Genomic DNA, 59,206 nt, shown 5'->3' on the forward strand with positions numbered 1-59,206 from the left:
CAAAGCATGACTTTATTTAGCTAAAAAGTACGAGCTAGGTAGATAGTGAGCTGGAGGGAAGAGATAGAGGAAAACTCTGGAGAAACAGGCAGAGATCAAGATCTCAGTGAGGAGATTGAGCAAATATTCCATGGCTACAAAAGTAGCAGTGCAAGGCCAGAGTTGATGGGGGACACCCTGCTGGAGGCAAGTAAGGGCTGCTCTGATTTTGAAATAATTGTAGGTCTACAAAGTCCTTTTAATTTTGGAATGTCTCCACTATGCCCACTGAGGGCAGGATACACTGTTGAGAGGAAATGCTCACACCAGGTTTCTGAAAGATAGAAAGGATCAGTGAACTGGACTCTTGGTTTGTGTGTACTGAAAGGTACAGCTTAAAGAGAGAGAGAGAATATGAAGCAAAATGTTCTTCCAAAGGGTGTTCCCCAGTATTAACTTTTGCAGAATCTGTGCTGTGTTTGTGTGCTACAATCTGTCAATTTGTGCTGTCTGCACGGCTTGAGTTTTATTTACAGGATGAGACAGTGTATTCCCTGACATGATGCTTCATTACACCCTGCTGATGAAAGCAAGGAAGAACAGCACACTCAGAACAGCCAGACTGAGGACATGGAAATGACAGAATTTCTAGGGTTGGGAGTGACCTCTGGAGATCATCCAGTGCAATCACCTGCCAAGGCAGAGTCACCTGGAGCAGGTGATGCAGGAACACATCCAGGTGTGCTTGGAATGTCACCAGAGAGGGAAACTCCACACCCTCCCTGGGCACTGTCCCAGTGCTCTGCCACCCTCAATGCAAAGAAGTTCTTCCGCATGTTGAGGTGAAACCTGCGTTTTAGTTTATGCCCATTGCTCCTCGTCCTAAGGAAATCCTCAGGAAAAAAGGAAAAAAATCCTACTGGGGGGCTGAGAAAAGCAGAACTTTTTACAAAAACGAATGCTGACTTCCCTTAGGTTTCCCTGCGCAAGGGCAGCCCTTCACTGAGTACGGGCAGCCAGCCCTTCCTTTAGCCTCCCGCGGGCAGCCGCTCGCAGAGAATCGCGGAACTGAGGGCGGAGGGGGAGGCGGTGAGCCTGCCGGGGGCGCAGGGTCATGGGGGCCGTGCCAGCCCCGGCGCGGCGGGAGGCGGCGCCGGGCCCGTCCGTTCCCCGGTACCGCGCGCAGGTCACGCCGGGCCTCCTTGAACCGAGATTACCCGGCCGGCGCCTCCGGCCGCTCCGCGCGGCTCCCCCCGGCCGCCCGCACCATGACCCCTGCGCCGGCTTTGCGGAGCGGCCGCACTCGGCCCGTGACGGGGCCGCGGCTCTGCCGAGCACTGCCGGGGGAGCCCCGCGGGGCCGCGGCCGGGCCATGGCGCTGCTGCCCGCGCTGCTGCTGCTGCTCCTGCCCCTGGCGGCGCTGGCGGCGGCCGCGGTGCTGCTCGGCCTGCCCGGCTACGACATCCCGCCCGGGGTGAACCAGCCGGCCAAGCTGCGCCTGGTGCTGACCGTGCTGCTCGGCACCGCCGCGCTGGTGAGTGGCGGTGCGGGGGGCGAGGGGGCGTTTGGGGCACCCGCGGGCTGGGGGGGCAGCGGTTGCACAAACACGGGGAGCCGGGGCTAGGATCCGCGTGTCCCCGCTGTCTCCATGGGATGCTGGCGGTGCCGCATCACGGGGAGGGCATGCGGAGAGCACCCGCCGGGCGGGTTCTGCCCCGGGGCAACCCCCGATACGGTCACTGCAAGGGCACCCCCGATCCGGACACTGCCCCCGATATCCCCCAGTCGAGGATGCTGCCCCCGGCACCGCCGGTCCAAACACTGCCCCGAGCAACCCCCGGTCGAGGATGCTGTCCCGGACACCCTGGTGCGGACACTGCCCTGGGCACCCCCGGCCGGGCTGCTGCGGGGAGCACTGCCCATGTCGCGGGCAAATCCCGTTCCCGGTTCAGGAGCGTGCTGGGGCGTGTTAGCGGAGACTGCGACGGCTGATGGCAGCCCCGAATTCGGGGCTGGGCTGGTGTTCTGCCTGATAACTGCCCGCAGCTTCAGGCGAAATCACCTTGCACAAGGAAAGCTGCAGCCCTTCAGCTGCTCCTGCCACGGCTGACATTTATGGCACACAATCCGGTTAGGGCTGCTTTATTTAATCCCTGGACTCCCTCTGGCAGGGTTGCATAAACGGCATTAGAGCCCTCCTCAGCTCTGCCTCTGTTACTTACTGTCTTTGAATTTCTTAAAATCTTCAGCTTTGTCACTCCTTTAGCCCCAAACATCACTCCTGCTATCACACAGACTTTGTTTTCCTCCACACAGATTCTTAAACCATTTACGTCCTCTTTAAATTAAATTTACTGACAATGCTGCCCAGCAATCCTGAACCCCACTAGCAGGTGACAAGACAGACTCACTGGGCATTAAAAAGAGGGATCTTGTTCAGCCAGTGAATGGTAACTGATTCCCAGCTTCTTGTTTGTTCACTTATTACATCAGATTTATATTCTAGCTTGCAAGAACATTGGGAAAGGAAGCAACTTCATTTTGCTCAGTAGATCTGTTGTGCAAATAAAATACAGTAACTAACTTGCACAACCCAGTGTGGCACTTTAGATTTGCAAATTCACTGAGTTTTATGGTCTAATTCATGAACATTAGTTTCAGCAATGAAGAACTGTTTCTACATACTGTATTTAGTTGTTGTCATCAAGTATAAATGAAACAAGAATGACACAAATATGTGCAGGACAATGCTGATGATTAAAATATGTACTCCAAGACGACCAGTTTGGCTGATCTTTATAAAATTTCTGATGTGACGTTACAATGACATTGGATTTGAGTAGCGCAAGTAAATTTTTCTACAGACTATAGGATGTGAGAACTTGGGAAAATTGTTTCATTTCCAAATCAGAGTTCTGTGTTTCTTTAAAATTTCCCCCAAATAAAGTTTGATGTAAGTACGACACAGGATTTTTATACCCTGGCTAACTCCAGACTTTTAAACATGCCTTAATGTCTTTTACCTTTAACAGGGAAGGATTTTGGAGAAGACTGGGCTTTGCAGCCAAATCACTTTTGGCCGATATGTGCGACAGGGACGGAAACTAGGGCTGGATCCAAAGCTCTTTATCCAGGATCTGCAGTTTAACGAAGTACCTGTGAGGGTTTATCAGCCTAAAGCTACCTCTGATGGGCCAAGGAGAGGCATCCTCTTCTTTCATGGAGGAGGCTGGGTATTCGGAAGCCTTGGTAAGATACTTCCTGAAGGAACTGTAGTAGTGTAGAAAGAATATTCTCATCTTTTTAGAAAATTGAAATAAGATGAGGTTTCAGCATGTGATTTGGGATGAAGTCTGAAGCCTTTCTGGAATGGACATTGCTCAGGCTGTCCCAAAGCTGAGGGCAATAGCAAAGCACTAACAACATTTCTTTTGCAGATACCTATGAAAAGGTGTGTCGCTACCTCTCCAGGGAGAGTGACTCGGTAGTTGTGTCTGTGCAGTAAGTGAACACTACCCAGTTCTGTTGTTGGGAGGTTATTGTTGCTGTGGGACTACAGCAGAGCAGCGCTGGTTTTGGAGATGTTCTTTTTTGGCAGAGGAATTTCTATGGGATTCAGTGAAGTCCATAAAGAGACAACTAGTGATAACTGAGATTTTGCAGCCCTTAAATGTTCATGCCCAGAGATAGTCCAAAAAGATATATATGGAAATATTTGGCACACTAAGGAAGTCTATAAAAGCCAATTAAAAACTTAGGTGAAAAAAAGTCTTCCTTGCACTGAACATATAGACATGTTGGTGCTCCAAGCAATTGGGAACTATGGGAAAAGAGAGTAATCACGCTGAAATACTCCCATTTTACACATAGGAAGCAGAGGCACAAAATTATTAAATAACCTTGTCAGGAGTACAGAGGGAGTTTTCAGCATCAGTAGGAATTATACAAGTCCTTGGTCAGATTGTTAATCAGAGACAATGCTACTTCAGTAAGTTCTTGTGACTGAACTCACCATTTACAGCTTATCTGCAATCCCAAAATGTTTGGAGGCACTGAAGACCCTAACCTAGAGCCAAACCAATCCAAAATGATAGGGCTGAAGAACAGCATACGAGACCATTTCCTGATTACTACTACTGATGTTTCCTTCTCTTACACTTGTCTCTGTGTCCCAGGTACCGTTTAGCCCCTGAGCACAAATACCCCGCTGCATACGAAGACTGTCTGAACGCCACCCAGCACTTCCTGCAGCACCTGGAGCACTACGGCGTGGATCCTGCCCGGGTCATTGTCTGCGGGGACAGTGCTGGGGGCAACTTGGCAGCTGCTGTGAGCCAGACCCTGGCAGGCAGGTCAGACTTCCCCAAACTCCGTGCTCAGATCCTGATCTATCCAGGCCTTCAGGCGCTGGACTTCAATTTGCCATCTTATCAACAAAATCGGGGAGTCCCTCTGTTATTCCGGGAACGTGCTGCTTTCTTTGCTTTGCTGTACCTCAATGGGGATGCACTGCACATGCAAGAGGTCTTGGAGGGCTCTCATATTCCTCCAGACCTGAGGCTGAAGTATAGGAAGTGGGTGAGTCCAGACAACATCCCTGAGGAATTTAAGGTCAGAGGTGTGAAGCCACTTGGGCCCACTGATTTTATAGCTGAAGTTTATGAGACAGTGAAGAGATTCTGTGAGCCCAACCTGTGCCCACTGTTGGCTGAAGACTCTGTTGTTCACCAGCTGCCAGAATCTTTCATCCTGACCTGCGAGTATGACGTGCTGAGGGACGATGGCTTGTTGTACAAGAAGAGGCTGGAGGACAACGGGGTTCGAGTGACCTGGTACCACCTCGAGGATGGATTCCATGGAATCATAAGCCTATATGATTATTGTGGCTTTTCATTTCCATCTGGGAAAAGGGGACTGGACAGCGTTGTTAACTTCCTAAAAAGCTTATAGTAAACTTCTTAGATTCCACAAGTCTCTTCATGCCTCAACCTAGGAAAATATCTTTTTAGGATATTTAATATCAGGTTATGGGTAGTCAATCAGGGGCAGCCATTAACAATGATAAACAAGGCTCATCAGAACCTCATTCCAGCTGTTAGTTGGAACATGGAATATACAAACCTTATACAAGCTTGTACCATGCTGCAAGCCCTTATCTTTAACTCTGTCAGTAAAGAACAGTTCTTCGAATGGACATCCTGGTTTGTTCCAGTTGTTTAAAATACATCTGTATGAAGAGAAACTGTGTGTTAGCAGGTGTGTGTGGTATGAGAATAAAACCCAGCTGACTTTAGTGGGTTGTGAGCCACTGTTTTGGTTGACAATAAATAAATATGATGCAGCCTCGAATGTGGTCACTGTCACTGTGGGCACAACAAACATGGTTCCATGGCCAAGCAGTTCCAACATCACCCATGTTTCTCAGCACACAGGCAGGACTGGAGCCCCTTTCTGCCCCAGCTTTAGCAATGGACTACTGGGTAATGTTTCACTCACATAACTTGAAAGACAGTTCCATCAGCCAGGGAGGGGAGTGCTGGTGAGACAAACAAATATGATTGCATCACAAAAAGATGGGTAAGATTTGTGGAAAATTGGACCCAAATACTCTACTACAGCTCTCATTGGAAACTGGCTGTAGAAGAGGAAAAGGGAAAGATCAGGAGAGAAGGAAGGGGAAGATGAGGAAGGTCAGGGCAGGAACAGAGCAGGTCAGAACCTGTGCTGTTGGGGTAGTACAGGGCTGTAGCTGTCAGCTGGAGTCCAGCCTCAGCTCATGAGAGTAATAAAAGGGAGAAGAATAAGCATCTTTCTTGGCCTGTATTAATTCATTCTGTTTATGACCTGCCCTTCCTCTCCTTAAGCTAGGGCAGAAGCAATGCTGGAGCACAGGTTGCACTGAGTGGTTCACACTGTATATAACATTGGCCAATTAAAAATGGCACTTACAGCAGTCACTTGAGGCTGCTGTACCATTTACACACAACTGTAGAGCAATATAGACAATAACATACACCAACATCATGCAAGAGAGACTTCGCTAATCCTTTCAGAATTTAATACTTATTATGACTTGTATCAGAGGATCTTTAATAATCTGGATATTGGTCTCATTTGCTTGTAGAAACACGAGCATCTTTGCTAGTAGAGCTGCTCTATAGATTTCATGCCCTGCTTAAAAGCTCAGCAAAATTTTGTCATTAGACTTTTAACTTTGTCAAAACATGCCAGTTAGGTTCAATATTAGAGCTGTTCAAGCAGATCCTCCTGACTCTGCTAGAATTGCTTCCTTTAGATTTTTTTTCCTGGAACCAAATGCCAGACCGTGTTGCAGTCTGCTGCAGCAGAAATAGAACAAAGGGGGGAAAATGGTTCATTCATACTTTTCAGATGCTAGTTCCCATGGCAGGTGAAGATATTTAACTAAATTAACCAAACCACAGATAATTTTTCAATTTCAATTCAAGTGCTATGCAGTGTCTTTTATTTGCACTAAGGAACCAATCTAAAATTTTACACTGGCTGATTTTACCAGTTGACTTTACCAGCTGAGGCAAAGAACATAGACCAGACTTCTTCCCCAAAAAAACCACTTGTGTAGATTAAGAAAGGAGCACTGGGACAGAGCTGCTGTGATTACTGGGCTGCCTCAGCAATGCTGAGTGTTGTATATCTCTCACATTTATAAACTCAGCAGCATCTCATACAGAACAGCTTCATCTGCTTCCCAGCTCACAGATCAGACACTAAGGAGAACCACGATGGGGAAATTTGAGGTAAGGAGCAGAAAATTCCAGTGTGGGGCTGTGTGTGCCAGCATTCCAGGCAGTGATGATCTGTGACTAATAAATCCTGTTTTATATATCCTTAAACATCTGTATATGTAAAGGAAGGCACTGCAGCTCTATGGCTGTGCACAGACCCCAGAGCTCCCCTGTAGGTTGGATTCCAGTGGGAATCCTTCCCGAGACAGGCAACCAGCACACGCTGCTTGGGACTCCCTGGATGTTTCCCAGTCTGTGCCTTGGGGGCGACCAGGGCACATGAAGAAAACCAGTGTGTTACTCCCACCTGGGACTGGGTATTGTGTCTTCAGGGCATTCTCTGGGCTCTAATAGCAGCTTGCTGGTAAAATAGGATTATTTTAATCAGCACACCTCCAATTCATATAAACAAACTGCACTTAAATAAGGCCCAGATCTTTTACAATACTTTTCCCACAAACATTATCTGCTAGAACGTCCCTTCCACCGAGGTGCCTCTGCACCCCCAAGTATTGTTGTCATTCTCTGTAGACAGGCAGCTGGAAGGTTGGATATGCAATGCTGCTGCACAAAACCCTTAGGCAGCACAAGGCAATCAGCTTTTCATTTTCAGCCTTCTTAAATGTGTCTGCAAATCCATGATGCAAATGTTGAAATCAGACTGATCAGATCTCATGACATACAGATGCAGTTGCTTAAGTTAAGTGGAAATTTATTTGAAATGCAAATGCCCTTATTTTCAGAGATTAATTTATAAGTAACACAAAGACTGACAAAGGTGTGTGATATCAGTGGCACTACAGTCTGACTCAAAAGCACACTAAGCCATCTGAATGCTGTGCACAACAGTAGCATGTGCATCTCATTTCAGGGCCTGCCACTGCAGCACTTTTCATCCATCACAAGGAAGCAAGAAGCCAAAATTTAGTGTCAGAGTACACTGAGAACTGCAGTGGACACGGCTACAATGTGTGCTGCCTCCCCTCTGCAGCTGGAGTGCAAGTTGGCCTGGATTCCTCAGCAATCAGATTTCTCCATTCTTGGTAGTTCTTGGCATTTTTAATTCAATGAAATTGAACATGGCACACTGTCAATATATAGATTTAGAGACAGGAACCTCCTTCTGTTTACATTCTGGAAATGGATCTTGTGGTGACTTTTGGCTACTTTCTTACCCAATCAGTACCTTATTTTTTGGATTAATGAAGTGGAAATGTTATTCATATGACAATCCCTATTCACCAAAGGGAGCAATGAAGGAGAGTGTCAATGAACAGATCTTTCTTCCCTATATAATATCAGTTGAAAACAAGGAGAGCTGTGGGATACAACTAGCGGGAGAATTCATGGAGTATTATTATCTTTCTGAATTTTTAAGTAGAAGGTACACCTGTGCTAACTTTTTAAATACCTACCATAGAGGTTCTGAAGAATCAGGACTCCTGATTTATAACATTACACTCTGGCTAGAAGAGAAAAGCACTGTTAGATACTGACAGATGCAGTAGACACACATGTCCTGGGAACAAAAAGATCCATTTTGTCCTTAATCTGCTGTCAAAATAGTACAAACATTCCCTATGACAACTGTGGAGTGAAAACACCTGGACCAAAAATTTCATTACATCCTTTCTAACATTTAATCTTGTCTCAGCATAACCCACTCTCTATGGCCACCTCGAAGACCTGATGAAAAGCTGCACTAGAAAGAAGTTGAGTGATGTCTGGTGTCTGCCCCATTTCCTGTGAAAGCCCAACAATTTCTGCTTTTGCTACTTGTCAGCTGACACAACCACCTAAAACTCATGACCTCCCGACCAGGGATATCTTCCCCAAAATATCGGTAGAATCCTGGACTTCCAAGAGGGGCAGAATATCTGCAAACCATGGGGCAACTAGTGAGAGCCAGAGAAACTGGAGATGCCCCTGTGTAAACTGCTTAGGGTGATCTTAAGTACTACTTAATATAGCTTGTTGTTTGTGGGAGCAGCTCCATGCAGAAGGAATGAGAATTAGGTTATACAGGCACAGGGCTTTAGACCAGTTAGAACAAGTTGCTGGGTTACATCCTGACCTGCAGGTGGCCAGGACTATTTCAGAAGATATTAAATCACTGAAACCAAATTTTTCATCTCTTGGTTTTTAGTCAATAGATAGTTGCAGTAAAAAAAACAACCAAGCCAAAACACAAAACAAGTGGGATGGAACTTGAAAAAACATAAAACTCTTAATTGCTTTGCCCTCTGGTTTTTTATTTTTACACAGCTTGCTGCATGTTTCTTTGAAGAAAGAGCAGAAGAGAACCTTGTGTTATTCCATAGTATGTCTGAAACATCCAAGAATAAAGTAAACATAGGAAACAGCTGCACATGCAAGGACAAGGTGAAGCAAGGTTAGTCCCCGTGCAGGAAGCAGGCAGACCTTGATTACCCTTGGCTTTACATAGGGAACAGCACTTAGAGGCAGATAAGCTGCAAAGCAAACTACATTAGCTGACCTTGCATTACCAGAGGGCAAACCTGGAAGAAATAGCTCTGGGGGACCTTTCCACCATGGGATAGGCCACCCTGGGACTTTGCTCCTATGTAAGAAGTGCTGGTACAAGTCCAAATTCTTATTGCTCCAATGTGCAACTTCTGCATTTAAATTACATTTGGCCCAGAGCAGAGATCTGCAGAGCTCAGCTGCTCTTGGTCTGAGGCTCAACAATAAACCTGCAGCAAGTTAAAGGCTTACATTCAATATATCTGGAATTAATTCAGTGCAATTCATCATTTTTGCTCAAGATTAGCAATATTATATTTTTAGGAACAAGATAAAGCATATACCTTAGTCTTGGCATGGACAAGCCTCTGGCCAGGGTCTGGATGGAGTTTTACCTCTGCAACATTGTAGTCACTGTGATTTAGATTTGCGTTTTCAAGGTTGGGTTTCAAGTGAAGGACATTGACGACTCAGACGTGCAGAGCAACAGTGGCACCTATTGGCAAAGGGACTGTGGCTCTGTGAGACACCCAAAACCATCTGGGAACAGAGCCTCTCAGCTGAGTGCAGGAACCAGAAAGCAGCGTCCTTAATGAAATCTTTCAGAGATGCAAGAGCCCTGGTAATTAGATAAGCATTATATGGGTTTTTTTAGGCTTCAAAGCCCCGGGGAGATCAAAGGCAATTAGAAGAAATTGAAAGCAAAATAGGTGAAAGTCACTGAATCACAGTCAGCTATTAGTGCTGTGCTATTAAACACATTCTCTTGAAAAACAAATCTCTAAAATAACCCATAAAGAATGGATTACAATGGAATGAAAACTGCTGGATACAGAAATTTCTGTATCCACAAGGAAGTCCTCCATATAAATTTTATTGCCAATATAGCTGTTAAAAGTCTATTTTGCTGTTTGCTCCCATCTGCTAATATTTTTTATGACAGTACTAATCAGGCATGCACCTCTATAGCACAACAGAGCCCAGATAATATCTAGAATACAGCTTAGAAAATTATACAAGGGTAGCCTTAATTTCACACAACTCTAATCAGTTTGCTTAAAAATCCGCTCTTCAATTATTCATGATTATTAAATATTTATAAGAAATGAAACATTTATGTTTATCATCTACTGTGCTTTTAAAAGCAAAGCTCATCTATGGAAAGAAATGACGGGCTCAATATACAGGGAATTACTGAGATGCACAAGAATCACCTATGAAACTTGTATGAAAACATTAATTCCAAAATCTGAGAGTTCCCCAGCCACAAGTCTGATCTGTTTTTATTGAGCCATTTACCATTAAATATATAACCACAACACCCAGGGGAGCTCGGGGTAACCTGGTGAAATGTGTTCTGGTGGAGAGCTTCTTAAACAGGAAGGTGCACAGCTCCACCAGACAGGTCAGATGGGACTGGTGATACCCAATCAAAACATCAAAATATATAGCAGTGAAATATCTCCTTTGGTCTGCTTAGCTGATCAGCTGTTTTCACCTGGAAATTTAGATCTTCCTCACAGGTGCCCAGCCAGCTTTGTGGCGAGCCCAGCTCCAGCTGAACTCCTGACAGAATGAGTCCAGGCCTGAGCTCAGAGGTGATGGAACCGAACACCAACCAGCCTGAAACAAAACCTGAATGTGTCCTTATCTCAAATATTCCACACGACAAAATTTCAGAAAGAATAGCTCTGATAATTAAGGTTTTCCCCTTCTCTTTTTCCTACAAAATGTAGCTAACCTAAGTTATTCCAGACAAAACCCCCTGAACCCTCTGAGCCGCAGCTGAAAGCAATGCTGCAAACACACGGCTACACCAAGGTTATCTCATTTATATTTCCTTTCTGACCATTGTGAATGGGTCACAATCCCAGGTTCTGGGCCTGGTTTGTGCCCATAGGCAGAGGCAAGCACAGACATGATTGTTCCCAAGTTCTGCACTGCGTTTGGCAGAAGTCAGCTGAGGTAGGAATGGAAGATAAAACTGAAAGATTCCTATACCCATAGCTTAGAGACACTAATTCTTGCTGAGGGAAACAGTGACAATAATGCTGTGCTGGAAGTTCCCTAAATAATAGATACCCTTGTTGTGTCTAACACAACATTTGCCAACTCACTCTAATCTTCAGAAATTACAAGGACTTTTATTCACAATAAACCCACTGAAACAGAGGTTATTTTGCCTGTGCTTCAAGAATACATAAATCTGAAAGAATGAAGATATTTACAGCTGCCACAGAAAAGAGGTGAGAAAATCTGAAATTTCATCATTGCAAGTCTGCAATAACTCAGAAATTCATTTATTAGGAAACAAAAAATTCAGCCAAGTCATGAAAATGTACAGCAGAAATGCTGGGCTATACTGTCATATGTTCATTTTTCAGGAAGATAAGATATTAATGAAGAAAATAGCATAACCTTATAAAGAAAAGAGACAATTTGACACATCGACCTAGTGATAAAACCTCTTGAACTTGGAGACCTCTGAAATAGGGATCAAGTTTGGAACCTAAATATATTTAAATATGTTTCTCCAAGACAAGTAAATGGTCGTGTTTATTCTGGCCCACTCTGATGTTGTAATTAATTTGTTAACATACAACAAACACAGCTCCTGAGAATCATTATAATATGAAAAGGGTGACATTTTGAGGATGTGTCAGATTTATCCAAGATTTTTTTGAGAATTTTTTTTTAGTCTCAGGGCCTTGTGGTCACTTGTGTCTCAAAAGCAAGAGTGCACCTGGCTCTTCAATTTTTCATGGAGCAAATAGATGTTTGGATACAACTCTCTGCTATGAAAATGTCCCACACTGTCTTGACTGCAGGAAATCAGCCTTGTGTTTGAATGTGACACTAAAAAGGCAGCATGGTGGCTGGAATTGATGCACAACTCTCAAAGCCAGCATATTTCTTGCCTTGAAGGAGACGAGTGTCAGCCTGGATGAGCTGTGTAAATAAGACAACAGATTATTTGGACTGAGCTCCTCAGTAGGGGCTGGGGCTCTGTCAGGAGCACTGATTGTGGCTGGCAAGGGCTGCAGCAGTTGGGAACTGTGGATGCCCCATGGAGTGAGGGTGGTCACAGGGACAAAATGGCAGCGTTCTGGGGAGAAGAGAAATGGGCTCTTGACAAGGGGCTGTTCCCATGTTCCCAGACCTCCTCCAGAATTACAAATATTCCTTGGAAGGTGCTTAAAAAGAGCTCTCCAAGTCAGTTAACTGGTAAAACAGCCTCATTGGTCTGAGTTTGAGCTCTGCCTGATGGGACACAAAGGCTGCCGAGTCCTGTCCTCCAAACCTGCAGTCCCACTGCTCTGATGCCTTTGGGACTGGGATTCAGACTCATCCTTCATCCACAGGAATATGAAAAAGCTTTCTCTGATGGCACTTACACGAGGCACACATTCCTCACAAAGCTTGTGTATTTAAATATTTATTTTTCATATTGGTGACAAAGCACCAAATTGTCATTAGTAATTAGGCCTTTCAAAAATTTTTGTACTGTTTGTTGCACTGAGCTGATCAGCTCTTCAAAGGCACCATCTTAAAACCACGCCATCGATACTCTTTTGTTCCCCCCATAAGGCCAAGCAGATTTCACTTGCCACACCCCTGCGATGACAATCTCACTGCCATGAGAGGTTGAAACACTTCAGGGGAAAAATTCATTCAATAGCTTTTCAAAAGAATTCATATTTGGTCCTTCTATTCTAGACAGTGTGGCTTTCCTCATAGGAATACCATCACCCATCAGCAGGACCTGCAGCTCCCATGAGGGATTTCATCAAACAGCAAATACCTGAAGCAAGAGCTGCATCACCCAGCTCTGGACAGGGGCACAGAGGACCACGTCCACAGATGGCAGCAAGACCAAGGTAACCATTGAACAGAGTAAGGCCCTGCTTACTCACCTGAACAAAGACTGTATAAACTTCCCCAAACATGACACATTCTTTGCAGAAACATCTTACTAATTTATACTTCATAGTCATATTTCAAAGGAGCCACTTATCTCCAAGAGCAGCTGAAAGCAACAAAATTGTACCAGCACATCCTGAACCTGGTTTGTGCTATGAGCAGACTCTGATGAAGACATTCCCTCAGTTTTTTTCCTTTTTTCTTGCTTTCTTATGATTTAAAACTTACACAAGTTCAAAAGGCTGTTTGAGGGAAATTGACTTCACAAAGGAATAAGTTTGGAATACTGAAGAAGTGCTCCAGAATGGAATTACATTTTTTTATATGTAACTGTGATGTAACTCATAAGCTTGTTGGTGCAGATAAAAACTGCCCTGACAGGGTATAATGGACATAATTTTGTAGTTGCAGTGATGGGGACAATGGCTCTGGGTAGAGAAGGACCCAAGTTCTATTCAACAATGACCCATAAGGAAATTGTTACATAAATACAAAAGTAGTTGTTTGGGAGCAATAATGTTTGTTAAGAAGGGAAAAATCCCTGGGCACAGTCATTTTAGAGGGAGTTGCTCTTTATTGTCACATAATCTCATTCTTTCAATTGCAAGAACCCCTGAGGACTGAATCCAAGAAATAGATCCCAGAAATACTGCTCCCAGTTTTGACGTGGAAGCTGGGTTTATTGAGCAGAACTTGCCATAAACACACAGAGAGGCCCTGGCCCGGAGAGCTCTCAAACCTCCCAGCTCTTCAATATTCCATCAGCATTTTAAAAAACACCCTGAACAAGCCAGTCCACTTCTTTAAAATAAGAACTCAGGACTAGCTGTATAAATATGTACTTACCTGCTCCAGTGCTGTAAATAGGTAATTGAGACTGCTGTCTCACGACACATTTTGTGTCTAATTTAAGGAACTGTGTATTTGGACAGGAGGGTCTGGACTCCTGGTCAGGTAAATATTACAAGCTGTAATTTTTCACAGCAGATTTAACACTAAATTTAGTTAGCACTGTATATAAAGTGATCACTGGCCTGATGGGAGTCCTCGTCCTTGACAGTGGTTGGCCTGAGAGGAAGTTAAGTGTCTATGGAGGAATGAGCCACAGTCTCCCTTAAGTCCCAAAGAACTCCAGTCTCCTGTGGCAACCTGAACATCCTTGATATCAGCACTTGCAACTTCTGCTGCCATGGAAGGTGAGAGCCTTGTCCTCCCAGCTCACCTCAAGGTAGGGAACACTCACATCCAATGGAAAGTGCTCATGGAGAAGAGCCTTAAGGGCCAGGCACTGCCTCAGCTGCTCGAGTGCCTCAGCTGCTTGAGTGCCTCAGCCTAGCAGCACATAAGGATAAAGTCTTGGATATTCAGAGTTAAAAATAAAGCAATTTTGAATTCCTAGTGATACAGAAGCCATGGATTTGCACATGCTAGTTGCTGATAACTGCCCATGGAGTCAGCTTTCTAATTTAAACTTCTCACTTGGAGATATCTAGAGGGATGCTGGGAACCCCCACTGGTTTGTACAGGCAAACCTGCATTTCTCTTCTGTTTCCTCAAACGCTTGAGCTTTGAAAGCACCTTTAGTTATGGCAGTCATAACCTTTAGCCACGTCAGTGCTCTCTCTCACTGAACAGCCCAGTCTCCCTCCTTTGTATTATTAGTAATTTTCCTCTAAAATATGTACTTAGCACAATCCCAGGGTTTGTTTTTGTAAGGCAGGCATGGACGTTCTTCATCACCTTTATCACTACATGCTGCAGGGACAGTCTGCATTCCTGCTGTTAATACAAATGTTGAAAGCAAAGCACTTAACTGAGACTCTTGGGGTTTTTTTCAGGCTTAAATACAACAACCCCCCCAGTAACACAACCTCAGTAAAATCCCAGCCAGGTTAGAGCAGCCCAGGGCTGGGTCCCGAGTGACCATACGGGTGCTGTAGGCGTGGAGGGGAGCAGCAGGTGGCAGAATTGGATCTGGTTTAGTGCTCCTGATCCCTGGACTCTGACAGTGCTGATGGGGAGCTGCCCCTGGCCCATGGCTGGTATCCCCCTGACCATGGTTGGGCACCAAGGCTCAGCTTAGGCTCTGCAAAGGTCCCAGTGGGCCAGAGCCCCCTCTGATGTCAGGGAAATAAGTCCCCCTCTTAAGGAGAAGGAATTTCTTCATGTTCCTTCAAATCCTTCCACATCCCTGCTCAGAGGATGCAGCTTTTCCAATGTTCTGAAATCCCTGGGAGTGAAAGGTGCCATTGTTACTATTCTTATTAAGAGTAGAAATGAGGTCCAAGCAGGGTCAAAAGTAAACTAGGCTTGATTTTATGCAACCAGGACAAAAGCAGCCCTTTTCTTTACAGATTAAATCACACCCTGCCCAATTAGCCAGTCTCAACCTGGAAACCAAGAGCTGTCCTCATTAGATTTTGGTGGCTGATCTCTGTGTAGCACCACCCAATGTTCGCTCGTCCGTGGCTGACAGACAAGGGAGCAGGAGGACTTTCTCTCCTCCGTGAATAATTTTCTTCTGGCCATACTCAATGCTCTCACTACAGGATATGTTGAAGACAACCCATGGATGCAGCCAGCCCAAAATGACCTGCCAGGTTTTAACATGAACTGTTCAATTTGTCACACAAATCCCTGTGATTTACACACTGACCACTTTCACCTTTCACACTCCATGATACAATTTTTTTACAGTTTTTGCTATATCTGAGAAATGCTGCCTGCAGTTTTCATGTGGAAGGTGGCCCTTTGTCAGTGATTGAATCACAGGGAGGGGATGTGCCTGCAGCCAGTCAGCAGGAGAAACAACACAGGCATTTTCACTCTTATTTCCATATTTTAAACACTTGACTAAACTTTCTCCCTGTACACAGAGCAAAGTGCTGTGGTTGATCATTCAGACAGCTCTGTCATCCTGTGTTTCCATGAGCAGTCAGGCTGGGCTCTTGGGCTGTACCTATTCCCTGATTAATGAGCCTTTGCTCTGGCTGGGCATTTCACAGAAAATGCTTATTTTCTATTTATAGGCACTATTTGCAATGCCATCTCTGTGGCATTGAAATTCATAATCAGCAAACTGCTACAGGGAAAAATATGTTCCAATTAATATTAAATGAGCAATGTGTTATTTTTTTTCCTTTTTTTTAAAGAAGTGATAATGAGGAAAATCAAAATAGCATCTTCCAGTGAACCAGTGACAGATCTTAGGTGTTAAAAGTTTAAATTTGAACACAAAGCACTCTCAATCCCCCAAATATCAACCCTGTTAATGGGAAAATGTCAAAAATGCCTGTGAGGTTTTAGATGGCCTTTAAAAAGCAGAACACTGGCACCAAAACCCTGAAATAGTAGACCAGCTTGTTACCAAGCTGGAATAAATTTCGTGGTTTTTTAAGGTGAACGTAACTTTGGCTTATGGTGCTGGTTTGACAGTCTTAGAAATCGCAGGCATCTGCTTCTGCCTCGAGCTAAGACAGCAGGCGCAGAGGCAGGGAGAATTTATGCAGAGTGCTCTAATTTTATTCAGATTTGTTAGAATAAAAAAGTGTATTTAGCTTCAGATGGCGAGAAATAACAGCTTTTAAATCATGGGTTTTACAGAGATTACTGCTGTGGAATCTAAAGGGTAGAATTTGCTGGCTTCATCGTTAAAATAATGTTTTTCTTTCCTTAAAACACATTGAGTCATAGCAAACTTCCAGGCCTATTTTAAGGAGACCCACTGTTGATAATTACTGTTGTCCTTTTTTTAGAATTCTGCAGAAAATCTCTCTTTATTTTCCCATATCCTTTGGAATTCCTGTGTCAGGAGTACAGCAGATGGCCTATATAAGATAAATACTGACATGCAGATTTACTCTAGGATCAGCCAGGGTATGACTAAGCTGAAATACCTGAGCAAAGATTTCCTCTGAAACCAGCATTTGTCACTGTCTTTACACTCTGCTGGAAACGGCATCATAATATCTATAACGGAGCAGGGACCTGGACTATATTTCCAGAGGAAAATTAGGAATTCTACATCATGAGATGAATTACATACAATATGGTCCAAAGTAAATTGAAAACAGTGGAAATCTTTCAACTGGCTGTGTAAGATTTACGGTCAGGCTGTTACCACAAGAGTTCTTAGAACTGGAACTCTTGCGGATAAAAATAATTCTATTTTTAGACCATGATGATTCCCAAGAAGTCCCTCTTTTCTTGTATTCACTTCTCCACTTGTGCTTCAAAGTTTTGGGGAGCAGTCTCCCCTATGACCCCACTTTTTCTACGTAGATTAAATCCCACTCTGCCCAGTTCTCCCATCCCTACCTCGAAACCAAGACCTGTCAGCAGTGATTTTGGTGGCAGATCTCTGTGTAGCACCACCCAGTGTTTTTCCTTTGGTTTCAGAGGAAGAGGCCCCTGGTTGAAAGCTGGATGCTCCCTGTGCCTTCTTCTCCTCCTGTCTGTAAATAATCATGAGATGTTTTACCAAAAGATACCAACCATGTTTTAAATATCCCCAAAAGCGTGTGCTGGCAGTGAGGGGGACAAGGGTGGCTCTACAGACAGGTCACTGATATGAGCTCAGCATTAGGAATACCATGACTTTAAAGGAGTTTTTTACAACAAACCCCTGCAAATCTCCACTTACTAAATCAAGGGGTCAATTCCCTGCTACAGAGCACAGAGTTCAACCCTTTTGGTGGGTTTTGCAGCATGGGCTACAGGCTGGGCAGCTGCAATCGGAGGGTTTCTGTGCCCCCAGGCTGGTTCACAGCTCCCACAGCCTCATGTCTGGGTGCTGTAGATAGGAACAGTGCTCACCCTGCCAGCTCCCATCCAGCAGAGCAGCATTTCCCACTTCAGCATCAGCACCTCTCCCTCCAAAGCTCACCCCAGAGAAGTAAAAGTCTCATTTATCCAAATCTGCTAGAGATGCAAAAAGATCCCCAATTTGTCATTTCTTCCCCTTTCACAGATAGGGAAAGGCAGTAACTATCAATTCACTTACACCAAGGCTTCTGCCGTCAGGAGTTTGATTTCAGAGACAATCGCCTTTGGGCCTTAGAGCAAAGTGCAAAGTCCGTGTTTGCAGAGGTTATTTGAACACTTCTGCCACCTGGGAAACCAATTCCAGGAACATGTGCCTTGAAAAAGTAGCCTTTATAGAAAGACAGCTGTGGATGCTCCACATCCACCCCCCGACATTTGGTCAGGCAGCTTAAACTGTGACAGGCTCTGGCCACCTACTTGTGGCAGCTGTTTTCATTATCACCCAAATATATTCATGTCACAGGGGAGGCAGAATACAGAAAAACCTGCAAGTCTCCACTTAAACTAAGGGATCAGTTCCCTAGTTCATCTGGGAAAAGTACCCAAAGGAGACTGGAACAGTCACGTTCCAGCCAGCAGATGAGATTGTTTTGTGTGTGTATCCCAAAATAAATATCATGTGAATGCTCTACTTGGCCAAGAAAATTGAGATAATTAGGAAAGGGAATCTTTTTTATATTGATCTACTGATTGACATGTTCTGCCCTAAATTAAAAATGTGCTAGGATGAGGAAATTGCAGGTGTTTGGGGGCTTTTTTACTTCCTTGCTGTTCAAAAACCTCATACAAACCAAAGGGCTTCTGCCTAAACTTCAGGGGCTTTTGGATTTTGTACCCACACTTATAGCAAGCAGATGTTTTCCAACCAATATTGAAGTTGTTTCTCAATTAGGGAGGAAGAAGGGAGGAAGAGAAAGAGAGAAATCTGAATTTGCCACACACCTAATTTTATCTGCAGTGTTTGCCCGAGCAAAGGCAGCTACTGGTATTATAATTAATAAAATCAAGAGAACGAATCAGAGCTCTACCTGTGTTACCAAAACCAATACTTTTATTATCAAAGTCTAGAAAAACGAAGTAATAATCATATTTATTTAGTAGATAATGGAATAAGGACTAATTTCACTGTGAAAATACCTTGCTGCCCGCAGATGTGATAAAATTCCTGCTGTTAACTGGGGGCTGTTTATGCCTGCTCTTTTTGATTTTGCTGCTTGAGTCGTCCCACAAGCAAGTTTAAAAGGAAGGTATTTGGGGCAGGGACAGTTTATCTCCATGTCGTAACACTCCCTTGAGTGCTGATGATAATTCAGAGGGTGGGTCAGTGCTATTTTCTGTTTTGCAGATACGCTTCTTTTATTGGCAAATTCCAGACTTTCTGAGCCCAGAGGCTGCTGATTTCTCCTCCCACTTCTGCTTTTGTCTTGATTTTTTGTTTGAATTTTGTTGTTGTTTTAACCTGGGCACTGTAGAGAGATCCTGACCTTTGGCTGGAACGGGGAGGCAGCTCAGGAGAGTCAGAGCACCTGGAACCTTCTGAAGGGAGATTTGCTGGAGGGGAAGGACAACCTCAAGTTCATGATCCCTTTTGAGTGAACCTCTAGCAAACACATTTCACTGAGTCATTCATCAAAGAGGAAAAAAAACCAACCTAAGAATCCCTGCTGATCATTTTTTCCCTTTCATTTTAGAGAAACATAATGCCTGGTTGGATATACTCAGCCAAATGTTTTCTGAATTGGGAATCTCCCAAGCTTTTTTATTTAAAGAGCTCTTGATATTCTTTTCCAGTAAGTCAGCATTACTGCAGTAAACACTGAGCCCTTCGTAACCTTGCTGAGTGTGATCCCCTCTGAAAGTCACTCTGCAATCAAATGTACTGGGATTTCATAATAGTAATTTGCCACACTGTCAGAAATAGGCTTCTCATGCTGCTGTCAGTGGTATCATGTGAACCTCACCAAGTATCTGTGCCCTTCAGATGAGAGCCAGTGCTGGAGCCAGTCAGCGAGAGAGGAAGAGAGAAGAAAAGGGAAGAGGAAGAGAACATTAACTCCTTAAAGTCCAGTACAGCCTCTGGCTGAAGAGGGGAGCAGAGAGCTCCTGTCTGTGGGGTGGGTACCTCCTTATACATCGGTACTGTTGGCTGGGTAAAGTAGTTGCATTTTTTTTCCAGTTTGCCTGAGATCTCTGAAAATCTGCTCCCGTTGTCTCTCATTCTACAGAATGTGGCAACTACTGATTTCCAACACCACAAGAAAGGCATTTTTCCCAATGCCCACAGGCTGTTAGCAGATCTTGACTGAATATTCAGGTTTTTTAAATATATTTCCATCCTTGCTTTTTGCTGTTTCACAAATGTTTTTGTAAGTAGTTTCCCAATCTTTTCCTGTTAAAAGTATTAGAGATTTGGAATTCCCAAGCAGACCTTTATTTAAAGAAGCAGTGGGTAACATCGTTTAAAAGGGGTTCCCACCTGTACTCACACAGCTGAAACTGTGCTCTTCTCAAAGCTTTCTCCTGTAAAGTCACACATTCAGCAAACCTTTCAGTCATTCCCGTGGTTGTGCCAATCAGGTTAAAAAAGAAACATCTTGTAGCTTAGATTGAGCAAAGCAACTTGAATGATGGGAACATGAGTGAATTTTTACAGTGACAAGTGTCCCTTACTGATGTGATTGATCTCAAAGATTGTCCAGAAGTCAATTTTTATTGATTAAAGAGAGAAAAAATATTAGTCTGGTCATTCCTTAAATTCTAGCAATAAGCATAAAGTACCAGCTTAAAACTGCAGGATTGCTTGGGGTCTGGATTAGATGCATTGGGCCTGAAGAGGATATATCTTGATGGATAAAGCTTTAATCCTCATAGCAGCTCAAGATATTTCTGCACAGCATGGGGGAGGGAGAGGAAGAGGAAAAATCCACAATCCAAAGCCATTATATTGGTAATGGCTATAATGTCTCTGGTTATGTTTTTAAAAACTTTTCTCCACAGGAACTCATATTGTACATGAGATTTGGCCTTCAGGTCAAGACGTAATGCTAAACTTAGGATTTAGGATCTTTAAACATACTGAAGGTGTTTGGGTGCCTCCAGTTTTCAGCATTTTCCAGGCAGCAGTGCTCAGCACATCCATGTCCCGTTCCTCAGGATGTCTCCAGCTGCACACTCAGAATGTGTCCTTACTTTAGCAAGTGTTTGCTTAAGTCTTTTGGTTGTTTTAAGAATTGATTTTTTAAATTGTCCGAGACACCGATGCTTTGGGGGGGACTTCCCTGTGAATGAATCAGCAATTTAAAATGATCAAATTAATGTCATAGTTTTGACAGTGTGGATGTCTTGTCCAGTAATGAGTAACACTTTTTGTTTAATTTAAACCTCTCCAGGCTTTTATCTGAAAAGTTTTAATTTCCTAAGTGAGTCTGAAAAAGAGACAATAAAGATATTGTGAGCTAATGATTGTATCTCCTGGAATAGCTTCACAGCACATTGTGGTGTGTGATTTTTATTACCTTATTTATTTACAGACTGAAAAATCATCAGAGTTCGGTCCCTGGAAGTTCCAGGCTGTTCCCCCTTGTTTTGGAAAGAGCACAGGTGTGGTTTGAGGTTCTGAGATGGCACAGAGAGGAAGCCATCCTATTGCCCTGGAAATGTCCAAGGCCAGGCTGGATGGGGCTTGGAGCAACCTGGGATAGTGGAAGGGGGTGGGATGAGATGAGCTGTAAGGTCCCTCCCAACCCAAATCACTCCATGATTCTGTGATAAGGAAACCTCCTAAAACTACAGTTGCAGTCACTTCCCAGAGCAGAACTGCACGTCAGACACTGCCCCTCCGCTGCTGCAGAAATGAATAGTAATTACAGGTAATTACTAGTAATTTTGGGGGGGTTGTTCCTGCACACAGAGTGTCAAATTTGCTTAAAAATATTAGGGAAGGTTTAAATACTGTAGCATTTATTAGCCAATCTGTTGAAATATAATTAATTGTTGGTTTCCATTTCCATTGGCTGTTAAATATAAAAAGTTATATTTTAGCATTAACTTAACTTCTGAAGGACTTAAGGACTTTATTAGTAAAATTTAGGTTTGTTATCACTATTTTTTAAGTGTCGGAGGGCATAGGGGGTGGAGAAATAACATGGAGGATAATACCTGGTCATATTCTATGGACAATCAGCCTGAAATGTAATGCCAGGGCCCTGTACAGAAATTATTCATACCCAGCTCCCACGCAGGTGTTTCATTACTGCCTCTCTCAGACCCAGGAAATCTGTTGTGTTCCCTCTGGTCCACTTTGGTTGTTATAGAAATGCCTTCAACTACATTGTCCAGTTCTTCTACTCCTGGTTAAATTAATTCAAAAGCCTGTGGTCAGGAGAGAGGGCTGAGCCTGTGTCAACATGTCTTTAGAAATGCATTAACAAGTTACTCCACATGTATAATTAATAGGGACGAAGGAACCCTAGACTGTCACAAAGTCCATCCCAGTACAACTCTTTTGCTTCTTGATACTTTCTTTCCTTTTTTATGTTATTTCTAGAACACTGGTATAGTTCACTGTGTATGACTCTTGGAACATAATATAAGCTATAAAAGCCTTAATACCCTAATAAAACTATTTTGCTTCTTGGTGCATATTTTATACATTGAGCTCAAAGTGTTTTAACAGAGCTTGATTAAAAATTAAGCCTCTGTCCAGCTGTGTCAGGCAGGTAAGTAGTATCATATCCATTTTACAGATGGTTAAACACACAATAGAGAGGTTAACTGCCGTATCCGTGGCTGCTCACTGTGTTACCTGCACTGCTGGCAGTGAGAGCACAGACCTAAATAAATCATCAATTCTTCATTGGGCAGCTGATGCACAGATCAGAGAAATGGTCTTTTCAGTTTCACTAAAAATAATTTTCTTCTAGTGGCTCTTTTAACCAAAAGAGAGATACATAAACCTCGGTCAGCCAAAAAATTCAATTTCATGTAAAAGGAAATCGTATCGAACTCTTTTGGTAAACTTTACGTAAAGCTAAGGTCAGAGAGAAATGTGACATTTTGAAACCACAAGTTGTCTTCTGAGATGACTCAGTTGGCAATAATTTGTTTCACTGGTGAACTGGCTGGTATCTGGCAGTGCTTTGAACCATAGTGCTGAATGAAGAGTGAGCAGGGGACAAGTTCTTCTTCTGCAAGGTGACATCATTCATGAACTACATTTGACATAGTTCATATTCAATCTATAGTGATACAGAAGTTCCTTTTTTCTGAAGACAAGCAGCAGCTCAGCAGACAGGATCTCTGCCTTCCGAGTCCTTTCCCAGCACCTACAAAACCAGGCTCCCACAGACCCGCTGGGGAGCTGGGAAGGACAGAGACAGCTCCTTCCTACTCGCGGCTGCAGGCAGGAGACAAAAGCTTCTACAGAGGTTAAAGCCTGAGCTCTTGTTCCTTCCTGCTTTTGGGCCTTCAGGAAGCACGTTCCAGCAAAGCAGGCTCAGTGCAGGGTCCGTGCTGTGCTGGCAGCCCAGAGGGAGAGATCCCTCCCTGCACGGCTCCGGCAGAGCCGGCTGTGACCCACGGGGAGCATCCCTCTATCCGGTCTGTGCTGGGGATTTGGTGAGAGGGCAGAAGGCAGAGAAACAAGTGCAGGACTGTGGGAAGTGGGATTTGATGGAGTGATTAATCTACAGTCCAGCTGGCAGACACAGCAGCTGTTGCTATTACAGTTCTGATAGCATTTCATTTATTTAAAAACCCGATCTTAAAGCTTTAATATCCGATCCATTTTAAATCGCTTGGTTTGAAGGTGGCAGCAAGGGGGATCATCTAGTAAAGAACATGGAATAAAAGACAGACAAGTCTTAGACGTCACTTTATGAGACAAAGCTTCTTAAACTTTTCCATTTAAGATTGGATGTCCCTAATTTTCTAGTGCTGCAATAGAAGGCAGACTTGACGAAGACTCCTTTTTGCTAACAGAAGGCAGGTGGAGAGCAATTTCATAACCCAAAAACGATTTCCATTAATGAAGTGAGTGCCCTTACTGACCCTTTCCCTTTCTGAGCCATCCTGTTAAATAGAAAAATGGACAGTTGCCATGAAAGTTTAAGAATGAAGTCTCAGGAATTTATGATCATGATGGAGACACAGAAAAGGCAGGGAGAGAATTTCATCGGGAGAGAATTTCATCAGGAACTGCAACGGGGAGGTTGGATGAGTGCTGGGTTTTCCCTGTTGCCTGTAGGTATGGGCCAGAGTCTTCACCCTTTTCACATCCCTCCAGAGATCTGTGTGGCATCCCTCTATGATTCAGCCGGGAAGCAAAAATGCTCAAGTTTGGTGCCTGTGCTCAGTCACACACAGCTCTGGAGCCAGCAGCATGAGGGACTTTCCTCACAGAGCTGGGTTACAATCCTGCTGTAGCCTGGTGGGAGGAGATGACTCACTGTTTGTTTTGTAGGACTACAAGGAGACACCTTGAAGCAGAAAATGGCTTTGAAGTGCCAGCTTGCTTCCCAGAGCAGATGGCTGGGCTAGGCTGAGGTTAAAGATGTTCATTATAAATCCATCAGCAAACTAGGCCAGCGATGGACAGTGATTACCAGACAGTGACACCTTCTGTGTGACTTCAGCACAAGGGCTGCAGTCGAGTTTTGGCGAGTGGTTCAGATTCTTTCACAGAGCAGAGCCCTGGATCCAGAACACAGCTGGAAAAGCTGTATGGCCTCTGCAATCTCCAAATAATGCTGCCTATCACCCTAAATAATATTAGGATTCACCCCCCAGTGCAGACACCACAAACCCAGGTAACTCCCATGCACTCAGATCACCAGGACAAAGGGCCCACACAAGAGTTATTTTCCTTCTTTCTGTATGAGAATGTGGAGAATAAATGTCCCCACCCCCATGACTGCAGAGTTCCCAGTGCCCAGGCAGTTTCCTCACCAGGTAAACCAGGGTATCATAGCAGTGAAGAGGATGGAGCTGCACCATTCTACCGGATGGGATCCAAAATCACTTAACGCTGAAATCAGGATTGAAGCCAACTGCAACTTCTTTTGTCACAACACACTCAGGTCAAACAGAAAGCTGTTGCCTACTTTGATGCACTCACAGTCTCAGAAACCCCTCAGTGCTCTGTGGTGGATAATCTGCATCCCATACCCCAAACCTGAAGGAATCAGCCTGCATGGGATACTTTCCTCAAAAACAATACCAACTTCTCAGCCTAATGACTTCCGTTCCCTCAAGGAATAATATAAATTAAATATTAGGTCTGTAGTCACTTCCCTGCCATACAGTGTAATATTAATGAATTTATGGTTTGAACACTTTCTGCTTTCATTTAAAACCCTACATTGTGGGGTTTATTTTAATTTGATTGTTAAAAAAAGCCATTCTGGACTGAAAAATCCCTAAAGCATCTTTTTCTTCAAATTTTTGTTTTAAAGATGATGTGTTTTTTTTAAGATGAGAACAATTTGCACTCACAACATGATACCACTCTCAGAAACATAATTTAGAATTAGACTTTGAGAATTTCCTACCTCAAGTTGGAAAGAAATACCAGGTAAGTTTTTCTGTAACTCTCTCCTGTCACTTTTTAACAAACTCCCGAGGTCAGTAAATATAATGACATTTAGGAATTGCCATAGGAAGAAACCAGTGAAACTACTCACAGAACACTCCTTTTTCTGGTAAAGATGCCAACTAGGGGGGTTTGGTTTTGGGGTTTTTTGTTTGCTTGTTTTAGTGGTTGTTTTGCTTTGTTTTTAAATAATACAGTCATAAGACAACTGAATTATTTTGGACAGGCAGATGTTGCAGGTTATTGGTTAGGATACTGCAAGTCTAAACTCACAATAGCTAATATTCCACAGTCCCCTGCCAATCTGTAGATTTTATCATCACCACGTGGAAATTAAGGTTAAGTACTCAACAAAGGAACTGAAAAATAATGTTCTTCTATGAAAATACAAGTCAATCTAATTATGCCTCATTTTCCTTTTTAATGATATCTACCATGCATCTCTCTCATCCTTCTGGTTGCCCCTGTGTTTTTAAAGCCATCAAATGCTGTGCTTATATGGAATCTTTTGGAGCTCAGAGAAGTGTTTTCCCATCTTCATGTGTACAGTTCATAGACATAAAAAGGGCATCTCGATGCATTTGCCGAACTGACCAAAGTGACCTCAAGGTCATGTTCTGGTCATTTCCTCCCTTGATCCAAATTCACATTTGAAGCCAGATTTTCAGAGGCTAAGGAGTGATGCCAGTTGGTGAGAAGTATGACCAGGAGAAGAAAAAGGAGGAGTCCAAACCTAATCACTGATATTCCAGTGATAGTAAGTCAGCTTGGAAGAATGACCTCACACTCTGGAAGGGTTGAAGCAGAACCTGCCAGCACTATTGTCTGGATGGACTTTTTTGACTTAACAATTTCTGAGCTGGTAACAGATTTTTGTACAACCTTCTAAGTGACATCTCACATTTCATGTTCAAATGAAAGCTTTTGAACAGGCAAATGGTGCTTTGGTTGGGAGCACTAAACTTTGAAAATTCACTTGACATGAATTTCTGCTGGAAATAGACAACACAGAATCAGAGAATCACTGAATCACCAGGTTGGAAGAGACCTTCAAGATCACTGAGTCCAACCCATGCTCTAACACCACCTCAACTAAGCCATGGCACTTTTCCCATACCGTCCACTGCGGCTGGTCGGTGCTGGAGCACGAGGTGCCGGGACCTTCCTAAAAGCATCTCCAAAGCGAAGCCACTTGGCAGGACCACCACACACACGTGCACGCACACACGCACGGATAGCTCCATATGGGTCAATGATAAAGAACCGGGAAGGGTCCTTGTATGGAGTTCCATGGGAGGAGTTTAATGCAGCCACACTCATAAAGGGTTCCAGGGACGAAGACAAAGAGGAATGGAGGGTCCAGGGTTTTATATGGGAGAAGAGGGAGCATCAGGGACCAATGATCTGAGGGCATTGGGGCGGTACACAGGCGGGACTAGGTTATGGGAGCCAATAGGAAGCTCTGAGGGAGTGGCAATGGGGTGAGGGCCAATGGGAGGAACCTGGAGTGCAGAACCTTCTAGGGCAGGAACATATAAAGTAACAAGGGGCGGAGAGGCCAATGGGCCAACCAGGGAAGCAGAACTGGGGTACATTAACATAGCAGGGCAGAGCATTCTGGGGGGAGCCTCTTCTGTTCACCCTAACCTAGGGAGGAGTCTTTGGTACTAGGGACTGTCTCACCAGTGGGCTCTCTTTGTCTTTTGTACCACAGGCTCACTGGCTGCTGCAGCACTGAGTGCCGTATCCAATCTTTGAACCACATCCAGGGACCGTGACTCCACCACCTCCCTGGGCAGATGATTCCAGAACTTTATCACTCTTTCAGTAAAAAACCTTTTTGTAACAGCCTATATTTCCCTTGGCAGTGTAAGGCTGTGTCCTCTTGTCAATGGTTGCCTGGAAAAAGAGACCAATCCCCCAACCTGACTACAACCACCTTGCAGGGAGTTGTAGAGAGTGATAAGGTCACCTCTGAGTCCTCTTTTCTCGAGGCTCAACAACCCCAGCTCCCTCAGCCATTCCTCACAGGGCTTGTGTTCCAAGCCCTTCACCAGCCTTGTCTTCCTCCTCTGGACACGTTTGAGCATCTCAACGTCCTTCCTGAACCAAGGGGCCCAGAACTGGACACAGCACTCAAGGTGTGGCCTCACCAGTGCTGAGTACAGGGGAAGAATGACTTCCCTGGTCCGGCTGGCCACGCTATTCCTGATCCAGGCCAGGTGCCGTTGGCCTTCCTGGCCACCAGGGCACAGCTGGCTTGTGTTCTGTCGGCTGTCAACCAGTACCCCCAGGTCCCTTTCTGCCTGGCCACTGTCCAGCCACTCTGCCCCCAGCCTATAACGTTGCAGGGGGTTATTGTGGCCAAAATGCAGAACTCAGCCCTTGGACTTATTAAACTTCATCTTATTGGACTCTGCCCATCCATCCAACTGTTCCAGGTCTCTCTGTAGAGCCCTCCTACCTTACAGCAGATGGACACACGCTCCCAGCTTGGTGTCATCTGCAAATTTACTGATGGTAGACTCAATACCCTCATCCATGTCGTCAGTAAAATATTGAACAGAACTGGCTCCAGCACAGACCCCTGAGGGACGCCACTGGTGACTGGCTGCCAGCTGGATGCAGCACCGTTCACCAGCACTCTCCGGGCCCAGCCGTGCAGCCAGTTCTTGGCCCAGCAAAGAGTGCTCCTGTCCAAGCCGTGGGCTGCAGCTTTTCCAGTTCACTGTGGGAGATAGTGTCAAAGGCCTTGCTGAAGTCCAAACAGACAACATCCACAGCCCTTCCTGCATCTACCAGGTGGGTCACCTGGTCATAAAAGGAGATCAGGTTGGTCAAACACGACCTACCTCTCCTAAATCCACACTGGCTGGGTCTGATCCCCCGGCCATCCTGTAGGTGCTGTGTGATGGCACTCAAAATAAACTGTCCCATTATCTTGTCAGGTACCGAGGTCAGACTGACTGGCCTGTAATTCCCAAGATCCTCCTTCCTACCCTTCTTGTGTGACTCCCTGCTGTCACATTGGCCAGCTTCCAGTCAGCTGGAACCTCACCAGTGAGCCAGGACTGTTGGTAAATGATGGAGAGCGGCTTCACAAGCTCATCTGCCAGCTCCCTCATCACCCTGGCATGGATCCCATCCGGTCCCATAGATTTATGAACATCCAACCGGCTCAGCAGTTCTCTGACTGCTTCCTTCTGGATGACAGGGGACCATCCTGCTCCCTGACACCATCTACCAGCCCAGGAGGACAGTTGTCCTGAGGACAAACCGTCTTTCCACTAAAGACCAAGGCAAAGAAGGCATTGAACACCTCCGCCTTCTCCCCATCTGCAGTCACTAAATTCCCTCCTGCATCCAGTAGAGAACCGAGGTTGTTCTTACCCTTCCTTCTGCCATTAATATATTTGTAAAAACTTTTTTATTATCCTTCACAAAAGTTGCCAAATTAAGTTCTAACTGAGCTTTGGCCTCTCTAATTTTTTTCCTATGTGCCCTAACAACCCCCTTAAATACTTCCTGAGATACCTGACCCTCCTTCCAAAGATGATACATCCTCTTTTTATTCCTCAGTTCCTTCATCAGCTCCTTGCCCATGCAGGCTGGACATTTGCCTCGTTGACTCATCTTTTGGCACACAGGGACAGTCCGTTCCTGTGCCCTCAAGATCTCTGTTTTGCCCACCTTTGCTGGACTCCTTTGTTTTCAAGGGCTGCTTCCCAAAGAATTCTTCAAACAAGTCTCCTGAATAGGCCAAAGTCTGCCCTCTGGAAGTCCAGTGTGAAAGTTTTATTGATGCCCCTCCTTGTTTCACCAAATATTGAAAACTCTGTAATTTCATGATCACTCTGCCCCAGACGGCCTCCAACCACCGCATCTCCCACCAGCCCTTCTCTGTTTGCAAACAGCAGATCTGGCACAGTCCCTCCCCTGAGGGGCTCACTCACCAGCTGTGACAAGAAGTTGTCCTCCACACACTCTAAGAACCTCCTGGACTGCCTCCTCTCTGCTGTGTTAAGTTCCCAGCAGATGTCAGGTAGGTTAAAGTCACCTACAAGAATAAGGGCTGGTGATCCTGAAACATCCTCCAGCTGCTTGTAGAATAAGTTGTCCACCTCTTCTTCCTGGCTGGGTGGTCAATAACAGACTCCCAGCAGGATGTCAGCCTTGTTGGCCTTCCCCTTAGTCCTTACCCAGAGGCATTCAACTTCATCGTCATTAGTTTCAATTTCCATGGCATCAAAAGCCTCCCTAATATAAAGGGCCACCTCTCCACCTCTTCTCCCTCTCCTGTCTCTCCTGAAGAGCTTGTAGCCATCCCCTGCAGCACTCCGGTCACGCAAGCCATCCCACCACATTTCCGTGATGGCGACTACGGCACAGCTCTGCTGCTGTACCACGGCCTCCAGCTCCTCATTTGTTACCCGTGCTGCGTGCGTTAGTGTACATGCACTTCAGCTGGGCTGCTGACTTCACCCTGACTCTGGCTCACCAGCCCTGGGCTTGCTTCTGGAGAGCCTGATTGCATCCTCTTCCCCCTTCAAATCTAGTTTAAAGCCCTCTCAATGAGTCCCACCAATTCATGGGCTAAAATCCTTTTGCCCTTAACAGAGAGATGGAGCCCGTCTGGCTCCAGCAGGCCAGGTGCCATAAAAGATGCCCTGTGATCAAAGAACCTAAAATTCTTCCGATGGCAAGCCTTGAGCCACTTGTTGATAATGTGGGCTCTCCTGTTCCTTTCATCACTTGTCTCTGCCACCGAAGGGACTGAGCAGAGCCCCACTCAACCCAGTGCCCTTAAGTCCCTTTTAATTGCTTTGGTGCTCTTTTTTTCAATCTCATCACTGCCAGCCCAGAGTATCAACCATGGGTAATAATCAGAGGGCAGAATCAGCCCAGGGAGTTTCTCGGTAGTACCACGTACCTGGGTGTGACCTTCAGAGCTCACCACTGCTCACAGAAACTGGTAAAAAAGCAGCTCTGAGATGAAAACAAAGCAGCTTCAAAGCAAACTTGGCTCTGCTGAACAACTCTGGCCCAAGCTGGTTCACTCCTTACTTGCTGCCCACCTCCCTGCAAGCTTTTACATGCCACAAAATAAACAGTAGAAGCCTGCTCTGAAGTATTTACTGGTAGGGTTTTTGACAAGCCCCAAAAAAGCACATTATGTGCTGTTGATCCAGAGTTACACAACTCCACATGGCGTCAGGGAGCTCTGGGTGGGGTGTGAGAGCTGCTGGGAACTGGGGAGACACAGCATAATTCAAGTCCTGCTCTGTGACAGAGGGGCTGCTGTTGCTCTCTCTGTCAGCTCAAAATTCAGTAGGTTTTTTTTCCTACTAACTCTTTACAATGGTAGCTGGGTGCTTGGATAGATAGTTGGACCTGTGGTTTTCCTGGTTTGATTGTTGCTGTGGTGATTTGTGTTGCTGCACTGCTTAGAGGAAGCACCAAACTGGGACTCTGTTGTTTTAGATACAGTTGTGATATGAAGATACAGAAACCAAGACATAAAAGGGAAGATGATGTCAATGTGAGAGCACAAATCTGATTACAAAACCAGGTATTTTTGTGACAAAGCATCAGGTGTCATTAATAATATTTGTGGTTCCTCCATAGTTTTCTACAGTTCTATGTCAAGGCTCTATTGCTACAATGGTGACAGGGAGGACATGAAATAATAAATGGTTCTGGTGGCTCGTGTGTGTCACAGGCTGCCTGGCTCTCAGAACCCTTGGCAGATCTTACTCTCCAAGAAATTTAATTTCCTGGTGTATTATTTCTGGTTTCTTCTTGGAAAGACTACACAAGGATTCAGCATTCCAACATCACCTTCACCATGATGAATTACAAGGGCTTTCCTCCACAGTCAAGCATCCCAGTGCCATGGGAGGTCAGTGAAACAGGTTAAACCACAGGTGATTGAACATTGTCCTCTCAGAGGCATGGTTGGATTTGGACACTATGAAAGCCCTGCTCCTTTATTTTGGGAGATGTGAGCTGAACTTGGATGTGCCAGCCCTGGAAATAAAGTGATTTACTCACGGAGCAGGTTGGCAGCAAGTACTGGGTCAGTGGAAGGTCCTGCACAGAGCTGCTGCCCTGGGTCTGCAGCCAGCACAGAGGGACCTTGGTTGGGGATGAAGGACAGGGCCCAGCTCAGGTCCCCCCAGCTGCTGCTCCTCCTCTGGGGCTCTACTGGGGGGACAGTTACAGCAAGCTCCAGTGTTGTCACACACCTTCTCTGCCTGCACAGGTGAGTGCACACAGCTCTTCCCACAGCTGAAAGACAAGCCCAGTTTTTGTCATTTTTCAGTATGCCAAGCTGAATTTTAACTGTCAGTGTATAATGGGTCACTCTCAACTCCTTATCTGAGGTAGGCAAGCAGTGTGGTCCTCTGTAGAAGCTTCCAGAGGAAGGAGCTTCCACCCTTTGAGGTATCCCAGTGCATTTTATGCCTCTGTAAAACCTGACCCATTAATGTCCATGTCTGAGCAAGAGCCAGAGCAGGAGCTGCCTCAGAACGATGGTGGCTCACTGGGGATGAAATGCTGCGTTTGGACAGTTGCTTCAGGTGATCTTTATTTTAATGTTTTGTGGATTACGGTTTTTTAAAACCCATGTGCACACTTCTAAAAGTCAGACTGTCTCAATGACATCATGCAGATTTGTTTTTTTGCACAGTTTTTGGATCCTCACACATACCAAGCTCCAGCATTTCATCAAGGAGACATATCTGCAGGCAGTGTGGCAGCTGCTTCCTGGCTCCTGGAGCCTGCAACACTTTATTTAGGTCACACAGAGCATCTTTCCTTCCCCTTGAAGCAGGTAAAATGTCTGCTCAGTTCTGACAGTGAAAGAGAGCAGCACGAAAGTGAAGCTATTTTAGAAGGGAAATTGTAAATGAAGAGCTTTGCGCAGTACGTTTCTAATCACCTACAGGCAGTGCTGCTGGAGCAAAGGGAAGCTAAATTCAGCTCTAACTTGGCACCACGGTAACTTCTCTGATCCTAATGTGGGTCACTGCAGCCCGAGCAGGGAGTGCAGGCTCACTACATCCCAGCCACAGAAACATCCCTGCACAGGAACACTCCCCATGTCCAAAAACCTGGAGAGGGTATTAGCTCTGTGTTATACCTTTGTGCAGCTAGAACTGCAATAGTAATGCAGCCCACAGGCCACTCTCTAGTGATGATGAAATTGGCTTTCAATTTTTGCAGGGGATCATTATGGCAATCACTAGCTCTGGCAATATTCCAACAGGAGAGTGGTTTGCTCTCAAGATTCCGTAAAATTAGAAAAATCCCAGTTAGAACTAAATCCAAGTTCTGTCTCACTTACTAGCAATTAGAATTATGAAAAATCAGTATTAATAGTTGGCAACTGCTGGTGCTGACAATGAATCAATATTACTAACTGGAGGTGTTCTGAAATTTACATTACTTATAGGGAAAAATAGAATTTTGGAATATCATTAAAGTTTCTGATCCAGAAAAACCCCTACATTGCAAAATCACTTCGGTGTGATGCAGTATCCAGAATAGCAGCTTCCCAATATAAAGCTTTCCCAAGCCTCGCTCTCCAGCTTGTGCTGTGCTATGTGGGTGTCAGCTTGGTGTGCTCCTCGCTGTTCTGAGGCTGCTACATTCCAGAGAGAACCAGGGCTTTCAGGGCTTTGTGTTGGGTTGAATAAAAAGTTACAAACTATAAACAAATCTACATCTTCCTTCTGAGGCACCGCAGTAGGGTGAACCTGCAAGTGAGGGCAAAACCCAGTGAAAATAGTTGGGTTTGATATGTGACCTCTGCAAAATTACCAAGCCTTCCAGGACAGTGGCACAAAGCCATGAATTCATTACCAGGGGCAGGGCAGATGTTTGCTGAAACATCCTCTGGTGACTCCCTGGGAAGTTTGGTAGGACAGATCATTTTGCTAGAGGGTTGCAAGTTTTGAGTCCATAATAAGTGTGACCCAGTTTCCTATTCCATGACTGAACAATTTGCACACCTCTAAATATAAAACTGTTGATAATGAATCCATATTTGTGGGAAAGGGAGGTGCCTCAGGAACTGCACTGGGCCACATGTGTTTCCAACCACCCCACAAAACCTCCCTTATAAAAGGTGAATCAGGCAGAGTTTTTGTCCTTTTTCATTCCCACATACAAATAAACATCAACCCCCCAGGTTGAAATAATAAATATATTTGTGTTGTTTATAATCATGGCACTACACAGTGAAAATCATGTCATTTCATTTTTCTTGAAGGAATCGGAATAGAATAAGACAGTATTGATACACAACAGCCTCTCACTGTCCTACTTAACTCTGTCTCAGTGTGTTTTCTGAAGTAATAATCCTAACAATGGAAGCAATAAGTGCATTGAATAAGCTGTCCAGCGAGCAGAAATAAACGCTCTCCTCCTGGTTGTGACCTCAGCGTGGTGCAGACCCAGTGCAAGCCCTGTCAGCCAAGGGAGCAACTCCAGAGCTGCCACTGCAGCCCGACTGGCCCAGGCTCAGCCCAGCCCGACTGCACCCCGGGACAGCCGGACAGGGCTGATACTGAAGAACAGCCCCGGGGCAGAGCCCTCCCCCTGCAACCCCAAAGCACTTGAAAGGGATAAACGGTGTGGTGGTCACGTTATAGGTACTGGGACTGAGGCACGGGCAGACAGTGGTTTGCTGGAGGTCTTCCAGCTGATCTCTGTTGGGTGGGGATCACCAGGAGTGCTGATGGAACGTGTCTGCTGGACCCTGTCACACCTGATCACCCAGGGTGATTCCCTCCTACTGAGCAAGGCAGTATTTTAACCAAAGAGTGCTTTTTAAATAAATAATAGCATTTACAGTAGTTAAACAAATGCTACTTTTTATCAGCTCTATTTATAATAGCATACAGTCCTTAGCTTGCTTATTACTGTGTTGTTCATGACTTTAAGCCCTCACAGCTAGTCTAGATAATAATTTAAATACACAGAGCTTTAAAAAAATATTTCCATTACAAATATTTTAAAAATATACTTATCCTAAAAAGCTGTCCAGCACTATTCCAAAAATCTCTTGTAATAAATGTCTTTTTAAATTTTAACAAAAATATCTACTGTCATATAGAAGAGCTCAAGTTTTGACAAATCTAAAATACAGTCAGAAATATGTTGGGCCAGATTTCACTCTTGTTTATACAGTTGCCAATTTGGATCATGGTGTTCATCTCAGTCGGGTTATTCCAGTATAACCAGGAGCAGAATATAGCCCTTAGTGCTTTAAAATAGCTAAATGGACTGGATGCTGCAACAGTTACTGGTGCTGAGCATTATGGGGAGGGAAATCCTTTACTTCTCTGCATCTAAAAATGCAAAAGGATGTTATATTTAGGATCTGTGCCATGACCAAAGACTTAAAGACTTGCCAGGCATCTGCAGTGGATGACTCAGACCCAGAATCATATTCACTTACAGAATTTTTTTTTTTTTTTTTTTTTCTGAATGGTGCCTGCAATTGCTGTCATTAAATGCAGGATGAATGCTTTGGGAGAACTTTTGTAGGGGGAAAATGCCAACCTTCTTCTCACGCTTTCTGTAATTCTAGGAATCATTTTAATTGCATTTTGCTACTTACAAATTTATGTGAGTTTTAATAGAATCTCCCAGTACTTAGATCTAGGAAGGACACTATTTTAAGTTGCTTCTGTATTTTCCAGCTGAAACATCTCCATTCATCCAGTCCTTTTCAAAGTGTATTTAGAACAAGCTTCAAGCACTTATAAGAATCTGCATCTCATCAAGACAATCTGGAAACTCATCTTTTAAAACACTGGAGCTTTTTATGGCTTTTCCCTCCTTTTTCCTTCAATCTTCAAGTTTAAATGCAGTGTTTGATTAAGGACCATGGAAATCAACCTGGTCTGATTGCACCAGGGTACATGTGCAAGCAGAGGTGACAGTCTCAGATCTGCCATTCCTGCCTGTGACCATCACTGGCTAGAAGGGATCCTTACACATTGTGAGTTTATGTCACATTTAAAGCTTTTACTCTATTTGTTTTCCTCATAGACTTTGCCTGATGATCTGGTAACTGATAAACCAAGGAAACTTAAGGATATCAACTAAGTTCAGTCCTCACTGTCGTCTTCATCATCATCGTCATCCTTGCTGGGAGCACACCTTTGGAAGCAGTGCACCAGGGTGGCCAGGAAGAAGCTGGAGAGAATTGCAGCGATGGACACGGCGACTCCAGAGAAGATGATGATAAAAAGATCTGTCAATGACAAACTGAATTTGCATTCACTAAAGCTGACCTCAGATAACTCATTCAGAAAGATCCTTCTGTTCTCCACAGGCAGGGAACACTGGATTTCATGGAGACCTGCAAGGAAGTGGAAAGGGAAACAAATCAGCAGAATATTGATGAATTCTTCTGTTGATCTGGGTCAGAGATTGAATGGCTGAAGAAATGTTTTAGGGTTAATTCCAGGTTTAGAAAATTGTACAATATTCAGGGAAAAATGGAACAACACTTGTCACTATCCAGAAGCCTTTACATAACCCCTTTGAGCAGATCCTGGAAATTAAGTTATTTTACCTTCAGTCTTCCAGGGATCAGGTGTGATCTAGGACCATGATTTGGAAGATTTAAAAAAGTCAGTGTTGAACCCTGGATGCATCTAAACCTGGAGACCTGAAAGCAACTCCCAACTACTCCATCTGAACACAAACTCTGACTCCAAAACAGGGTAAGAGGGATACTGAAGTTCCTTCCACACCCTTCTACATTACTTTCAATGTCGTTCCAAAACTACGGATTTTTTTTTTTTTTTCTGGTCAAACAACAGTTTGGGCTTAATGGATGCTTGTTTGCCTGTGACCTGTTTCCACCTTTTCTCTCTGGCTGTCCTGATGCCATGCAAACTGACAGATATTGTTCCCCCCTGCATTACTGGAGAACGCCTAGAGCTGGGTTCTTTGTAGTGAAAGCAAAAACCCCCAGATTTATGAACTGGTGAGAATACAGTTGGATGCTGGATGGTAAAAGCACACGGTTCACTGCATATGCCCAGCTGCCTCTTCATTCACCACGGGGGAGCATCAGGAGAGGGTTTTACCAGGGCTAGAATGGAACCAATACTAAGTGAATTAAGTCTGTAGAGCTGCTGGCAAGGCAGCTTTTGTCTCACTATTAAGGACATGAATGTAAAGGGGAAATGTAAGAATTGTGTGTTAATGATACGAGAACTGCTGCTGAATTACTTGATCCACTTTCACTCTACTGATGATCCCTGGATGTTCTCCCTGGTGTGGGCTCTGCCTTGCTGTGTGCACCCAGAGCTCATGGCATTTCCATCCTACAGCTCTGCCATAGGACCATGATTTCACTTTAAACAAGGAGTAAGAGTCCCTCTGCAACTGTGAATCCCGTTTTTCCTGTGGCTGGATAGCTGTGGCATGCGATGTTTTACTATTAAACCCGGGCTCCTCGAGTTAATGGTGCTGCCCTGACTGATTGTCTGGATCCAGCCCAGCCCAGCTGTTGTATTGATTTGAGAAGGAGTGGAACCAATTATCACCCTGACCTACTTGACCTTGTAATGAGTTTTGTATTAAATTTTGATCCCTAAAAGCTGTCCTGTATCTGTTGTGTTTGCCTAAAGTTCTGTTGCCTTCCTCTTTCTCATGCTTTTCTGACTGAGAAGATCCTGAGAGCTGCCCCAGCAGTGTCAGCAGTCAGCCTGCCCAAGGCTCACTGGTTCCTGCAGGCAATCTGCTGCCCAAAGCCGTGCTGGTTTTCCTGAGCCCGGAGTGCACAGCAGATGGTGAACAAGCACAGCTGCCTCTGGAGATCTGTGAAACCTTCTGTCATCAGAACTGACCTGGAAGGGAAAGCAGCTACGTGGTTTCAAACATCCTCTGAGACTTCTGGAAATCTGACCCTGCAATATTTGTATCACGTCTTGTGCACGAGCTGATACCCCGGAGCACTTGGGCACGCAGAGGCTGAGGAGGTACAAACCTGTCCTCTGCGGCCTCTGACTGAGCTCCTTCTGCAAACCTGCCTACTGAAAGAACTGAGAGCTGGCCACCAAATCATATTTTCATTTCAGTAGGACTTGGAAGTAGCAGCTCTAGGCATCAATCAGAGTAAGCAAAATGGGGGACAGATGGATATCCTTTTGTGTTCAAAACCATGAGAAATGAGGGAGGAGGCAAAAGCCATAGGCTGGAATTTCAAGACCTGTGTCTTTTTCATCAGATTTTAAAAAGCAAAGATATTTTCAGTAAATAAATATAATCCTGACAGTAATCAAAGCAGTTGCATGAGTGTAACATATTGCAAATTCATTTGAAGAGGAAATCCTTGCTAATAGGAAAACATCACTGCAGCATTTTGGCAGGAAAACCTGCACCAAGTGAATACGGCACTGACACAAATTCCATTTCACTTGTAGCAAGCACAAAAGTTTCTGTACAACTGTGTTTCTGTAAAAGAAATCACTCTAACAGAGGCTGAGACCTCCTGAGAATTGCTGTTTTCAGAGCAGCTGAGTCAAGCTCCTCAAAAGAAAGAGGGCACAGGTGACCATAAGCAACTCTACTTTTTAAAATTTCTGTCCAACTGCAAAAGAAATTCTCAACTGCCAGCATTTAAAATACCTCTGTGCTGGAGTGATAGGATGGAATATCAGATCTGAGCTTCATAAGGAAGGAAGTAGAAAAAGAATATATTGAACAAAAAAGAGAGCAAAGAAGACTCCAAAAGAAAACTCTTGTCTTGAGCAGTTCTACATACTGCAGCCCTTGGCTTTAGAGCTAACTTACCATGGCAGCATTTGCCCAGGATCCCAGACATGGAGAGGAGCTCGCTCCTTCCTTCCCAACAGCAGTTCTGCCATGGATCAAAGCTGAGCCTGTGAGCTCTATTCCTATTTCCCTGATGCTTTCACTTTACATCACAACACACAGAATGCAAACAGCAGAGGATCTGCAACACACCAAGGCACTTAGAGGGTATTTCTTGTTATGAGAATCAGTGTACTGTAAGGATTTTGAGACTCATTATACAATAAGGGGAAATAAAGACGCTCCTCTCCATGTAGCCATGGGTACTGGAATCTAGGTCATGCTCTCAAACCAAATAGATTAAATGGGAATTTGCTACTTGCTTTATTCTGTGACAAGCCAACAGGCTTGTGTGGCCTCAAGTTTTTAGAGAATTCTTAGTTGTTGGGAATAACAGATGCTAGTAGAGGAAATACAGCACCACAGACCAGGGGCCAGTGCAGGGGCCTCGCTCGCTCCCAGCTGTACCTTCAGCTGTGCTGTGTGTGCACCACCTTTTCCAAAAGACAGGAGTGAGCTGAACTCTGCTATCCACTCACAGGGCAGTCTCCTAAAGCTGTGCTGGAAGCAGCCTGGGAAGACTGCAGAGCTCGGTGGAAGCACGTGGCAGTGACTGAAGGAAAGGAACGCTGATCATTCCGTCCTGTTGGGTGGATGTTTCTTTTCGCTCGGTCGTGACACTGTTGAAAAACCCAATACAGCCAAACAGAAACTTTTCTTTGGATTCCAAAGAGAATTTGGAACAGACTGTTCAGTTGGAACAGCAGTAAGACCAGCAGTTCTATCTCTGGTGGCACAAGGAATTTCTCCTCCCAAAGCTGATGCAGTGGTTGTTGCACCAGAGCTTCCAACTGTTCACCTGAAAATATAATCACCTGCAGGTCACACACATCTGCTAAAGATGGCAAATGGACAAACCCATTTCATCTGCTTCCCTCCATAGAAACATGGCCTTGGCTTTACATTATTTACAAGCAGGTTGTTCTTATGACATGACAGTGCAGAGAATTGATGGTCTGTACCCCACCTGTCCTGTTGCACTGGTGTCCAGGAATAGATCCATCTTTGCTCTTTGCTTGGGCAGGAAGTAATTCCAGGGCATTATACACCCTCTGAATGAACAATGAAATAACAAATGACTTCTAGAAAGTGATCAGTATTAATTATAGAGTGTAGATTTTTTCCTCTGTGTGATTCTGTTGCATCTAGACTGGCTCAAGCAAATCCCTGTCCCCACACACAACCTCTGGAGGACAGGAGATGCCATTTCCCTTCAGCTCTGCTTTCACACACTTTTACTTGAATGGTAATAGCTTTTATTGTTTTTTCGGGGGGTTCTGTATTTTTCAATTATTTATTTATTTATTCTGTAGAATTTATTCTTTTAAAAGACCAGCCTGGTTGTTGTCAAGGGCATCTCAAAGCAGCTTGCTATTTAGTGCTTGGCTGCAGCAAGAGAGCCTTTGATGACAGTTATATATATCTACCTCATTGCGCCCACAACCTATTCAAGGAGTTGCTTCTTCATACCAAACAAAATTGTAAATGAAATAACAAGTGGGAGTGTGCTATAAATACACAGCTTGGGTTATTTTGGTCAGGGCCATCCCATTATCTGTAATGACTCCAGCTGTCCAAAGGACAATGTCACACACCCTGTATCCTTCTGCTATGTCATCAGAAGGAGCAGATGTATTGCACTGGTACTGATTGCTTTGAAGTGCCAGGCAAGGGACAGGTGCTGGATTCTACACGGGCTTGTCTCAACACTGGAAAAAAAAAAGGATGCAAATACAGGTCTATACCCTGAGGAAGAAATTGTCTAAGTAACATGGGAAGTGTGAAAATGTTGGAATTCCAGAACCACAATGCTAAAAGGGAAGGTGGGTTTTTAAAAAGAATTAAATTCTCAAATAGGTTTCAGAACAATATGACTTTGAACGCCTTATATTAGAGGAGTACAACTCCACCAAGTACAGCACTTAAACCCTTCCAATAAATCACAGGCAATTGGGCTGCTAGATCCTAAAAACCACTCTGAGTTTGTTTCTGTACAGGACTATGCCCAGGCTGAAATCCTTTAAATCCTGTAAAACTGAACCTCCTAAAAATGGAAGCAGCCCAAAAACAGTCTGCATGCAAATAATGAATAATTTCCTTGTAAATTACTGAAAACAGACCAACAATGCTGTAATGCCCCAAAGTTATAACTGGATGGATCTCACCATCTCAAAAACCCCACAAAAGCCCAGAGGCCCTGTTTCATCTGAACCCTGCTGGGACTTTGTAGCCATAATCCAACCACGTTTCTCACAGGTTCTTGTGATGAGGAATTTTTAAACCACTGAGTGCACTGACATTGCCTGCTCCTGGCTGTGCAGTGGGTTTTCCCTGGATGTATTGACTGATGCCCTACTGCTCTGTGAGCTTTGGTTTATACTCCCCTAGCTAAAGACAAGCATCAAGAGGCATCACTTTCCCCAGGTCCACTTGACTTTGTTTTGAAGGACTCCTTGTGCCTTTCTGTCTCTGCTTATTTTTAATCCCTCTGCTAAATACATCTCTTATTGGAGAACTTCTGGAATTCATTATCAATCACTTCAATGTTATGGTCTGTCTGTTAGCAGACAGAGATTTATAATTTTGGATGCTGAATTACAAAACAAAACAAAACAAGAAAACAGGAGAAAAACAAAAAGAAGAAAAAGAAGCCTCAATTCTGTTGGGGTCTTTTGGAGTTCACAAAAAGCAGGTACCAGGAGAAGTAGTTTCCTACTGTTCAGCAATAGGCAGCAGGATGAGATAATGCAAACACACACTGGAACGTGCACTAGGATGTATAGGAAATACATCCACAGAAATACCTGAAACCATAAATGTTTAAATGGGCTACATGCACACATGTTCATTACTATGGATACAGTACATGTAAGAGCACTACAATAGGCCTTTTTTTAGAGTAAATTTGGTATTTGCCCTTTTGGGTGGAATTTAGCTGTTTCCTCATGTTGGTGAATGTAGTTGACACAGATTTGAAATGTTTAAATGTGGCATGTTGTTTCTTGTGTGGTATTTTGCTCCCAGCTATGGTTTGCCTTAGTCTCCTTAAACACTGTCACAAATGTATTAAATGTATTAATAAGCAGTGAGAGAGGCACTGCCTCTGAAGTGAGATGAGATTTCATTGAAAATAGCCTCGAGCAATCAGAACAGTAAGGCTTAAAAAACTTGAAGCCTAGATTTAGGTCCTTAAATAAAACTTTTAGGGCCAAGTGTCCTAAAGATTTGCAGAACAACTTCAGAGGGTACTTAGCAGTTTGTCTCAATGCCTAAATATAAAGTTCAACATCAGGTATTCACATCTGCAAATGTTGTCCTCACATCTTTAAATCTGTGAAAGATGGAAGTACTCCAAATAACCTTAGGATGGAAGAAACAGAGTGAAAAGCCAGTGGCAGTCAGATCATTTTACTGAAAATGTCTGGGAGATCAAATTATATATTTATATATGTATATATAGAAACAGATTTGATGCGCTTGTTAAGGAATACAATTTCTGTGAGGAGCTTCTGCTTGAGCGGGATAAAAGCTGCTGAATGTGTGAAATGTCTTAGGGCTTTTAATTCCTTCAGATCTTCTGTTCTGTCCTGGTGATGTGGAAGCATGTGCATGATACTGGGGGAGAGCTGATGGTTGCAATGGACAGAACAGCCTGTCCTTTCTAGCTGCAGCTCACTCAGGTTCTATATTGGTATATGAAGCTAAGGAGCCTTCTCTCCACAGCAGATGAACAAATAAGTGCTAATAAAGACTGATAAGTCAAGAGGACTTGTAAAACGCTCCGTTTCTTCTCTGGCTGTTGGTTCAAATGTTAAACAAAACCTGTCCTCTCGTGTCATTATGATGCTTTGTTTTAAAGACAATATTTAATATTTTCTGTAAACCCAGTAAAGGCCTGGACTAGTGAAAGGAGAGATTGTTTAATTTATAGAAAAAGTTATGCAATAGATCTCAGATTGGAATGGGATCACAGAAAGAGCCAAGAAGCAAGAGATGGTTACCTCATGGCATGAAATTTCTTAACAGGCTTAGAAAAATCATTCCATTCTTCTGGGTCTAGAAGGGTTTAGAGGGCAACTCCTGTGAGGGGCAGCTGAGGGAGCCGAGGGGGGGCTCAACTGGAGAAAAGGAGGCTCTGGGGGGACCTTTTGGCTCTGCACAACTCCCTGACAGGAGGGGGCAGCCAAGGGAGGGGTCAGGCTCTGCTCCCAGGGGACAGGACAAGAGTAAACAGCCCCAAGCTGTGGCAGGGGAGGCTCAGGTTGGACATCAGCAGGAATTTCTTCATGGAAAGAGTGGTCAGGCACTGGAAGGAGATGCCCAGGGAGGTGTTGGAGTCCCCATTCCTGGAGGTGTCCAAGGAAGGACTGGACATAGCACTCAGTGCTCTGGGCTGGGGACAAGGTGGGGATCGGTCACAGGTTGGACTCAATGACCTTGGGGATCTTTTCCAACCTCAGTGATTATATTTTATGATTCTCACTACACTGATTCACTTCTGAATCTCTCTTTTAGGACTGAATTCAGTCTGAGTTTCCTGCTTACAGCCTCACTGTCACCTGCTCTTGGTTTTTTTCCTGCCTCCTCTCACTGCCATCCTTCTGCCCTGCTCTTTTTCACTGAGAGGCTTTACCTGGAAATATGCCCCTTTTCCAGAATTTACCTGTCCATCCATACTGAAGAGGTCTTGAAAACTACAGAAGCATTTCAAGTAGCTAAACAGCATCTGTGTCAGTACTGACACTAAAACCCTCTTGGAGTATCTTAAAAATGTGTAGCCACTGCCCACAACTTTCCAAAGAGGAGCAACAGTTGACCAAATGAGCCCTGAGCACCAATCCTCACCTCAACTTTGGCTACTTCAATTTCAGACATTCAGAATATCTATTTTATTTATCACAGCCCAAATCTATTCGGAATTCTGTCTCTGGCCACTTCTGAATGAGTTTTTAAATCTTCCTGGAAATACAAATGTACACAGGCTATCCATAAAAATGCTCAGTCTAAACCTTTGCTAAAAGTCTTTCTAATACTGTTTTTGTAGAGAGCAGCAAAATTTTTAATTCTTGCAATGGGTAATGGGGAACTTAAATAATGAAACGAATAATTTAAATAATCCCAGAAACTGTATACAACTTCCCAAAGATAAAGGGAAGAAAAGAAGTGAAAAGCAAAACGAGGGCAAGATGACAGAAAGGAGACACTACAGTCACACTCCAAGGAATACTTAAGCTCTAATTAAAAGTGATGTTAAAAATGCATTAGTCATTAGCAAACAAGGTCACAGGCCCAGCTGCCCAAAGCATGTGCACAGAAAATAAAAATCAGCAACAGGGATGTCAACAAAACCCTTCAATGTGGCCATTGGAGATTACTTGTATTGCTTTGTTACAGGCATTTATCTGAATCCAGTCCCTTCATCCTGATGGGAACCTCAGAGAGATTCAAGAAATGTCTTTTGCACTAATTTTAAACAAGATGTTTCAGCAAAAAATTATTCCATCAAAGCCCTTTGTATTTAAACACTGAAATGGAATCTGTTCTGTAGTCATTTGCACCAGTGACAGTCTTTGGCTGGCTGAGCACTGACTTTCAAATAGTATTACTAAAAGAACTAGGTTAAGAGATGAGGCAAAGAAAGAAAAGTGCATTTTTAGCCAAGATAAATGCGAGGAACAACAAGCTCTGAAAGCAGAAGGAAGCCTGGCCAATACGAGAAATCGCTGAGTGTATTTTTGTAGACCAACTTAGGCATTGGTTCTTTCAAGGTATTTTTTTGTTCTATGAGTTTTCATGGCCCCATGGAGTAAAACCTTCCATGAAAGTTTTCATAGCTCCCTTTGTAGGGATAAAGATCTTACAGCAACTTTTCTATTTCCAAAAAGATAATCCCATATTCTTGATAGCCATACTCCTCCTGATGGGAAGGCTTTAATATGTATCATTTGCCACCATGTGCCATTCAGATGGAACAAATGCCTACATAACCAAACATCCTTCTACAGAAAATCTTTCAAGTGTTGTACTTAACCATTGTGACCCACAGCAAACACTTTGTCTTCTCCAGGAAAAAGAACTCTTCTATTTTTTCCACTTACCACCATCCCACTGATCTTCACAGTTCCTTTGCCTACTTTGCACTACTCTCACTAATTTGTTTTTAATCAATTACTAACCAAGTCAGAGGGGAAAATTGTAGTTTTGTTTTGCAGTATGATGAAAATGCTGGTTTTAATATCTCTTTATGGTAAGAAAAAGTGTTTGCTGTTTTAAAGTGCTAGGTTCAATCACAAAACTTTTAGTGCAGTTTTTTAATGTCTGCCTGCAAATCTGCCAGGATGAGGGTATCATCTGGTAAGGGTATTCAACTAAAGCCAATTAAGCCTTTACTTAAAATTTAGGTGAGATGAATAAATGCTGAAATCTGTAAAATTATTGAAATCCCAGCTGTTTGAAGCAACAATTGGATGAGCAGAAGCAGCTCAGCTAGGCAGAGCCTTTCCAGCCAGCTGGGCAGGCAGGTCAGCAGAAGTTAGAACTTTACAAGCTATTTCTGGTATCATGCCAGGAGGAAAATGGACCTGGCTCCTGCAAAACTAATGAGTTGAAGTATGGCTTTTGTTAGATCACTGAGTCCTCCAGAGACCTTAATTACAGAGGGACAGAGCTTCAGGATCAATTCTTGAGATTTCAGTTCACAGTGACAAAACTCCCTTTTTTAAATCCACTTGGTATTTCTTTTGCAAAAGCCAAGGGCAACTTGGGCTGACGAGTTCCCTGCAGTGCTGCAGTGAGAGGTGGAGCAGTGGCTGGGCTTAGTGAATGGTTCAGTTACTGAGGAACTTCCCTCAGACGGGAACATTCAACTACTTTAGGTGTCATTCAAAGTGAGGAATCTAAATGAATGCCCAGACCCTAAATCTGTCTGCAAACATCCTTCTCCTGGCCATGTGTACAGGCCATGCAACACAAACCCTTGAGCTGCTGCAGAATTCCAAAGCAGAAGCAGCCAAGATCTTTTCTTGGGCTCTGGAAATGCATCCCTATCTTTCCTCCTGTATTTCCAGACAGAAAGCCTGCTGCCCTACTTTTCCTGGTGTGTTTGCTGCAAGAATCCTTCGTCTCCAGCCTTACAGCACTATTAGGAGAAGCCAGGGAGTCTGAATGCTCAGCGTTTAGTGAGTTGCCCTTCCCACTCTTCCCAGGAAAGGCTAGGGAAGCGTGGCCTTCGATAAGTATAACCAGACAAGTAACACTAATTTAATCAGTTCCTAATGGGTATCATGTTGTGACATCATTAAAAACTGGAAACTGGGTGTAAAATGCAATCAAATCATAATTCTAATAGTTTAACTCTGACTTTCCAAAAGTTGTTTTGCAAGGCACGCAGCTGTGGCCATGTATTTCAAAAAGTCATTGGGACGGTCTTTCCTTTTTGGGGTTAGTTTTGCACTCACCTTCGTGAAGAATGTTTTGGTGCTTTATTAAAGGAGACAGTGACTGTTTTTGGGGCAGCATCTCACAAGAAGCCCTGATGCTTTTCTGCATCCATGCACATCTCTCACTGGCATGGCTGGGTGCAAAGAGAGCAGGGGATTCGTTCCAGGGAACAAATCCAAATCCTTGCAGGACAGCTCTGATCAGATAAACTACTTGAATATTTGCTCCTTCCCTCTTTGTCTTCCCAAATCAAGTCTTAGTTAAAGTTTGGAAGATCTGGATAAGATAGTAATTGTTCAGCTATTTGGCCAAAACACAACTGTGGATGAGAGAAAACTCTGTGGGAAAGCATCTCTGAACTTGGAAGACACTGGGAAACTCTGGCAGTGCTATGGGAAAGCTCAGTCACTTGAGATTTCCAGACATGAGTTTAGATACACTTTAAAACACCAAGGGTGCAGCAGAGAAAGAGGTAGGACAGACTCAGGCTGAACAGACTTAGTCAGGATCAAGGGGAACAACCTGGAAGTTCAGTAAAAGCCTGGGGAAAGTGAATTGCTGTGTGAACTGATGTTCAGGATTAGAAACAGGCAAATACTTGATTCAAACTGAGCAAACTTTAGCTAAGGCATCAGGAAAGGTGGGATAATAGGCCCAGTTTGGTTTAGAAAGAATTAAGATCAAAATTTCACTGAGACAGAGAGGAAAAAACCCAACACTTTTCCCTCAAATAACTTCTTCCTTAAAACACCTCACTTACAGGTAAGAATATTCAGGGCAACATAGATGAGTGTATTAGAAAGATGCTACCCAAGGTCACAAGCATGGGAAGAACATGAATAACTGACTGCAGAGTCTGAACCTAGAGTGACAGGACACAGGAGAACAGCTTCAAACTGACAGGGAGTAGGTTTAGATTGGATATGAAGAAAAAATCCTTCCCTGTGAGGGTGGGGAGGCCCTGGCACAGGGTGTCCAGAGAAGCTGTGGCTGCCCCATCCCTGGAAGTGTCCAAGGCCAGGTTCGATGGGGCTTGGAGCACCCTGGGACAGTGGAAGGTGTCCCCTCTGGGGCCCTCCCAAAGTTTCCCTGCTCCCAGCAATCTGCCTTTGGGAGCAGCTGGTGCTGCTCAGTGGCAGGACTTTATGCCCTGGTGCTTGTTGGGAGACATGAACTGTGAGATGATCTCCTGCTAAAGCTGGATTAAGAGAGGCTTTGGGGTCTGGTGGGACATGTGGAGCAAGAGTCTGGATTCCCTAGACATGGCAGTCTTAACACTTTTATTTTGCCCCCCTGTGCCTTTCTCAAAATTACTGGCTCAAATACCAGGCTTATATGTCTTACATTTTGGGGGGTTCCAAAGCCACTTCAATTTATTTCTCATGTTGGAAGCAGTGCTATTTTAATGAAAAGAGCCAAAATCGAGATACTGAAGTGTTTGAAACACAGCGCATCACAACAGAATACTTCCAGGAATGGGCTGAAAATCACAGTTGCACAAAATGGGGCTTTAACTCCTTTATAGCAGCTTTATAACTGAGCAGCAAAATGAGAGGAAAATCAGTTTTCCTAAGGAGCTGGCACAGAATATTTAGCTGCTGAAAGGGCTTACTGTAGAAAACATATTTACCAGAGAGAAAATGAAGTCTGGAAGAGAACCAGCTCTGGGCTGAATGAATTTGAAAAGGCTCTTTCATTGCCTATGTAAGTTTAGTCTGTAAATCAAAATTATTAGGGGTTAATTTTTAAATTTTATTTCTTAACTGGGAGGAGGACCTGCTGCTAAAAGGAGCCAACATGGTTTTAATGGGCTTGTTTGTTGAAAGCATGCAATTACAGCCTGAGCATACTGCAGGCAGCACACAGACAATGGGAGCAGGAACCCTCCTGCCCTCCCAGCCACACACAGACACAAAGACTGCACTGAGAGCCACAGAGCTTTACCTTTCTGGAGCTTGGATGCATTGTCCTGTATCCAGCTGAAAAGATTGGCAAAGTCACAGTCACAGACCCAAGGGTTGCCCTCCAAGCGGATGGTCCGCAGGGAGGGCAGCGCTTCCAGGGCTGCCACGTTTAGGCTCTGTAAATTATTGTCATTCAATTCTAACACTTGGAGCTGGTCCAGGTTCTCAAAAGCAGCCTCATCCACATCCACCAGGTTATTGTTTCCAAGGCTCAATTTTATCAGTTTCTCTGCTGATTTGAATATCCCAGCATCTAGCTGTGTTAAATTATTGTAGCTTAAGTCTAAATACACCAGTTTGGTAGAACTGCTAAAAGTGCCCTCTTCTAAAGAGGTGAGGGAGTTATTCCTGAAGTCCAAATAGACTAGATCTCCATAAAATATAAAGAAGTCAGCTGGTATCGCCTGAATGTTGTTATCAGCTATAAGAAGTTTCCGTACATCCAATGGAAAGGGATTAGGAACGCTTGGGAGTCCTTGATCCCGGCAGTCTATGGTGTGGTAGTCCATACAGCTACAGACAGCAGGGCAAAGATGACCCCCGGGCAGGAAAAGCAGGCAGGCAAAGCCAGCAAAAGGCAGGAGGCAGGAAGGAAAGCATGGCAACATCGTCAAGGATCTGAAGGCTGTGATGAGCACCACTTCTAGGAGAAAGACATTTTGCTCAGCTGAGCAGGAGTGTCTGGTACTTGTGTGTGTGTGTGTGATTGTATCCAGGAGATCACGTATCATCACAGATCCGATAGCAGCAGTCTGGAGGGGGAGGGAGGAGAGAGGGAGGGAGGCAAATGTGAGGATTTACACTGTCAGAATATTATGATGCTGTACAGGGTGAGGAAAGAGATGATTGGGTACAAGGAGGATCTTTCAAAGGACTCCCTTGCTTTTGTGAGCTAAAAAAAGCCCAGAGCCTGCTTGAATATTTGCTGTATATTCCAGCAAAGGGGAAATCACACCTGATCCTGTGACTCTGACAGCAACAGCTTCTGCTTAAAAAGCCCTTCAGGTAAAAATCCCTGATGGGATCACTTAGTGTGTTTCTTAGCAGGACTCTCCATCAAGGTGACCAACAGCTATGGAAATGCAAGCGAGTGTCAAGCAGTGTCCTGCATGCCTGCTAAGGACAGTTTTCCCTTTTATTTGTAAAACAGGGAGGAGAAGCAGGGAGCCCAAAGACAAGGAACGCTGCTTTGTGCTGTTTCTGGATTCTTCAGCTGTTAGAGCAAGCTTGTTCACACTGTCTAAATATGACTCAGTATCTTTTAACCAAGAAGAATAACCTACAGCAGCAACAAGGAATATAGTCTCCAAAATGAGGGGCTTTTCCTTCCTGTTTTAATGACCCAAAAACCTACTTTCTACTACAGCACCAGTAATGTCTGTTGGGCCACATAAAAGTGCAAAATGTGGATCAAATCTTTAGCTGGTTAAAACTGAACCAGTTTTCTTCATTTTAAGGGGGTTGAAATATTTGACAGTCAATCTGCCTCTCTCCTGTGGGACAGCAGAAATGATTTTGCAACAAGGCATCTGTGTTTTCCTGACATCCTCAAACCCACACCTGCAAAGGCAAGTCCTCAGCCAGCTACACACTTAACTTTTAACTCCATCCCTCCCTCTTTGTGCCGGGTGTGTAAGCAGACAATGGGACTGGAGAACTGGGGTCACACCTATGGGCTGTGATGGAAGATTTTTCTAGAGACAGATGGTATTTGGGTGTGTGTATCCTGATGAGAAGAGCACAAACACCTTTGGCAAGCTCATTCTTAGATCAGAGAGAGGCCAGAAATCTTGATTTAAGGTCGTATTTCATAACTGAATTCAGAGTATCTTTCATCCAGAACAGGGGACAAAAATTTCCTTCTAAGACAGCCTTTCTTCCAAGATGCCTGTGCCTGAACTCAAACAGTGAAAGTAGTGTCACTCACCTCCCCTTTAGTACATACCTAGAAACACTGAACTGCTGGGAGGGAACAAAGAGGGAGCCACACTCTTCTCAATAGCACCACTGACAGAAAAGATGAGATGGGCACAGATTGAAAACCATCTGAACACAAGGAAACACTTCTCTTACTATGAGGGTGGCCAGGCTTCCCAGAAAGGTTGAATATCACCACAAAACCCAACTGGGGACAGCACTGGGCAAACTTGCTCTGATGCTGCTTGAGCAGGGGACTGAACAAGCTGATATCCAGAAGTCCCTTCCAACCTCAGCATTTCTCTGCACTGCTCTTGGGAAATGAGCATGCCAAAGTTTATACCTTTGAGCACCTCTCTCACATTTTGCAACACACCTTGTTTCTAATACATAGGTCTTTTAGCTAAACCACCTTGAGACAGCCTCTAGACCTCTCCCATAAAGTCACATCCTGCTCCAGGTGCCTTTCATGTCTTAAATTACTTTGAAAACACCACCCAGAAAGAAATGGGCACAGCTGCCTCTATAAATCACCAGGGCAAAGCCCAAATAAATTCCTGAGGTGATTATTTAAAATATTTACCTTTAAATTACAGAGGAAGTGGCAGTTGACAGGCTACCTCCAATTAGAAAAACCCAAACATGCAAAATAACTCTTGTGGTCAGGATTCATTGAACTGGCATCAACAAGTAACTGCAACTGGTATTTCTCATGCAGAACTGATGCTTTTTAAACTCTTAAGGCTGTATCCTACAAACAATTGCTCCTGCTGCAATCTACTGGTTTTCTGCCCCTAACTTAACTAAGGCTTTAGGTCAGAGATAAAGATGTTTCTAACACAGGAAAATAGAACTGATTTGATATCTTTAGCAATGTAATTTTATACTGAGAGATTCAGCTTTCTATTAAGAGCAGGTATTTGTTCACAGGATTTAAGGGTCTCTGTGGTTCCTCCTCTGCAGACTCCCCTTTTTCTATCAAGTGCACAGAATCAGGATGTGACATTTTCATTTCCAAGATGCCTCAGCCTTCACAGATGGGAGACTACAGACAATAAGGCATAATTTGTGAAAGTTCCAAGAACATGTTAGTGGCAGGGGTAGGAAGAGGACTCAGCTTCCCTAAGAATTCCACCAGCCCTTGCTAAAACTACCACTCCTTTCTGTACAGAACAGACCTTCCTTTTGCTCAGCTGCTCACCTGTATCCCTTACCTGCTACCCCTGTACGCAGCCACGCCCTCACAGCGTATTCTGCACACTCGTTTGCAGTTGGCAATGTCTGCACAGAGCATGTGGAGCTCTCCCGGCTGAGATCTTTGTGAAGGGGTTGGCAGGAGATGAGGGATTACTATCAGGCTCTGGATATTTTGGGATAGGTATCCCATAGGTTTGTGAAGCATCAGCCCTGCTCCCACAGCACCCAGGGAAACAGAATTTCTCTGCCGATGTGTGACAGCTCTGATCTTCTGCTGCACAAGCCCAGCTGCAGTGCCTGCCATGGGCTGATGCCTTTCTATGCTGTCTTTGATGTCACAGACTTTCTTCCTGACCCATCTTTCTCTGTGTAACATTTCCTGTCTAATTTTGTCTTTTTTAGCTTCTGCTTATTTCTGTTTCTCAGCTGTTTCCCTCACAGCACAGAAATTCTCTTGAATCTTTTTGAAGCTTCATTCACTTGCCAAACATTTTGTGCAGTTTTGACTGGCAGGAAGAAGGCAAAGCTTTCTATCTAAAAAATATTAAAGCTTTACTTTTTAAAATCGTGTATTTGCATCAGTCAGTGACAGTAACCTGGGGGTTTGGCTGTGATGTGCTGAGTACACAGCACCCTCTTGTGCCCTCGGACACTGGGCAGCCACAGCTGCTCTGCTCTCTTCTGGTGAACTGTTAGCAAGTTTTACCATATTTCTACAGTTTGCCTGTCAGGTTCCCTTCTTCCTCTTTCTATTAAAGAAACCCCAATCAGACTGTATAAGAAAATAAAATACAAAAATCAGGTGGTGCTCTTATGTGCTTCAACTGACACTGTGGTAAAAGTCAAAATTGCTCCAGTGAGTAGTCTCAGAAATAAAGGTTTTTTATAATCTGCGCTTCTTCAGTACTCCCAAGCAAAGGCCCACAGCTATTCCACCTTTTTTTTTGTACTTCCAGTACTAGATTTAAGTTCATACAGGTTTGAAAAAGCACAAACTTCCCAATTAGAAATTGATATCCAACAAAAAACCCAAATATTCTTCCACACAGGTGGGATCCCACATTGATTGAATTTCGGCTGTCAGCTGATTTATCTGTGATTCTGCCTTCCAGGCTCCCCTAATAGGACAGGATGGGTTTGAACAACATGCTGGTAAATCAGGGTAACAATTCCAGTTCCAGTTCTAACTGTAGAGGATTTTGTTTCAAATCCTTCTGTGGAGAACAAAGAAGGAAAACCAATTTCTCTCCACACCTCCCAGTAGCAGAAGTTGGATAAGCACGACAGTAGGCAGGCTTTGGACTAAAAACAATGATGTGGATTTCCATTTTTTAATCTTTTATTCAGGATATTACCAGGGGAAACCTTGAAAATAAAAGGCAGTGACAAGCCACACTGGTCCTGGATCCTGAGTGTGCTCGCAGTGATACAATACTGTATCATGTCAAGCAGTAAGAAACTAAGAGGAGAAACATTTGCTTCTGACAGAGTTTCCATCTTTCCCTTGGTAACTTCCAGCACTCCCCTTAAAAGTTCTCAAAACTTCCCCAAATAATTTGAGTAAAGGAGTTGAAAAGAAAGAGCAATGACCGTGCAGACACACGTGAAGGATTCGGATCTCAGCCAGTAAATCCTTCCTTACAAGAGACTCAGACTGAAAACTGTCCATCCTCATGCACATTTTTGAGCAGCTAATTGAGCATATTTTTCCATGAAGGAAGTTATTATTCCAGGCTTATGCTTCATTGAGTTAAGGCACATGTCATGGCCAGGCTGCAGTACCAGGTGCACAGAATGATGACAAAGGGTTTTCCTCATTATCAGACATCACAAGGTGTCCTGGGCACCACTGCTTGAGCCTGAGTGACCAACAGCATTGTTAATCAATTCAGCAAGCTCTGAAACCAATTGCTAAGCAGCATCTCTGAACAGAAATCCCATTTTTATTCATGTCTTTGCCATTTTGTCTTTAGTGTTGTTTTTTTTTGATTTTGAGAAATAATTTCGCCTGCTCTGACTGGGCAGTTTTATGAATGCAGCCTAGGAGTAACTCCGGGCTGTTTCCCCTCTGATCTTACATATAAAAAGAACCAAAAAAGCAAAAGTCTTAAAATTTATGAGATGATAGAAACTGTGAGCTGAAGCTTTGTGTTACACCTGCCCAGTCCTTCTCTGCTCCTGCTGCTGTTGCTGTGCCACTGGGAGGGAAATTGCATCAAAATTAATCAACATAGCAGCAGCAATGATTGAATCTGAAAACTTTAGACACTGCAGTTCAGCAGCCAAACGAGACCAGCCTAAACCCATCAAAAGACTTCCATCATCTGCCCCAGACAGCGTGGCTTACACAGACGTGGTCACTCCCTTATCGCAGAGCATTTACAGTCACTAAATGCAGTCACGAGAGATGGAAGAGTGTGAATTATATTTCCTTTTTCCCTCAGAAATGAGTTTGTATCCAGCTGCTTGCCCTCTGTATAGTTCATGCACTGGTCCACATTTACCAGAGCTTTAAGCAAATTAAAGGCAACTAAAAGTCCTCCGAAGATGCTGACAGAGATATGCTCACATTTACCCACTGCTACTGATGTATGTAATGAAAGGAAAGGTGACATCAGGGTTCCTCTCAAATCACAGAATCACAGAATAATCTAGGTTGGAAAAGACCTCTGAGGTCATATTCATTTGGTCAGATTTACCAGTGGGTCTGTCAAGATCTGAAAAACCTCATGATCATCAGAGATCCAAGATTTTCTAAAAGCTCAAGAATGTCTATAATAAAATTTACATAAGAAATCCAACACAGGATTTGTTGAGGAAAATTTATGAAAGTCAGTGGCTTTAAAGCAGCAGCTGGAGCTGAACACAATGTTCATATCTGAAACTTGTTTCAACCTGCACCTTTTTCAAGCAGTGAAGCTGAAGAGAGAAGGAAGTTTGAGCAAATTCTCAACACCTCAAGACACCACAAAACTTAACCCAGCTCTGATGCAAAGTTTAATAGACTGGATATTTAACCCATGATTGCCATCATAAACATGGTCTATTTGCTTCAAAAGACAAGAAACTCATAACCCTTGGGAATTGCCTTCCTCCTGATCCTTCTCTCCAGCCCTTCTGGAGGGAACAACTGCTGAACACCCACCAGAGCACTCAGAAGCTGAGCATAGGGCAGAGCATCACAAAGGAGAAAGTCCCAGTGGAAAGGAGGCAAGTTCTCCTTTGCTGTTAGGAAGGAAGAACAGAAATTATTTTGAAACGTCTGCAAACCAAGTTTGTATTCTTTCAGGAGGAAGTGTGTAGTTTTAATTTGTCTTCTGTGCCACCTAGAAAACCTTTCTAGGGGAGTTCGCTCTGTTCTAAGGAACAGCAAATGGATTTACAGCAATTAAAGCAGTTGACAAATAATGTTTATAAAAATGCCACATGAACATTGTCTGAGTATAAAGCCACTCCAGATCATGAGGTCTGTATGATACACCAGAGACTGTAAAAAACTGCAAAACCCAAAAAACCCGCAAACAAACCCCTCAACAACTAAAAGAACTGCAAAACAAACCAAAAAGGAGCTCAAATTATTTTTTTAATTAACACTGTAACATTGATGGGCTAAATTTTAGACCAAAGTGGATGGTGCACTTGAGAGGATTTTATGCAAATTAACACCAAACATACACCCAGCAAGAAAAGTCCTATTTACAAAGGCATGGATTTAATTGGAGGTCAAGGTCTTTTAGTGATTCCTCAGTCTGCTTTAATAAGGGAATTTCACAAAGACATTCTGTGAAATGTCTGCTGTGGCTGTATTTATTTAACTTATATGTGGTATAAGCCATTCATAACAGGAGTTGAAAAACAGGCTGGATCTTCTAAATCTTTTTTGTAATGCAGAGAAAATAAGCCCAAGACAGTCATTAGTACTTCCTTCCCTTCTCCCTTATTGATTGGTGCTGCCTAAACTCCATGGATTTAAATACAGAGAAAGCATGTTTGTGTCAGTGAGAATTCCAAGCATCAGCTGAGAGGCAGAAATAATGGAAATAATAATTTCACCCTTCTCTGTTGCTCTTTACCATAAAAATACTTAATGAAAAATATAATTAAGTTCTTAAAAGATCAGACTACTTTCGAAATAGGATTGAAAACTGCCCTTTAAAGTGCATCTCACACTCATTAAATTATGTGCACCATTCCCAAAAGTGCACATCTCCATACTTTACAGGTTAATTCTGGACAACTGGATTTCTGCAAAATAATTACTGCACAAAAATGCATCCATCTTTGCACTGGAACCATAGATCACTCAGGAATACAAAGGGACAACCAACAGTAGATTAGGACTTGAGGCAAGATGAGGAACACGAGATTTGGCACCCTATTCAAATGGAAGTAAAGTGACAGGATGAGAGTGTGCAAACGTGTATTTGTGTGTATGTGGCCATGGGCCCTTGCACTTGAACTTCAGAGCTCTTTCTGTGGGCAGATCTGTCATCCTTTTTAATCCTACATGAAATAAATCAAATTCCCACTCTAAAGTCAAGAACTCCCATGTTCTTTTATACTACATGAAGAACAAGCCCAAAGGAAACGATGACAGAGATCCTTGAACCAATGGGATGAAATCCCCTGGTGCAAAGGACTTGTTTCTACCTTTGAAGTATAAAGTAAATGTTGAAAACGCCCCCTGCACTTTACTGTATGCAAAAAAAAGGTCTTCAAGATGACAAAAACTCGTTATAGTTACCATATATATAACTGAGGCATCCACAGTCCTGTTCACGGCAGATGATCCTGGTTGTTCACTTATCTTCACTCTAAAAAGATCTTTCTATCCTCTTAAAAGTTTCTCTGGCTGTGCAGAAGTTGAGTGTCCCTCGGGGAATGCAGCAGACTTTGACTTGATGCCTTCTGACATCTCACTCGCCCTGTTAATAAGCTGGGTGAGATGTCAGGTGGAATCTCATCAGCGAGAGCAGCAATGCCTGAAGGAGCTGTGTGGAGCCCCACCATGCTGCCTCTGGAGCTGCTTTTCACAAACATGTTGGTAACTAATGCTAATTATTACCATGAGTAGCTTTCATAATTGCCTCAGAAACCACTCACCTCACTGGCAACAGACTGGGGGGACTTCTCTGGTACTTGGTGATATAAAAATAACCTCCTGAATTTTATTGTAGTCCCACTTGGAGTGGTGCGAGGTGCTCTGACAGAGGATTTTTCAGCCTGTGTGGTGGTACTACAGTGACACATAGTAGTTTAAATACTGGAACTTCAGCAGGACCCTTGGTATGGGGAGGTGGAGGTGCCTTAGCACCCAGGAGCTGTCCCACAGTGCCCTGTGCCTGTTTTATGGCTGTAGTTAATGTCCGGATAAACTCCTTCATATGTCTGCTTATACTGTCTCCTACCGTTCTGGGGTCTGCCTCATTTCAAAGATACTAAAGCTGAGTATCACCAAAAGAAGGCAAAAGACAGAATTTCCTCCCTGGGGAAGGTTAGTGAAGTTGATGGGCACTGTGCATTGTTGTTCTCAGGCATCACAACCTGAGATGGCCCTACATAATTTTCTTTTTTTCTTTAGTAGCATCAAAAAAAAATCCATCTCACAAGAAAGGAATAAGTGAAGTCTCTTAAATCTCAAATTTGAAGGGAACATAGAAGAAAAAGTAAGTTTGCTTCAGGCTCTTGTAAATTTTTCAGGAAGTTAATGGCACAAAAAAGGAATATGGTAAAAATATCGTCCACGTGGTAACATGTAGAATGCACTCTCCATTTTCTCAGGCAGTGCTACAAGCAAAAAGATGTTTTTAGGGATTGTGGAATGGCTGCAGACTAAAAATAGAAAAACCAAAAATGTCTAACAAAATACATTCAGTAAAAAAATAAAATTAAAAATTACTTTTAGTTGTATTGTTACTCTTGGGTCCCTAAAGGTAGGACCTTTCCTTTCACCAAAATGACATAAGAAGTCACCTATTATCCAGAAGAGCAACTTTCCTCTGGCTACTATCCCCATCAGGTATTACATGCTATTCCATGGGATGGTCAGAGGAACAGAGTTAAAAATTGTCCCAATAAGAAGTGTTTAATGTCCGGTTTTTGAGTAAGATGAATCAGTCACTTGTGATGCTAAAAAAAATTCATCCAATAAAGGATTAGTTAATGCAAAATATTCAAGAAAGCCCTAATGATTTTTAGTTTGTTTTTAGACTTGTCACTTTTCAGAAAATCCAGTTTACTTCAATATTGTCACCGATAAGGTGGCACCGGGTATCACTCAGACCAGACACCTTATTGTTCCTTTTCAAAGCCCTCTCTGGTCCTGTGGCATATCATTATTCCCTGCAGTGACAGGGGCCAAAGCAGGAGGAGGCAGGGGCACCAGTGAGCTAAGAATTTCTGGTGAGCTCTTGGGAAGACTTATGTGCACATAGCTTTATGCAACATAAATGTTCTATACATTAATGAAGTACAAATCAAACTCCGTGGATACACATTCTGAGGTAAAAAAATCCACTCAAAGCCAGAGTTTAACTTACACTTAGAGTGTAATACCTGGGGGACTCGGTTTCCCCTTTGTTAAACAGGGGAAGGAGTAAAACTGCTCTCAGACTTATGGGCCATTATACAAGATATTTAGATCTACGTCCCTCATTTTAGGAGTGATCTTGTTTGCTATGAAAGATGCTGAATTATCTGTAGTGCTCGCAGGCGATTAAAATTGTTAATACCCTTTGTACTTGGTGTACAGCTGCCTACGCCTACAAATCCATGAATCACGGTCCTCTAATTCAGTTTCCTGCAGTGAAAGCAAGATATTATTAACATTCCAATAAAGAAAAACCCTCTTAATTCACTGCTTATATTTAATGAATTGATTTACAGAATAGAGACAGTGTTGGCACTGAAGAGAGAATCTGCAATACTTATTTCCACTCCTATCTACTGTATAAGGTTGGGAAAGTCACCAGAGTGCTCAGCACCTCAGTTTCCCCACCATTTCATATGGAAATAACTCGAAGCAGCAACAGGGTGGAGCTTTAAAGTTAAATGATATTCACTGCAAAAGCTTTCAGCATTTCCATGTTAAAAGGCCCTGGCTTTTAAATATTTATTTTTTAACAACACAATAGTGCCTTGATCTGAAGACGTGTGTAGATGGCTTGGGGCTATTAAAGTGCTGAGCAGGCCTCCAAGAGTGAAGCTATCTCCTTCTCCTTTGTGTCCCAGGATTAGTTTATGCAAGACAGATCTTGCAAATACAGAGCAAAGCATAAAACATTCATTCCCTAATTTAAAGCATGAATTAACTTACCCCTTAGATAGGAAAATCCTGCATTTAAACTGCCTTGCCTTGTCTCCCCGGACTGACAAGCTGCTGTCACACAAAGTGATCCCAGGCAGTGGTTTGAGTGATGCAAAGATAAAGTCTGTCTTTGTGAACTCCTTTGAATCGTATTCCTCGAGGTCCACTTTCTGCTCACAGACTGGCACTACCCATTCTCAAGTCATCATTTCATTTTATCCAGACATAAATGACTTATAGTGCAGTCCAGAGAAAAATCAAACTCTGAATCTGGTCATTGTTTTAACCATGATGAAAATTCATTAAATTTTTTGGTGTCCTCTGTTATTCTTGTTCCCCTTGCTATGACACTTATTCACTTTATTTTTCAGGAAAACAGTGCAATATTATAAACATTTGGCAGAAATGTTTGTAAAGCCATGCTCTTAGTCTAGTATTTCTCCTAGACAAAGCATTTGCAGTGGCAGCTGAGACCCTTTGTAAAACTCACTGGTATAGAATTTCATTTTAAGAGATTGCAGTACATGATTCAGCGACACGTCAGTGCAATAATATGTGAATGAATCCAGACTTTGCAAAATTGCTGAAACATCCATGATCTCTGCCCTGATTTCAATGCTCGGATTCATTTTCAGTGGTGTGCTTTGCTCCTTAATAAAATTCCCCGGATTGCTGCTCCCTGTTGATGTGGTTGCCAGTCAGAAGGTGAGTTGGGGTCACAATGACTGTCGCTTGAGACAGCTCCTGGTTTCTCTGCTGAGATCACTCTGCCTTGTTTCTCTTACCAAACCATGCATTTCCATCCCCATCTGGACACGTAGCTGGGGTGGAAAACAATGCTGCTGCTTGAAGATGTGGCAAAAAAATTGCAGCTCAAACCTTACTTGTCTGGAGCATATTTCTCGGCTCAAATTCCTCA

General features: G+C 43.6%; 2 protein-coding genes and 1 long non-coding RNA gene across 3 annotated transcripts; 2 read left to right on the forward strand and 1 right to left on the reverse strand.

Annotated features, from left to right (window-relative positions):
• Positions 1 to 1,063: 1,063 nt before the first annotated feature.
• On the forward strand, positions 1,064 to 5,325 carry LOC120411125 (arylacetamide deacetylase-like 4). The gene is made up of 4 exons (XM_039564118.1): positions 1,064 to 1,513; positions 3,012 to 3,228; positions 3,417 to 3,480; positions 4,155 to 5,325. Exons 1-4 carry the CDS (start codon positions 1,094 to 1,096, stop codon positions 4,927 to 4,929), a joined length of 1,476 nt encoding a protein of 491 aa, XP_039420052.1. The 5' UTR covers positions 1,064 to 1,093; the 3' UTR covers positions 4,930 to 5,325.
• A 16,396-nt stretch (positions 5,326 to 21,721) lies between these two features.
• LOC120411118 lies at positions 21,722 to 42,372 on the forward strand. Its single transcript, XR_005603543.1, has 2 exons — positions 21,722 to 21,841; positions 35,623 to 42,372. It is a non-coding gene; the product is annotated as an uncharacterized LOC120411118 (long non-coding RNA).
• Positions 33,754 to 48,637, reverse strand: LRRC38 (leucine rich repeat containing 38). The gene is made up of 2 exons (XM_010405801.4): positions 47,848 to 48,637; positions 33,754 to 35,935 (listed from the first exon to the last, which is right to left on the reverse strand). The coding sequence occupies exons 1-2, from the start codon at positions 48,596 to 48,598 to the stop codon at positions 35,682 to 35,684; spliced, it is 1,005 nt and encodes a 334-aa protein (XP_010404103.2). The 5' UTR covers positions 48,599 to 48,637; the 3' UTR covers positions 33,754 to 35,681.
• Between the last annotated feature and the right edge of the window lie 10,569 nt (positions 48,638 to 59,206).

This window comes from Corvus cornix, chromosome 21 (genome assembly GCF_000738735.6).
Source record: "Corvus cornix cornix isolate S_Up_H32 chromosome 21, ASM73873v5, whole genome shotgun sequence".
NCBI classification, from domain to species: Eukaryota; Metazoa; Chordata; class Aves; order Passeriformes; family Corvidae; genus Corvus; species Corvus cornix.

Coding starts and splice junctions, on each gene's coding strand:
- LOC120411125 (XM_039564118.1), top strand. CDS start 1,094: ATGGGGGCCGTGCCAGCCCCGGCGCGGCGGGAGGCGGCGCCGGGCCCG. Junction 1,514..3,011: donor TGCTCGGCACCGCCGCGCTG/GTGAGTGGCGGT, acceptor TACCTTTAACAG/GGAAGGATTTTGGAGAAGAC. Junction 3,481..4,154: donor TCGGTAGTTGTGTCTGTGCA/GTAAGTGAACAC, acceptor TCTGTGTCCCAG/GTACCGTTTAGCCCCTGAGC.
- LRRC38 (XM_010405801.4), bottom strand. CDS start 48,598: ATGATACGTGATCTCCTGGATACAATCACACACACACACACAAGTACC. Junction 35,936..47,847: donor TGCATCCAAGCTCCAGAAAG/GTAAAGCTCTGT, acceptor ACTTCCTTGCAG/GTCTCCATGAAATCCAGTGT.